Source organism: Eublepharis macularius, chromosome 13 (genome assembly GCF_028583425.1).
Source record: "Eublepharis macularius isolate TG4126 chromosome 13, MPM_Emac_v1.0, whole genome shotgun sequence".
Taxonomy (NCBI): domain Eukaryota; kingdom Metazoa; phylum Chordata; class Lepidosauria; order Squamata; family Eublepharidae; genus Eublepharis; species Eublepharis macularius.
In genome coordinates, this window is record NC_072802.1 from 58,105,331 (window position 1) to 58,176,196 (window position 70,866).

General features: G+C 43.0%; 2 protein-coding genes across 3 annotated transcripts; both read left to right on the top strand.

Annotated features, from left to right (window-relative positions):
• The first annotated feature begins 4,994 nt into the window (after positions 1 to 4,994).
• TOP3B (DNA topoisomerase III beta) lies at positions 4,995 to 32,778 on the top strand. Of its 2 annotated transcripts, none has more exons than XM_054996375.1 (18): positions 4,995 to 5,033; positions 7,958 to 8,090; positions 10,389 to 10,520; positions 12,189 to 12,295; positions 12,754 to 12,828; positions 13,867 to 14,063; positions 15,382 to 15,538; positions 17,265 to 17,378; positions 19,232 to 19,322; positions 20,935 to 21,089; positions 21,820 to 21,925; positions 23,197 to 23,343; positions 24,472 to 24,645; positions 27,174 to 27,302; positions 27,914 to 28,063; positions 29,611 to 29,711; positions 29,864 to 30,065; positions 32,281 to 32,778. In XM_054996375.1, the coding sequence occupies exons 2-18, from the start codon at positions 8,021 to 8,023 to the stop codon at positions 32,760 to 32,762; spliced, it is 2,589 nt and encodes an 862-aa protein (XP_054852350.1). In that variant the 5' UTR covers positions 4,995 to 5,033; positions 7,958 to 8,020; the 3' UTR covers positions 32,763 to 32,778. The 2 variants fall into 2 exon arrangements, with proteins under 2 accessions (XP_054852350.1, XP_054852351.1); XM_054996376.1 differs by lacking the exon at positions 4,995 to 5,033 and adding an exon at positions 5,709 to 5,780.
• A 2,645-nt stretch (positions 32,779 to 35,423) lies between these two features.
• PPM1F (protein phosphatase, Mg2+/Mn2+ dependent 1F) lies at positions 35,424 to 59,340 on the top strand. The gene is made up of 7 exons (XM_054996692.1): positions 35,424 to 35,642; positions 50,509 to 50,639; positions 53,119 to 53,318; positions 53,831 to 54,019; positions 55,691 to 55,834; positions 56,722 to 56,815; positions 57,926 to 59,340. Exons 1-7 carry the CDS (start codon positions 35,467 to 35,469, stop codon positions 58,291 to 58,293), a joined length of 1,302 nt encoding a protein of 433 aa, XP_054852667.1. The 5' UTR covers positions 35,424 to 35,466; the 3' UTR covers positions 58,294 to 59,340.
• The last annotated feature ends 11,526 nt before the right edge of the window (positions 59,341 to 70,866 follow it).

The window sequence follows — 70,866 nt, forward strand, 5'->3', positions numbered from 1 at the left end:
GATGCTGTTATCGCGTGTCTTCTTGCGAGATTTCACGCAAGAGTTCGCTGTTTTCTGGAACAAGGTAAGCTGTGTGGAAACGGCGTTTGTCTTAATTTTTGATGGGCAGGTTTTGCTCAGGGTCTGGTTAGCACATTTGTGGTTGTGAAGCCCACTTTGCTCATGTCAAGTTGATGAAACACAACTCTGTAGGCATTGCTCTTTGCTGTGGGCATGCCAAGCCCCAGACTGTGGTGTGCTGAGCCTTAGAAGCCAGAGATGGCCGCGGCCTTGCTTCTCCAGATCCTGTACCTGGCACAGACTCACAGTGTGCTAATTCCCTGGCCTCCTATTCCATTGCTTTCTGTCTTGTGGACACACAATTGCCAAGGAGACTTTGTTTCCGTGCTCTACCTGACCAAGTCTCTACAGAGGAGCGTGTGCAGAGATATGCTATTCCGTGTGATCCTTCTGGACTACAGATTTCCCCCAACCACTCCCTCACATTAGGCAGGGGAAAAAAAAACCCTCACGCCACCATAAACCAGTTAAGACTCTAAACCAGTCTTAAGGCCAATTTACCTGACCTAATTGGCATGCCGAGAATGTGGGTTTGTGTAGACCTGTGCAAAGCTCGGCATGCGGAACATTCTCTGCATGCCCGTTTGGGAACATAAATGGGCCCTACAGCTGCAATCGCGTGCACTTACTGGGGATTACATCTCCGTGAACCCAGCTGGACTTACTTGTGAGTAAACATGCCTAAGATCAGGCTTTTGGACATTTAGCCAGGATGGCACTGCTTAGCATTCAGCTATGAACCGAATGTTCATGCAGTGCCATTATTTGATTGTGCAAAAGCACCAGATAGACATACAGCTTTCCCCCTCTTGTGTACAGTCTGGGGGATCCCAGATCACGTAGCGTTACTTATTTCTTGTTTACTGTAAAACTGTTAGAACTCCCCTCTCCGTTTCACTAGCTGGTTTCCCATGCAGCTTACAAGCAAATAGTAAAGCACAATAAAAATATAACACAAGTAAAAACAAGTTGAAAACAGGAAAACCAAAACAAGGGCAGTACTAAGGGGAGGGGCCAGAGCTTAGCAGGACAACATCTGCTAGGCAAGCAGAAGGTCCCAGATTTAATCCCTGGCATGTCCACCAGGTAGTAAGTGATGTGAAAGCCCCTAACCTGAGATTCTGGAAACCTGATGCCGATCTGAATAGGCAATACTGGCCTTGATGGACCAATGGTCTGATTCAGTATAAGGCGACTTCGTGTGTTCATGTGAACCAGCACAATAAGCAGCAGCTGGATAAAAATCATTAACCAGCTCTGTGCTACATCCCACATATAAATTTATATGAATATATAAATATGGACTGATAGATGTTTCTTCCAATGGACTATGTTCTGTTGGAAAGGTATGGATGATGTCTGGATATCCTTCCTCGTACCTGTCAATACGTGAAAATGCCAATGAAGAATACCAAGTGAACACAAATCGCTAGGAGGTTTTGTGGGGACAGGAGCTGGACCAAGTGATAGAACAGGACTCAGATGGAAGCACCTTCTTGCAAGAGACTGTTTCGTTCCAATGGAGCAGTTTGTCCCTGTATCCATTGGGTGCATTGCTTGCCTCTACGCAATGAAAATTTCCCCCATGGTACTACGAGGACAGCAAAGAAGGTCTGCAGAGTTGCCCAACTGAGCCATTGACTGTTTGGTGGTGTCACTTAACTGGCCATACCCTCAACAGTTGGACAAAAGGTGAGTGTCCTTGGGTATGAGCTTGATAAACAGGTTGATAACCTAGACTGGGAGGTCTGGTCTAGCAGCTGGCTAATTTGGCTGGATTATCCTTTTCCCAGCTTTGCTATCACATCAGGACACAGTGCTTGCATTGATACTGTCCTTGTAGGAGCCACACTTCCTTATCTGTGTATGCTTTCCATTGCTAGTCACTGTATTGAGGTTGCAGGTAGCTACGTTGGCCTCAACTGTTCTGCGCTCCAGTGAAACTTTTGCTGTTTTGCAGATTTTAATGATGCTTTAGTTTTCATTCCACCATCTTTTCTTGTCAATAGAGTAAACATCTGAAAGGGGCTGTTTGGAAGGATTTGGGATTCATTTCCTCCTTTATTGCATGATAACAGCAGACTGATCCAAATGGAAAATCCTAACAATGCTTAACGTAGCATTATTTCCGCTTGTGGATTCCATGCAGGATCCAAGTAACTGGTTTTATACACTTGAGGTATGGTACTACTGCCCTCTACTGGACTCAAATACAATTGCTTAATTATGACTTTTATTATAATAAGATTTTTCATGGGTTAATCAAAAAGAGTCCAGTAGCACCTTTAAGACTAACCAATTTTATTTTAGCATAAGCTTTCGAGAATCAAGTTCTCTTCGTCAGATGCCTGATACAGAGAACTTGATTCTCGAAAGCTTATGCTAAAATAAAATTGGTTAGTCTTAAAGGTGCTACTGGACTCTTTTTGATTTTGCTACCACAGACTAACACGGCTAACTTCTCTGCATCATGGGTTAATGTGTTGGTGTGCATAAGTAACCCATTTTCAATGAAAGAGGACAAATGTAACCAAGAGAAATCACATTATTTAGAAACATATCATTATAGATTTGAAAGTCACTATTCTACTTTTTAAAAGCCACTTCATTTAAACACTACATATCATCCTGGCTGAAACAGAGACTTCAATTACCTCAGTCACTATATTCTGTAATAACTGTCTAGAACCCACTTTTTGGAAATTTTAACCAGCCGTTCTTAACATGTTTTATCTGACTATAATTTTGTATCAATATCAGGTAATTTTCAGTAAAGCCATTTGAGGGACGATGACCTCCCTCATCATCCAATATATGTAAATGGTAATTCTGTTGATTTACAAAGGGACCCTATTCACCCTTTCTACATCATCTCCTCCCTTTTCCCCTTACACTGAAATTTACACTTGGAAAACTCATAGTGTAATTCACATCAAGCCTTGGTGCCATCCCCCAATCTACCTGCCCCATTAAAATTCCCGAGTACAGTTTTCCATCAGATATCTACCTGACTTAGTGAGCTATGATCCTCAAGATCTCATATTGAAATAAGTGTTGTTAGTTTCTAAGGTGCCACTAGATTTTTGTTTTATTTTGTGACAACAAACAAACATGGCTCTCCTTTTGAAATTAGCGTTTTGTTTTATGAAATCAATAATGAATAGGGTTGCCAGCCCCTGGGCGTTAGAAAGTGGAGACATCGGATGGTGGTGCTGTCATCAGGATGGTATTAGGTCACTTCTGGGGGCAACTATCATGACAACAGTGTTTTAATTTTTATTTTAAAAAATTTTTTCTCTCGCGCTGCCAAGGTAGCAGCAGAAAACAGGACCTGGGGGCAAGCGATCCTCCACTCCCAGCAATATGTTTTATTAGTCAACCAAATTGAAACAAAACATGGCACAAGCTTTTGAGATTGACAGAACTCTTCATCAGGCTGGGATTTAGAAAAATTCAGGAAAATAAAAAGTGGAAAGCAGATTTTTCAGGTCATGATGTTAAAGCCTGATCTTGTATAATTTGTTTTGAAAGTTAGTGCTCCAGCTAGCAGTATTAAGTTCCAAACTCTTCCCTCATATGGAATAACTGAGAGCACCAATGGAGGGCAGAAATGGTTGTGGGAAGGTTCTGGAATCGAGGCACCTTGCAATGGCGAGTGCTACTGTCCCACCCTCTCCCCACAGAATATATCATCACAAAATTGGCAGGGTCCAATAGGACACTGAGTTCAGCTCTCACCACACATTAACATATTAGACACCTGCACATCAAGTCACACAATCTAGACTTAGAATGTGGCAACTTAAGTACAGAGGGTACTGCATGAGTGTTAGCAAAGTTAACATCCACGTTTATTTAAAATATTTGTATGCTGCTCTCTCTGTTGAAAATGCCAAAGGTGATTTTAACAGGTCAGGCAAAGAAGGGAAAATATTCCCAGACTCACACAAGCTGTGATCTGACACAGAAGTTTCATGCTACTGCTTATACAGAAGCACTGCTTATACTGAAGAATAACGTGTGCAGTTCTAGAGGTGTAATCATAGTAAGCTTGCTGCAGCCACAACAGCAGCATCTTGCAACAACTTAAAAGACTTATTGTGGCATACACTTTCACTAGCCAAAATCCACCTCATAAGGCATATGAAGTGTTACCTTCAGTTGGCAGGTAGATATATACACACACATGTGGGTATAAAAACCAGGCTATTAGAAAATTAGGCCCAAAGCATCCTTTACTTATTGGGTAGCCTTTGAGAAAGTTCATTCTCTCACACTCTAACCTACCTCACAAGATTGTTGTAAGGTCTAATTTCCTCTCAAGCAGCATCTCAGTTTATCCCTTAGTCCTGGTGTGTGTGAGAGAAGGAAAGAATCAGGACATACATATTATATGTACGTGTGAAACAAAACTTTTTTTTCCAATGGGAAAGAGCTGGGCTGCCTCTAGGCTCCAGTTTGCAAGCCTTTCTGCCCCAATAAACCAGCCGCATCTTCTGAATATCCTCTGGACGTTTACTGGGAAGTTGCACTGAACTCAATGGATTTTGTAACCACCTGTAAGATTCCAGCCATACACAAAATGCCTGCACACGTTTATTCAGGCTTTATTCACTGGGGCTTGCTCCCAAGGGTTCCACTTTCTGCACGACAAAATAAAAGAACAGGCCTCTTACAGCAGCATTTTAAAAGATACAGTACATCCCACTTCTCCGGAATGGAATGACCGGACACACAGCCAGCCACCGGAATTTGCCTCCTGCACACAGGTGATGGTTATGGAGGGAGGCGCCGTTTCCACGGCAACGAGGCCTACCTGAGGCCCGAGGACCAGCGGATGCAGGAGGAGTCTGCGCATCGCTCTCGGCCTCTTTTCCTAGAGACTAGTGGGAAGAGGAGGCGGCGTCTGTGCCCGAGAATGACCCGGCAGTGGAAGCGGCGGCAATGGCCGCCTCCTGAGGCTGCGGCGCCGGGTGAGTTCGTGGCCTGAGCCGGGAAGCGGGAGCGAGGAAAGGAAGCCTCGGCCTGGCTCGTCACGCGGGGTTAGGCCGCTGTCGCCTTGCCAACCAACCAACCAGCTTCCCCCCCCCCCCCATTATCGGGAGCAAAGGCGGGCCCTGAGCTGGTTTGGGTTGCTGGGGAGGAGAAGCGGGCTCCTTGGGGAAGCGGGGCTCGAACCCTTAGCTCTCTAGGGCCTCGCCCCCGAGACCTCCCCCCTTTTAATTGGGGAAGGCGGGAGCGTAGGGTTGCCAACCTCCTGATAGGTCCAGGAGATCTCCCCCAGCCACAACGGATCTCCCGATGACCGAGATTGGTTCCCCTGCAGGAAATGGCTGCTTTGGAGGGTGGACTCTATAGTGTTATACCCCACGGAGGCCCTTTCCCTCCCCAAACCCTGCCCTCCCCAGGCTCCACATCCAAATCTGCAGGGATTTCCCAACCCAGAGCTGGCAACCCTGAGTTTGGAAATGGGAGATGCTCTCCCCCCATCTCATTTTTTGGGGGAAAAGGGCGTCTTAGAGGTGGAAGTAGGAGGTAAATATAACTTTTTAAAAAGCATTGCAAACTTTGTGTCATTTTTGGAACCAGCCTTTTAAACTTACTGCTATTGTTACTGTGTGTAACTAAATACCGACCTGGCAATTGGAAAAGATTTTTGCTCCTGCCAAGAAAGGTTTATTTCAAGCAACCTGACATTCGACCACCACCCTGTTGCCACAGTAAGTTGCTTGAGGCAGCTTAGGGTATTAATTAAAGCAATTAATTAAAGCTACATATACATTAATAATGTGCTTCTAAGGGGAGTTGCAGCTTTGCTGTGAAAAGGGGGAGGAAGCCTGTTAAAGGGCTAGAGTGGTGCTTTCACCTTTTTGAAGACAGTGCTTACCTCTGCCCCCCCCCCCCCACTGCCTCCATTTTCCACATGAAAACTCTTCACAGTCACCCTACATTTCCTTTTTAAATTGACTCAGAGGAGGTTTTCCTTTGATCTGGTTTAAGCAGGGAAGCTTCATGAGCCTGCCAATCATACTTGGAAGGAAAGAGCATGGTGTCCTGTGGAAGCACCCCAAAACAGTGGGGGTATTGCTGTTGTCCATGCATGAAAAAATCCCTGTGTGGAAGCTGCTGTATGGTGAATGATGGTTCAGTATAGATATTAGTACCAAGATATCTGCTGCTGTTGTCAACTAGAATTGTTAAGGCTTTTGCTTCTCTTCTGGTAAATAACCATAATTGGAAAAGCCTTACCTGCTGCTTAAGATAAAAAAAGGAACCACAGCTGGGGGAAAAAGTAAGTTGGCAGCCATCGATCAATAAAAGTTTTATTATATTAATTTTTAAGCATACATGAAGAGGTCTGGTGGATCAGACTGGTGATTCGTCTAGTGTAGCATCCTATTTCAGATAGTGGAAAACCAGTTGCCCTGGATAGTTGACAGAACGGGGCATACAGCCCAGGTCCTCCACCTAATGTTGCCTCCTAGCACTGGTATTCTGAAGTTTGCTGTCTCTAGATGTGGAGATTTACTTTAGTCACCATGGCTGGTAGCCATTAATAGCCCTATTCTCCATTATTATAATTCCCTATCTTATTGTGGCATCACTAAGTGTGCCAGTAGGAGATTCCACAATTTAATTGCTCCTTGAGTAAAATATATCCTTTTAGCTGTCCTGAAACTATTTTCTGTCAACTTTATTGGATGCCCCAGAATTTTAGTATTATGGGAGCCAGAGAAAAAGTTCTCTCTATCTATTTTCTCCACCCCATTCATAATTTTATAAACCTTTATCATGTTGCTCCTTAGTTGCTTTTAAAACAAAAACCTGAAAAGTCCCAGACTCTTTAGCCATTTCCCATGGGAAAGATGTTGCAATCTCTTCATCATTTTTGTTGCCATCTTCTGCATTGGCTTCAGTATTGTTTTTGAGCTACAGCAGCCACAATTATACACAATAGTCCGAAGGAGGTTGCAGTATAGCTATATAGATGGGAATAGTTGACAGCTTTATTTTCAGTCCTCTTCCTAATAATTCCCAGCATGAAATTTTCCTTCCTGACTTCTGAAGAAGGGAGTGTTGTCTCTCCAAAGCTTACACTCAAAATATCTAAGGTGCCACTGGATTCAAATCCTGCTGTTCTAGTGCAAACCAACAGGGCACTAGGGCACTACATGAAACTTTTCTCACTTCTGTCACACACTGAGTTGACATTTTCATCAAGCTATCCACTCCAACCACAAGATTCCCTCCAGTTAAGACCCATCAGCGTATTATTTTTTCATTAAAATGCTTGTAACCTGCCTTTCCAAGTGACTTCAGTAGCTGTATATTCATAAAATACTACAGCTGGAATTCAGGGGCTCTTTCTGATACTTGGATATTATTTCTGTATCTTTAGTAAGGTACCTATTTTTACCACTGACTGTAATAAAGAGATACATAATGACAACAGCTGAGATGCAACGGTTGCATCCGTATAATGTTCGAAAGGGCAAGAGAAAAAAGGGGGAAAAACCATGCATTTGCAGAAAAAGAATATAGCAGACTTCTTTGGAGTACATACTAACAATGGCAAAATTGGCGTGTTTATTACTTGCTGGTCTTGTGAAACATGTCATGAGCCTGTGAAGTACATTGGAAGGAGAACTCAAGCATGAGGGGAAAGACAACAGAACAACACTTACACCTTTTTTTTTAAACTTGCCAGATTAAATTTGAACAGGAAGACAGACATCTTTTAAAAATCAATGATTTCTAAAGGCTTTGTATATAAAGATGTAACTGCTGCTGGGATATATGATTAATGTTCATGTGATTGTGAAATATAGACATCTAGAAGGAGATACTTAAAGTTATAATGGACTAGAAAATAATAGGATTTTTCTTCTTTTTCTAGGTCGAAACAAGACAGCATTTTTTTAAATAAAGATTTGAAGTGTCTTTTCATTACTCTGCAAAGATGAAGACTGTTCTTATGGTGGCAGAGAAGCCATCTCTGGCTCAGTCTATAGCAAAAATCCTCTCAAGAGGTAAAGATGAAAATTACATTTGTTTTGTTTATTCTTTCACAGCGTTTCTCAATAGTAATGTTTAAATCCGTTAAAGCTTTAGTCTTATTTGCTTTAGAGCAGTGTTTCTCAACCTTTTTTCGACCGTGGCCCCCTTCTGACCTTGTTTCCTTCCTGTGGCCCCCCTGTCCTACCGGTATAAAGGTAGCTATTTTATATGCCAATAAAGGTGGTGTACTTGAAGGTAGCTATTTCAATGTCTTGTTTGTAAATTGCGCTTTTTCTTCCTTATATGGAATACCCCTGCTCTTTAGCTCCCCCTAGTGGACTCAGGGTTACACTTGCATGAAGAAACAGCACCCCACACACTGTCCTTTCTGTTTTCTTTTCTCGATCACTTCTGTTTTCTTCACTTCTCACTTCCCTCTGTGGCCCCCTAGTCTCATGCCGTGGCCCCCCATTTATGTAATTTTTACCTGTGGCCCCCTTGGAATATCCATATGGCCTCAGGTTGAGAACCACTGCTTTAGAGTAAGTCTTGTTGAACTTCCAAGTAAACACACATTAGTTCAGTTGATCAGAGTATTTGGCTTTTATTAATATATTTTATATCCCACCTTTTAGAAAAGCAAGATAATGCTGGTAACCTTGCAGCCTAAAATACAATCATAACTCTCAAACTGCAAAAGAAATAGCAGCATAAAAGCAGTCACAGAAATCCCTCAGTTATGTACCAGTCACTAATCAAGTTAATTCTTCACCAAACATCAAGAGATGGGGTGATTCCGCACACTTTGGATAATGCTCTTCCAATCCTCTTTATAGATCATTTGGAACAGATTTTTTTGTGTGCAGAACAAAAAATCCACCTCAAACGATTGATAAAGTGCATTGAAAGTGCATTATCCAATGTGTGCGGAATCAGCCATAATGTCTGTAGGGAATTCCATAAAAGTAGGGGTATTACAGAAGTGCTTTCCTCCAAGCCCTACATCATCCTTACTACCACCTGTCAAGTTTTTCATGTTGTAATTATTGTATTTCCCCAATAAAGCATACACTCTGTGCAAAGGCATCTCCTGGATTCTCACTTAAGTCCATGTCCAGTAGGAAGACCACAGTAATAAAGATAATACATGTCTTAGTGGGTCCTCTGACTTATGAAGTAAAGCATCGTCCATGTATTTTCCCTGTTACGGAAATTAATTATATATTTTTAAAAACCCTTTAATTCATTGTTTTTGATTAAAAGCCAGGGTGGTGATTTTACAACTAATGTATTTAATGTGTTTTTGTTCAGAATTCTTTTTAAAGAGCTATTTAATCTTGTATGATACTTAATATAATATGAAACTTTAAAAATGATAATAACCTGAGTTATTGCCTGTAATGAGGTATGGCTCTATGTTTTGTACCAGTTGTAGGTTTCAAGTCCTTTTCTGTAGCAGCCCCTTGTGAAGGAATTACAGTAACTTATCCTAACCTAAAAGGCATAAGTGAAAGTTCCAATATACTTATCTTATAGGATGGCCAAAGTCAGCATACCAGAAGTAATTGGGAAAAGGCATGGCCTTGCAACCTGCCTTTCCAGGAATACTCCCTGGCTGTTCTCTGCTCTTTTATTTTATTTAACATCAACAAACATCAATAAATACTCTTAAAAACACATAAAATTATAACAGTTATCACCAATCACAGTAATTCAATGCCAGGTATCATTAAAATACGTAGGCCACTATACAAGTTATAAGCTCAAATTCTACAAATTTTAGTTTCCCCCCCTCCTCCCAAGGATAGACGATCTCTTCTTTACCAGTTCAGGTTATGCAACTGATCCAAGAGAGATGGGGGCTAAATTATTGCAAAAGAGTGCTTCCAATTCTCCATCTCTGTAAATAGCATTACGAGATCGGATGATCTGCTGTATTATAATCCACCGAAAAGTCTAGTAAACCCACAGGATTGCACTGCCCTATCAATTTCCAGGTGTCAGTTGTTCACCAAGGCAATTCCATAACCATGGTTGAAGCTAGACTGCAAAGGGTCAGGGAATTCTGCTTCTTCTAGGAATAGAGGCATTGAATATTCTCCACTGACTCAATTACTATACTAAAAAATGTAACCTAGACACCATGCGGTTATCAGTGCAGTTTGCCAAAGATTATTTTTTCTGGTAAATTGGTTATTTTGCAGCTGGAAGTAAAGTTCTCTAAAATGAAACTCACCTTCTCTCCTGAGATTGATCTCAGTTTCAGAAAACATGTTGTTTGAAAAGAGCAGTTGTGCTGTTGTTGCTATTGGTATGTCTTTTTGTCATAGGAAATATGTCCTCTCGCAAAGGGCTCAATGGGGCTTGCTCAGTGCATGAGTACACGGGATCTTTCATAGGACAAAGTGCCCGCTTCAAGATGACATCAGTGTGTGGTCATGTGATGACGCTGGATTTTATAGGTACAGTATCTACTGTTGGCTGTTGACAATTTTATTTAAAGCAGTTGTGTTACTGCTGTTCCAGGACAAAAGGGAAACAAAACTGCAAAGCTAAGTGGAACTTTGAATAAGCTGAACTCTGTCTGAAATAGGTGACAGACCCGAAACTGGTTGGAATTCTGGATTCATACCTTGATCTAGAGTTCAGCATTTTAAAAGCCTCACACAAATTTTCAAGGTTCTGTGACATCTTAAACTGGAGTCTGGTAATCTTCAGATTTTCTGTACTAGACAAGAATATATTATACATACTTCGGTGTGTTTGAGATTACTCACTTTTTATCCCTGCACAGGCGCACTCGCAGGGATAAAAAGTGAGTGGGAGACAGAAATGCCAGTTTACTTGCATGGGCCCCATTGAAATACATTACAATCTGGGGCCTGACATTCCAGTCAAAGAACGCTTCTGCTACTCCCATGTGCTGTCATTCCACTTTGTGGGCTATTAGTCCAGACCCAGAACACTTTTGCTACTTCCAGGGGCTGTAATTCCATTCAAGGGGCTGTCATTCAAGTCAAAGAATGCTTCTGCTGCTCTCAGGGGCTGTCATTCCACTCTGGGGGCTGTCATTCCAGTCCCAGGACACTTCTGCTACTCCCAGGGGCTGTCATTCCACTTTAGTGGCTGAATTTGAAAAACTCACGAACAGAGATTCGGACAGAGATACAGGATCTAAGACAGAAAAAAAACCACTATCCTATCAAAGACTATGGTATAAAGAATGAGAACTGGACAAAAATAGGGAAAAATCAGAATTTTACATCTAAAATTATTAGCATCAAGATGCAAACTTTTAAAATATATGCTCACTGGTATCTGACACCCATCAAACTCAACCATATTAATCAAGACCTTTCGCCAAAATGTTGGAAGCAGTATGGCGAACTGGGAACTTTTGTTTGTTGTTGGTGGAGTTGGAAACACATTAAATTGTTTTGGGAAAAATAATTTAAAAAATAGAGCTGATAACCAACGATGTGGTACCGAAAACCCTGGAAGTAATTTTATTGAACCACTGGAATGACCCAAGAATTCCAAAAATCAGAAGAAATCTTGTTCTTTCCCTAATAGCTATTGCTAAATCAGTAATAGCTTCCAAATGGTACCAAAAAGGCATTCCTACATTGTCTAATTGGCATGCCCGTCTTTGGGACAACTTCGTAATTGAAAAGATTACTGATCAACTAGCCCAACGTGAAAACCATCAGTACAACTCCCACATATTAGAGCAATGGTTCCCAGTACCCAATTATTTAATAAATAAGGATGTTAAGATAAAAGATAAAGTGAAAAAAGACTTGTATTTCTCACTGGCATATCTGTGACTAATCTATGATTTCCCTCCATGGCAAACTGTTGTTTAATCTAAGAGCCAAACAGTGTATTATCCTTTTATTGTACTTTGAAAGAAGAGATAGGATGTGCACTCAAGTACTAAGTGTTACTTTTTATTTTGTGTTAACTGTTATTGTTGTTTGTTAAAGTTTTAAAAAGTTTGAAAACATAGTAAAATACAATTTTTAAAAAAGTATTTATTGCATAGTGATCAGCAAAAGCAGAAAGCCACAAAGGTCTTTGAAGTCTGCAGTGTTTGTATGAATGTTTCACTTAACAGTTTTCTTTTCCAGGTAAATACAACAACTGGGATAAAGTCGACCCAGCTGAACTTTTTAGCAAAGCTCCGACAGAAAAAAAAGAAGCCAATCCAAAACTGAACATGGTGAAGTTTTTACAGGTAGTTGCTCTGTTGTTTTTTTTAAAGCAATCATTAAACGTTTTAAACAAGCTATTTGTCTATCCTGTTTGTATCCCATCCTATCAAGGATCTTAACAAGGCATGCATGATTTTCTCTTCCCCATTTTTATCAGCACGAAAATACTGTAAGGTAGGTTAGACTGAGATAAATTACTTGTTACCCTCAGAGCTATGTGCCTAAGCAGAGAATGTGTTCTCAGATCTCCCAGCCCCACTATTCCATACTGGCTTCTGTGTAAGCCTCCAGCCAGTGAAAGAGCAGTGATGTGAGACCGCCCTTTGAAAAATGTGCTGATCAACACTTTGAACATCATTTATTCCAAACATATCTTTACGACTCTTTATTCTTTGGCCTGGAACTCCAAACTGTAAAAGATAAAACCCAACTGCAAGAGAAAAGGATGTATAGCTGCCTTTTCATTTTATTTTTATTTTAGGTGGAGGGAAGAGGCTGTGATTACATTGTTCTGTGGCTAGATTGCGACAAGGAAGGTGAAAACATCTGCTTCGAGGTATGATTTCTGTAATGAAATATGAATGTTAATTATATGAAATTATAACATAATTAACAGTAATATTTTATTGATTATTTTATTGGTGGGAAGGCATTGGTGCTATTGTATAATCTCTTTTTCTCAAACATGGGGGGTGGGTAGGAATCACATTTTTATGTATCTAGCTATAGGGACTTCTTACATCAAAACGTAGAGGGAAATATGATAAATTTGAACTTCTTCCTTTCATGAACAATAAATACTTTTGTCAGCATATTTTCAAACTTAGCTCTTCAAACTTGAGAACTAGAAAGTTAACTCTGAACTTACATAGTCTTCCTGCCAAGTCTGTACTTGTATACAACTATGCATTGCAGCTGACTGTACATTGTGGGCTATACATTACCCATCTCTGTATTAAAGATTACACATATCCAGTGGCTATAATCCTATTCACGCTTCCCTGGGAGCCAGCCCTAGAACTCAGTAGGTAAAGTGCATAGAATTGGGCTGCATGTTTCTCTTGCCGCAAATTATGCCTTGTTGAGCTTGCATTGTACTTATATTTATACACTACCTGTTGCTTGAACTAAAGGTAGCTTGGATGGTTAAAAGTTTTTTCTGATCATTGTTAAAAAAATTAAGGTGGTGATTTGAATTTTGTGCCCATAGCAGAGTTGTGCTTTGAACCTGGTATTTCCTGACTTGTGCCTCTGCCTCTTAGCCGCTCTACATCAATTCATGATGGTGATATAAATGAATAAAACAAAATTTGAAACACAAGGGTTTAGCATAGCAAAGACAAGTTGTGAAATTTTTCACAAGAAAAGCAAAGAGTGCATACTTTCTGTATGCAGTCTGTTTACGAACTTCTTGGCGAAGTTCCGTTGAAATGAATGAGAGTTTTGCAAGAGTGCTCTAGAGCATCTCCTGTCCATTTCCCTGGGGCTTGTGCAGGAGATCTTCCTGCAATTCTGTACTTTGTTGTCACATATACTTGACAGGGGCAGGGGTGGTCTGTCTGATTAAAAAACGTATGCTTTGGCTCCCTTTTAGGTTCTGGATGCCGCCGTTCCTGTGATGAACAAGCCTCGTGTCAGTGAAAGGACTGTATATAGAGCTAAGTTTAGCTCCATCACTGACACAGATATTTGCAACGCCATGAACCACTTGGGAGAGCCGAACCACAACGAGGCTCTGTCGGTGGATGCCCGTCAGGAGCTGGATCTGAGAATAGGCTGTGCATTTACAAGGTAATCACATAGCCTTTCTAGGTCATGCTAATGACTTTTCTGCCTTGGTATGCTCTTCCTTGATTTTGGTTGGGAGCTGGTCTGTGTGTTGTACTTGCTGTGGGGAATGGCATCAGACGTGCTATGATCATTGAGTAGAAATCATTATGTGAGCCAGGGCCCTTGCCTTGTGATGCCTGCAAACATTCATTTCTTTTATTTACTTACTTCATTTATACTCTGCCTGTCTCCTCAGTGGGAACCTAAAGCGGCTCACATCGCTCCCCTTGCCTCCATTTTATCCTCACGGCAACCTTGTGAGGTTGGTTAGGCTGAGAGTGTGTGATTGGCCCAAGGTCACTCATAAGCTTTTATGGCAGAGTGGGGATTTGAACCAGGATCTCCCAGATCCTAGTCCAGCACTCTAACCACTGCACCACTCTGGCTCTCCATGTCAGTGGGTAAGGGGGATGTGGCCTGATGACAGCACCTTGCAGGGCGAGGTAGCTTAATGGCAGAGCATGGAGAGTGCCCCAGGTTCAATCCGTGGCATCTCTGCTTGCTAGATCTCAGGTAGCAAGTGTTGGAAATGAAAGACCTTCCTCTTCTGGAGGCTCCGGAGAGCAGCTGCCAGCCTGAATAGACAGTAATGGTCTTCATGGACCAGTGGAATACGCAGTTTTGCATGATGTGTGATTGCAGTATGGAGACTTGTCACAGGAATGCTGATCTCTCTTATGCCATCTTAGATTGGCTCTGAGAGATTCCTAGAAGTTGAAGTGTAGGGAACCATGGAACAATACGGAAACTTTCCATTTATTTATTAAAACCCTTTTATCCCACTTTTCCTCCCTAGATAGTGTGCTCAAGGCAGCTAACAGTAAACAGTAGCGGGCCAGTGTAATGTGAATAAAACCAGAGCTGGCATGCTGAAATAGGAGTGCATTGACTTAGCTTCTGAGGACTAACAAAGAGAAGGCCAACTGAACCTCACGAGGGAGGGAGTTCCAAAGGCTGGGCGCCATGCTTGCATTTGCACTCACCACCATACCCTCAGTGACGATGGGTCGCAGGGCAAAGCGCCTGAGGATCTAAGTAGGTTCCTGTGGGCTGGGGCTGTTTTTGTTCTCTCTGAAATTCTAGTACCCAAGCACGTGCAGTCTCTGGCAGTCTTCTGCTATAACTATTGATAAGACCAATCTCCAGGAAGTGTCCTGGGAAAACTAATTATAAGATTGTAGACAATTTGATTATAGAGAAGAAATTGACCAAAGATCAATGTGTTTAGACAATTTTATTAAAAGCAATCATAGATCATGAGTTTTATTGTTTCTTGTAGGTTTCAGACAAAATACTTCCAAGGGAAATATGGCAACTTGGACAGCTCATTAATATCCTTTGGGCCCTGCCAGACTCCAACACTGGGCTTTTGCGTAGAACGACATGATAAAATTCAGTCATTCAAGTCTGAAACCTACTGGGTATTGCAAGCCAAAGTAAGTTGTTACCCCCCGCTTTCTTGTCCAGCAGGATATCTGATTTGTACAGTAGTTTTACTGATGATAAAGGAATCTTCAATCCAGATTCCAAAAGGTGTCGCAGATTTCTAGCCTCAACAGTGGGTGGAATATGCTTCAGTTTATCTGTCAGCTGCTTGTCCAAAGGGAGTAGTAGGATCATACAGTGCAGCCACTGTGCAACTGAGGACAAGAATATGGAGGGTCAAGAGAGTACAAAATGCTCGCTGCCAGTGCTCTTTAACATGGCCTCTTGATGCTGTCAACTGACTGAAAGGGAGATTAGAATGGGCACAGAGGATAAAATTTTGTGTGCTTGGCATCCCCTCATGACATACTTTACATAAGGAGCATCCTTGTTACTTCCATATGCAGTTTCTGAATATGGCATATTCATCCAGTGCTTCAGGGGCTTCCTGAAGTACCTGACATTGAAGATAATGTTTCCAGTTGGTGGTGTCATTCTGTAGAGTATCCAAACCAGGAGCCTTACCCGGGCAGCCTGGTCTGTGCATATTTCAGAGAGACAAAACAGTTCAGCATACAGATCCTGCCAAAGGTGAAGACCCTGGTCCATCACATTTGGGAAATCTATTTACCCTCTTTTTTTGCCCCAGGCATGTAATCCTCAGAAGGACTGGCATACACTGGACCTTCATAGAGCTTTTAAAACTTGCATAAATAGAACTGCAGCCGTCAGAAGATTAGCCTGCCATCCTATGGTTGAGTCATCAGTAAGCTAAGACTCGTTCATTCGCTTACTCAGCACAAGGTGAACAACTGCCTGTGGACTTCGCAGTGCATCCATTAGAGGAGCAGTTAGTTGCTTCCACAGCCATTGACAATAGGAAGAGACCTGTAAAGCAGTGACATGGATATCATCTTCGACATCCATCCATCAATAAAAAATTTGGATATCCTTGACTCAAATGATGTTTGGCCACAGGTTGCTCCACTAGGTTATTTAATAAATTACTCGGGTGTGTTGAAAATTACAGAGGCTTGCCCAGATGTGTTTCTGCTATTGAACATCCTGTCAGTCATGATAGTGTACTCTGAGAATGTAGCACTGGATCTATTGCAGCGTTCCTTCTGCTCTGAGGCGAGGAAAACATCTTGCCCTGCCAGTTTCAAGGGTAGGGAACTGAGGGCTGTCATATGCACAGTATCTGGTACCTTGTTGGCAACTTACTATTGAGTGTCTTTCTCCTTCAGTCTTTTGTCTTTCATTAGCTGAAATTTTCCATGCAATACTGTGGTGGTATTAACTTAGCTTTTCTTTTAATTTGTGGTTGATTTTTGCTGTAAGAATTATGGAATGTTTTTTTCCCCCTAATCTGTTTATCTCGATTTTGGGAGGAAGGGTGACCACTTCCCATCAAGACAGGAAACTGAAGAAATGCCCCGCCTCCTGATAAGAGGGATCCCCTGGCAATCAGGAAGCTTGCCTTACCTCTGATTAGAAGGAATGCCTATAGTGACCAGTCTTCTGTTCTCCAACAAAATTATCCAACAAAAGTGTCCTTTCAGAAATGTCCTTTAATCTGCTGTCATTCTCTGGTGTTTGGCATGCTAGTGTCATGCCAAATGCAGAATTCCACATTATGCAATCACACTGATTCCATTGGACTTCTTGGCAAATCCGTTATTAGAGAGGAACTGATGATATTTTAACTTCTTCGTATTCTGTCTCCCTCTCTGGCAGGTAAACCATGAAAAAGAAAGTTGCCTAACTCTGGAGTGGGACAGAGTGAGGGTATTTGACAGAGAGATTGCTCAGATGTTCCTGAATATAACAAAGGTAGCAAAGGAGGCCAAGGTAAGGATATAGAATTATTTACAGGGATCGAGTCCTGCCTTTAAAACCCCTGTTGTTTGAATCCATGAGTATGATCTTGAGGGCACACTTCGCCAAAGATAAGTAGGTCCTGGATGTGAGTCCTATTATGTACAGTGCCTTGAGTTCTATAATACTGTAGGCTATAAATATATTAAACCACACTAAATACAATTGTTACTATTTATTGTACTGTTCTTACATGGCACTTTAATCTTTTGAAGGAAAAGTATGCAATAAAAATAGGCTGTATGTCATGAAACAGAATGCAGGTGGCTTTTCCTTCCTCTCTATGTATGTTTGGTTTATTTTGTGGCATTTTTATCTTGTTTTTCAACCAAAAATGGGCTCTCAAAGAGTCTCACCAGAATGCAAAACCTGCACAAATGGCCCCTTAATACAAATATTAAGGAAGGAGATTCTCACCTGAGCTTGATCCAGGAACACTGGAAAAGTACCTGGTTGCTTCTTGAATCCTGAAGTCACATAATACCTTCTTGCCCTGTCAGTCGCAGTTGGAAACCAGAGGGAAAGCTTTCAGCATTCTGTTCCAAGCTGGCAGATAAAGTTTCACCCCAGTGCACATTAAAACCGAAATTCCAGACATTCTTCTCCACAAAGAGCCAGTTGGCTCTCTGCCCAACCACCTCATTCACGGGGCTAGAGATTCCGCTTTCAGTCTCCAGTCTCGCCCTTCTCCTTTTTATTTAGGCAGGCTGCCTGCCTCCGTTATTCCCATTCCAGGTGATGCTGCCGGCGATTAAACAGCCAAGAGTTGACCTGCTGCCTTTTTTTTTTTAGTTAAAAACAGAAGTCAGATTTTAAAAAGATGCAAAACTGCTTGGGGAACAGTGGGAGGGCTGGTGCTGTTCGTGATGTGACCACAGTGCAGGCAGCCGGTGCTGTGCATTTCCTGCTTGTGATGCAAACTAGCAGAACTAATTTCTCTGCTCTCAGCCTCAGAGGGGATTAGTGGTATGTGTGAAAAGAACACGGTGGGTGCATTTTTGGAGCACAGCAGTAATTCTTTCTTTTAAAGATTTATGCTTGTAAACACCATAAAATAAGAATCATAAGCGATTAATGCAAATAGTAATTAGCTGAAATCCATATAGCACATGGAAGTGTGCTGTTTTAAAAGCTAAATAAGTAATAAAAAATCCTGCCGGGTTTACCCTGTCTATTTAAAGTAGGGTTTTGGATTCCATCCAGTTTCCCAAGTATACAGAACTGAATAAATATATAAAAGGGAATTCACATGCTGTATATTTAAGGCAGATCTTTACACCCATCACCAAGCTGTTGATGGCAAAGTACGGGCTTTGGAGAAACTAACATTCCCAACTCCTATCTGCTATCTTTTATTAGTGTGCGTTTTCCTTGCAGCCTCTGACATGCTACTTTCTTCTCTATTAAAGAGAAACATGTAGCAGTTCCTTCCTGCTTCGTTTCCCCCCCCCCACCCCCCACTTTGTGTATGTAAAGTGTCGTCAAGTCACAACCAACTTACGACGACACCTGCTGGGTTTTCAGGCAAGCGACGGACAGAGGTGGTTTGCCATTGCCTGCCTCTGCATAGCGACAATAGACTTCCTTGGTAGTCTCCCATCCAAGTATTAACTAGGGTTGATTCTGCTTAGCAGCCGAGATCTGACAAGATTGGGCTAGCCTAGGCCATCCAGGTCAGGGTCCCTCCACTTTACAGGAATGGAAATGCAAAGCCTTAACTGGACACACTTTAGAGGAGAGAAATTGTAAAAATTCAACCCATTCAGTGGCTATGCTTGTTAGGCATCCGTGCTTAAAAGCTTCATCCCAGCTTACTTGTGTTGTAGGTAGAATCTGTGAATAAAAAGGAGAAGGCTAAGCAAAGGCCTCTGGCTCTAAACACCGTAGAAATGTTAAGAGTTGCCAGCGCGGCTTTGGGTAAGTTTAAACCACAGAAGTGTAACTCTGGCACCTCGTGCATGTTTCTTGCAAGCCTTTTGGAAATGCAAACAAAGGAGGGGTCTACAGAGGCTGCAGTATGATAATACACAGCATATGAGCGAGGCCCCCAGAATATTTGTGCATGGAACCCCTTTTTTTCTTTTCATCTTCAGCACCCTAAACTGATTACATTTTTCACACTGCATCTTTGCATCCTGTCTTCCTTCTTTGCAATACTCCTCTCGCCTTCTGACTGGGATATAAGGGTTCAAAGATCTCCATTCCAGCTTGTATCCAAAGAAGGGAGCTTGACTCTTGAGAGCTTATATTCTGTTAATCTTCTTGGTCTTTAAAGTGCTACTGGAACCAAATCTTGATGTAACACCCTAAGCATTTAAACCCTGTTGACTCTAGTGGAGCTTGGTTCCCTACATTTGTGCTAATTTCTTATTGTACTGTACTAGCTGTTAAACTTAAATTCACACTACCCTGTAAAGTGCCATATACATATACATATACATATATAAATATATATATATTTTTTTTTTCAGGGGGAACGTGGGGGAACGGAGTTCCAGAACCTCTTGAAAATGGTCACATGGCTGGTGGCCCCGTCCCCTGATCTCCAGACAGAGGGGAGTTGAGATTGCCCTCCGCACCGCTCGGTGGTGCGGAGGGCAATCTAAATTCCCCTCTGTCTGGAGATCAGGGGGCGGGGCCACCAGCCATGTGACCATTTTCTCTGAGGGCAACCCACTGAGTTCCACCACCTCTTTTCCCAGAAAAAAAGCCCTGCAACTGGTGAAAATGGCTGTTCTGGATACATTCCCCTCCCCAAATGATTCAGACTTGGCTTAACTGCACAGTGGGGCTGATCTTGCAACCGAAGAACAAAATGCCTTATAGAAAATGACACACACTAGCAAATGATTTGGCTATTTAAACATGTCCCTCTTGCTCCTCTTGGGTTTACAGCCTGATCCCAGGCATGTTTACTTGGAAGGAAGTTTTACTGAGTTCAGTACTCTCACTGGGAAGGAAGAGAAGTAGAAAGAACAAACAACAAGCATCTTCTTTGCAGTTGTGCCTGCAGTGACTGAAAACCGGATTGATTGACTGGCAGAGGGGGAGGGCACAGTAGTGGGTCCCATCCTTTTTGACCAGGCAAAGAGAAAGGGTGCAGGCTTGTGCAGTTGTTGCATAGTGAGCCAAGTTGACTCCGGCTCCTCCTTTCCAGGATGGAACTCAAGCTATCTGTGAGAGGCTCCATCGCCATAAGATCTCGGGAATGATGTGGGATAGAAAGGTTTTAGACAAGTAAGATCAATACCATGTAAGAGGTCTCCTCCACTAGTGTCAGCTTCGCGTCCTGTCTGCTCTTTCTTTCCTCTAGGTTTCTGTGTGAAAAAACACAACAGAAGAAATAAAGGATTTAAGCACTCCTGAGCAGAATCCGGAGGGGGAGGGGGGAAGAGGGCAGGATGGACCAATTGTGGGAAAAATTTAAATGTAAATCTAAAAAAAAAAGAAGTCTCACCACTTTAACCTGTAACAGTTTTGTTGCTATACTGATGATCAACTATCGGTTTCCTTTGAAAATTACTTCTAGGGATGGGGCCGCAGCATGCTATGCAAATAGCTGAACGGCTTTATACCCAAGGTTATATTAGTTACCCTCGGACAGAAACTACCCATTATCCGGAAAACTTTGATTTGAAGGGCTCTTTGCGACAACAGGCTAATAACCCTTACTGGGCAGAAACGGTAAGTGTGAAGTTTTTTACTTTTATATCTATGTATATTCTACCTACTGCAAAAGCAAATGTCAGACAGTCACTGTCTTGAAATGACTCTAATCTTAACAATGGAGAAACACTTGGGGCATGATCCAACTAAGGTACCTTCCACACAGTGACAAGTCCCCTGGGTTTCCTCTTTGCAGCTGCTGGTTTCCATGTGGAAAATTGCCCCATGTTTGCATTACCCCAGAACCCCTAGGGCTCCCTTCCTCACATGCCACTGCAGGTCTTTTTTTTTAAGGTAATTGACAAATCACTATATTATTATAACTCTGGGGGTGGGGCAGAGAAAACAGTGTTGATGTGGACTTGACTGGGAAAGATTCAGGCTTTCCCCTGTCCATAGAGGGCACTCTGGCTTTACTACAGACTTTCCAAAAAAGTCATAGTAGAGCTGATTTTGGAAGGATAACATGAAAGCCAGAAGGTGCAGGGGTGCTCTGTGATGCTATATGGAAGGAGCGGGGGAGGGGGGGACCAAGCTGCTTCCCATTATCATCCAATCCAGGTCGAATACCCAGTTGCAAAGCATGTGGAATTAAGCCCTTCTTCACATTGTTCTCAGTAAGAGAGCTAAGTACATGCTTCTTATCTGTACCACTGGTATGTGTTGAACCCAAACTAGATTGTGCCCATTGAGCTTAATCCTTAGTACACAGCATGTTCAATACTGCTTTTCTTTTGTTTCCCCTTAGGTAAAAGCATTACTGTCGGAAGGTATTAACAGACCAAGGAAAGGCCATGATGCTGGGGACCATCCCCCGATTACTCCAATGAGAGCTGCCTCAGAAACAGAGCTAGGTGTCTGATCACTCTTCATTCTAAACTCCTAAGAACTGGTGGCCAATTTATAGACATCAGAGAGAAAGCTGGACTTACCAGCAAGGTGTATAGGGGAAACTGGGAAACCTTGGCCCATCTGCTAATAAAAACTTGCTGACCTGAATCGTGGAATGATGCAGCCAACCTGCCTTTTACTTTCCCAGCCCAATCCATTTAGTAGCTGCCATTCACATCTCAACTGAGTAGACGCTGCTGTCTCATGTGAAACCAAAGTGTGACAACCTTACAAACTTCATGGATGCAAGCCCTTTCCACTGGAAGGAAGGGTAAAACTTAGGGGGCGGGAAAGACCCACATGAGCAGCCCTGGTCATTTGGTTGTGGTATTCACGTGCATGCTCTGAATTTGCATCCCGTAAGAACCATGAAGCATCAGCACCCATGCAGCTTAGTGAATATATGACGGGGACAATAGTCTTGACCTCAACCACCTGACCAATCATTTTGAACTTGAAGAGCTTCCATTTCATTTGCAAGTCAGGGAGAGTTATATTTTAATCAGCAACTCTGGTGACCAGATAGTCTCTCTCAAAGATATTTTCTGATCTTGAAATCCGTGAATGTGTCTCACTCTAAGAGAGGAACACTGAATTTATTTGGCATGAGAGTTTAGCTGAAGGCCAGGTGGTCCCTTTGTATTCCTTCCTGCCAAAGCTACTACGTTCTTGTGTTGGGGGATAAATTTAAATTGGAGCTTACCAATAACTGAGCATGAGGCTTCCTTCTTGAGATCAGTTCAGCCTTGAGTACAGAGACCATCTGAAGGCCAATCTTGAATTTGCATGCTAGTTATTCATACTTTGGAGCTTTCTGCCTTAGGCAGACTCTGATGGAACAGTGTGTGCTTTGAGGTCTTATCTCAGAATAAGTGGACCCTTCTTAAGGCCAATAGTACTTATTCATACCAACATACACTCTCATGTTACGTGCATGTGCATCTTTTAGTGTTAAGATCAGACTTGTATCTGCAATGAGAAGCTGTAAAAAGCTAAGAGCTCAAGCTGACAACAGCTGTGTGCCCATCTGCTGTAGCAACGGGGAAAGAGCATTAAATTAAACCTATTGTGTTGTGGAAATATAATGGGTATAGAGCCTATATAAGGATTTAAAGATGTATTAATAGAGGAAATAAGTTGTTTTCCTACAGAGTTTTGCCAAACAGGCCCTGTGTTCCTTTTTTCTAAAGCAAAATACAAACTGTGTTATTTGTATATCCTTGTGTATTTCCAGGTGGTGACGGATGGAGATTATACGAATATATTACTAGACATTTCATTGCCACTGTCAGTGCTGACTGTAAATACCTCCAAACGACCATTGCTTTCAGCATTGGTCCTGAACGTTTTACCTGTATAGGAAAGATGGTTATTTCAGCAGGTAAGGAATAAAAAGAATAAAAAAGATTGTGCTTCTTGTGTCTTTTAAATTGAAACAGTTTTTTAATCCTTCTGCATGTTTGCTATTGCTGACTTGGAATGGGGTACAAGAAATGGGCCATTTCCCCCCCTAACCTATGTTACCTCATGTCATGTCTCAACCACTTTCTCTAAGAGACTTGGAATTCAAAAAATAAACAAATAGGGAATCAGGGGGGTTATTATATTCTATTTAATGAACAGGAAAAAAAATGCTGAATTTTGAAGGCACTGGGAAAAATTGCCCAATATGCTAAATCTATTTGGGAGAGGAAGAACATGGACTAGAGAATCACCAAAAGTTCCATGGGAACTGGTCTAGAAGAATTTGGAGAGGCAGTATATTCAGTGGTTAGATTATGATCTGGGAGATCCAGGTTCAAAGCCAAGTAAGCTTGCTGGGTGACTTTGGGCCAACCACATATCCTCAGAGGGATAGAATAGACGAGAGGAGAATGACATAAGTTGCTTTGGATCTCCATTAGGGAAAGTGGACTATAAACGAAATAAATAAATACATCTACAGAAGCCATTCATGCTTTTAAGGAAATTTGCTGGCTGCACTACAAAGAGCAGGAAATACTTTTTTTTATTTTGGGGGGATTTCTCATAATCCAAATGGTAACTCTAGCCATTATAGTGGACTGTTCATAACTGTGCTAAGGAAAAACTGTTAAGCTGTTTTAATGTGACTAGTGTTAGCTCAGGCAACAAGAAAAGAAATTTGTGCATATATCTATATATGCTCAGGAGGAGCCCCGTGGTGCAGAGTGGTAAGCTGCAGTACTGTAGTCCAAGCTTTGCTCATGACCTGAGTTCAATCCTGGTGGAAGCTGGGTTCAGGTAGCTGGCTCAAGGCCTTCCATCCTTCTGAGGTCGGTAAAATGAATACCTAGTTTCCTGGGGGTAAAGTGTAGATGACTCGGGAAGGCAATGGCAAACCAGCCCGTAATGTGATGTCTCCCCATGGGTCAGTAATGACTTGATGCTTGCATAGGGGACTACCTTTACCTTTTTTTACCTATACATGCACATCCATTATGAAGAATTTTTTCTAATTGTTGTTGTTGTTGTTTTAAACTGACTTCAGGTTTCACAGAGATCATGCCCTGGCAGAGCATTCCACCAGAAGAAAGTCTTCCCAGCTGTGAGAGGGGAGATGCTTTCTCCATCAATGAAGTAAAGTTGTTGGAAAAACAAACCAATCCTCCCGATTATCTGACCGAAGCAGAGCTGATCACTCTGATGGAAAAACACGGCATTGGTAGGAGCCCTCCTCCCCTCTAGCATGTTTTATGTTTAATTCTCCAATTGGAGAAAGAGAATCACTTTCACCTAATAATGATCTTCTGATTTTTCTTCAAATACTATCAAAATGCTCATCAGGATGGATGGGGCTGTGGGAGGGGAGGAGACCTGCTGAAGTGTTAACGGAGACCAGGCCACCCAGTGTCATGAACAGTGAGCCCTCTCTCTCTCCCTCTCCCTCTCACTCTCTCTCGCTCTCCCCCCCCCCTCACACACACACACAAATTGTTCCCTTTCATTTATATGTGAAAACGTAAAAGGGTGTACGTGGGTATGTTAAGAGGTGGAGTAAGGGGTTTAATATACTCTCTGCCTCTGTTTCGTAGAGGACTAGACTAGCCCCCCTTGTCTGCTATGTTGTAGAGACATCAGCCCATTTACTTTGTTCCATAAAACTTAATGAGAATCACTGAAAATCCAGCTTCGCTATAGAATGGGGTATTGTTCAAGAAATAGAAGGCAGATCTAGTCACATAGTTCTTTGGATCCTGACTAAAAGTCACTGGCACATTCAGGAGAATCTGTGTGTGTGTGTGTGTGTGTGTTTCTATTCTTAAATAGACAGATAAGAGTGTCTGCCTCCGCTGTAGGCTGTCTAGTTTCATTTTTTGCACAGGTGGCCGGCCTTCTGCACTGAAGAAGGGAGGCCGATGGGTATAGCTCAAGATATGAGCTGGCCTTATCACCTGCCTGCCCATCCTGTGCTGCTGCCTGATTCCTACCTAGAGACAAACCGCATCCAAGGCACATGTGGCCTGGATGTACACTGCAGCATGCACTAGAGTGGCACTGTCTTAGGGTCAAACTACATTTTATGATTTCTAATGTGGGAATGGGGGGAGCTCCTTCTCTCCCTTCGCTGCAGTCATTGTCCAAAGTATGCTCCCAATTCTAACCAAGGGGAGTTTTTTACAAACATCTTAAAGCAACTGGAACATTTCTGGGATGGGAGGTTTCCTCCCAGGATGGAGACTTCAATTGTGCCTTATCTTGGGGGGTGGGGGGTGGAAATCTAGATTGATCTACTTGAACACATTTACTCACAAAATGTTAGAACTGAGAGAAATGTGTGTGTGTGGGGGGGGGCACTCTGGAGAGAGGGTTTTTTTCTCATGTACGCCATGCATATTCACGTATCGACTTGCTACTCTCTTCTCGGCATCTTCACACCCAGACTTCAGTGAAACTTCCATTGTGAATTTTATTTGGGTCATACAATCTATCTGGTCAGAGGTCAGAAGCCAAGTAGGGTTGGTACTTGGATGGGAGGACCACCAAGGAAGACCAGGGTTGCTATGCAGAGGAAGGCAGTAGTAAACTACCTCTTGCCTTGAAAACTCCATGAGTTGGCACTTCAAGGAATCACCATGAGTCAGCTGTGACTCGGTGGCACGCTTTACCTTTATAATGCATGGGTGCACTGTATCTTTGGTGCTGGAGAGTCAGACCACAAAGATCCCAACTGGAGGTGAAATCGTCTTTTCCAAGAACAGTCTATAGCAGAACATAGGGAAAGGGGGGAAAAGACACATCAGATACCAACAAGGCATTGCTCTGTTTAAATCAGGTGTTCTGTGAAGTAGGCCCTAAAGCCTGTAGGCTGTTTACTAGACAACTCTTCCACAAATTGAACCTGAGACCCTAGGCCCCGTCAGAGGACGAGACAATCAACCTCTTACTAAACCTAAGTGTATCTCAAAATCATTGCAAACATATCACAAATCACTATATACCTTCAGGCCATGGTGGTAGAGAGTCCCCTCAACTCATAGTTGACTTATGGCGACCCCTGGTGGAGTTTTCAAGGCATGAGTCTAACAGAGTAGGTTTGCCATTGCCTGCCTCTGCAACCCCAGTCTTCATTGGAGGTCTCCCATCCAATTACTAACCAAAGCCAGCCCTGTTTGGCTTCTGAGATCTGACAAGATCAGGCTCACCTGGGCTATCTGGGTCAGGGCCCTTCAAACTATATAAGTAATGAAATTGAGAAACTCCCGCAGAGCCAAAATATTAATATCTAAAGAGCATAGAGATCTGCTAGACCAAAAAAATTACAGAAAATGAAGTTGCAGTGACAAAAGGACAAAGCCTCCTGCAGTGATGACCTCCCAGCAGAGGTCTATAAGCAATTAAGAAGTGCAATACCAACCTCTTCAGCACCATCCTGCAGCAGGGCAGAATCCCAAAGGCTTAGCAGAAGGCACAGATTTTGTTAATCCCCAAACTGGGCAGAGATCCCACAATATGTTTGTGATGTCATCCCTGTTTCCCTGCAAACATATTTACATCTCTATTGGCTGGGAGGATAAATTATTTTATTGCCAAATACATTAATTCAGGCCCATCAGGCTTTATCCTATCAACTCAGTGCTCGCGTGTATGGAATCCGATATACCTACGTTGCCAGTTAGGCACTTAGTGAGGGATTGAGATAATCGGTCATATGGGTGGGGAGTTATAAAACAATACTTTTGTATGTATTAGGAACGGATGCCAGTATCCCTGTTCATATCAACAACATCTGCCAGCGCAACTATGTCACTGTGGAAAGTGGCCGCAGACTGAAGCCTACAAACCTGGGCATCGTTCTGGTCCACGGATACTACAAAATAGGTCAGTCGGTGTCTTTTTTTCCCTATGCAATTATTGAAAAATTCTGTAGATCCTGGCTCCCATTGGAATAATGGTCTTGTGGCATGACCCCCAACACAGTGCCTGTGGGCACCATGGCGCCTGCCAGTAGGTTCCGTGGTGGCAGTTTGCTGGCAAAGAGCCTGTCCTGGATTTCTTTCATTGGAGCAGGAGAACCTGAAAATAACAGGCTTCATAGCAGGAGGATGCTTGACTTGTAGCCTTCCAACTTTTTTTTATTGGTCCCAGTACTCTGTGGCAGCCACTTTCTGATTGGCTCCAGCTCTCCATGGTAGCCATTTCATGGTGACGCCCATTCCCTGTTCTCAGAATTCTCAAAGTGCCCACGTGTTCTACAAGATTGTCTAGTGGAAGGGGGAAAATAGTAAAAATAGGGTTAAAAAATGCAGTCTGCTGACCTCTCCTGGACAACAGTCACTGAAATTAACATGAACTATATAAGAGGACCGATGTGCTCTTGCACAAAGCTGTTTCATTACAGTGGGACTTGGGCCATGGTGCACATTGCCCACTATATTTACATCTGCTTATACTTGTTATTACCTCTGTCTCCCTCTGGGTTTTTCTCCTAGATGCGGAGCTGGTGCTTCCCACAATCCGCAGTGCAGTGGAGAAGCAGCTTAATCTGATTGCTCTGGGTAAAGCAAATTACCACCAGGTCCTGGAGCATACCCTGGATATCTTCAAAAGGAAGTTTCACTACTTTGTTGATTCAATTGCTGGTAAAGATTTCCTTATACTTGACTATCTCTAGCCATGGGTATAATGCTGAAGACAGATAAAACACTTTGATTGTTTTTCATGGGAATGCAGCAGAAGTAGGAAGTTCTAGCTTAGTCATCCTAAACCTCAAATACTGTCATTTTTATTTTTATTTTATTTTTTTATTTTGCTTTTAATCAGAAGCACAGGACCAAATTTCTTGGGGCTTCTCTTGGAACTGTCTTAGATTCCTCTTAACAAACAACTCAAAGGTTGGTTGTTGTGGGTTTTCCGGGCTGTATTGCCATGGTCTTGGCATTGTAGTTCCTGACGTTTCGCCAGCAGCTGTGGCTGGCATCTTCAGAGGTGTAGCACCTCTTTTGGTGCTTTTGGTACACCTCTTGGTCTTTTGGTGCTACACCTCTGAAGATGCCAGCCACAGCTGCTGGCGAAACGTCAGGAACTACAATGCCAAGACCACGGCAATACAGCCCGGAAAACCCACAACAACCATCGTTCTCCGGCCGTGAAAGCCTTCGACAACTCAAAGGTTGATGAAGGAGAATAAATACAAAGAAAAAGAAAACACACTTGTTTTTATCATTTTAAGAGAACATAGTTTGGGGAGGGTACGCTCATGGTTTTTTAAGGTTTGGGGTAAAGTATTGCCTATCTTTGGTAGAGCAGTTGGAAGATCAGCAGTACAGATTTTTTTGCTCTTTATTGTAGTGTTGCTGCTTATGATAGCAAAGTTTTATTTAGGCAGAATCGTGTTTTGCTTATATAAGATGTAGCTGTGGCTCAGTGGAAGAGCTTTGCATGCAGAAGGTCTCAGGTTCAATCCCCAGCATCTCCAGTTGAGAGGTAGGTGATGTGAAGGAACTTCACCTGAGACCTGGTAGAGCTACTGCCGGCCAGACTACACAATATTGGCCTTGATAAACCAATGGTATGGCTTAGTATAAGGCAGCTTCATGTGTACATGTAATATTTAACGTCACAGCTGACTGCTGTAGTGTTGGGAGAGGTTGCTGGAAAGAAAATGAACACTTATGAATAGGACATACTTCAAGTGGTCAAAGTGTAAGAACGGTATGCTTGGCGCCCTGCTTCCTTTTCCTTCCCCACAATGTTCTCCTCTGCCAAGACTTCTAGTTCCTGACACAAATGACTGCTTCCCCCTCCCTCCCCCAGTTTCACAAATAGAATACACTTGAAGTATGATCACCTTTGATCATACTTATGATCACCTTTCTAGCCTCACTTGGAGGTAGACTTTGTTGGCAACAATGGTACTTCTAAATAAAATGAACTTAGGCTTGAGTACTTATAAGCTTGGCTTGCATTTTAGATACAACATTCTAAAATGCACAACTCAAAAATTTTGATTGGAAAAATGTTGAAGAATCCCCAAGCAACTTTGCTCCTGAGGACTATCCGTACTACAGAAGAAGAGGGTTTTTTTTTAGCATTTCACAAGATCAGTGTCTTGTTTCCTGTGGCTGTAAGCAAGGAAGGTAATGGTGGTGTTGGCGTGTAATTGTCCTGTGACCTTATTTTTTGGCAGGTATGGATGAATTGATGGAAGTGTCTTTTTCGCCACTCGCTGCTACAGGCAAACCCCTCTCCCGCTGTGGAAAGTGTCATCGTTTTATGAAGTACATCCAGGTAAAGAGAACCTGGATTTAACGCAGTGCAAAGGAACAGATTTATAGCTAAGTGTCTAATAAAACCGTTGTGCAAAGAGCAGAGCCATGCAGGAGCCTCCTTTTGCTGGCCGGAGATGTCTTTTGTGACCGTGTCTTCTGCGTTCCTTGCAGGCCAAGCCAAGCCGCCTGCACTGTTCTCACTGTGATGAGACGTACAGCCTTCCCCAGAATGGCACTATCAAACTCTACAAAGAGTTGCGATGCCCCCTGGATGACTTTGAACTGGTGCTGTGGTCCTCCGGATCTAGAGGGAAGAGTTACCCACTGTGTCCGTACTGTTACAACCACCCCCCTTTCAGGGACATGAAAAAAGGTTTGTCTCTTTACAATGTTGGGTCTTTTTGTGACACTTTTTAATCATCTCAGTTCTTCAGGAGGAAGACTTTCTGCGGTTGTCTGTCTTGCAGCTCTGGAGAAACATATTCAGAAATGCTAATTCTGAGTGTAAGGATCACTTTTGATAGTTTAGCAGGGCATCCACAATCTTATCTTCAACCCCCGAAACTTATAAGGCAGGTGCAGTGCTGCAGTTACCAGTCAGCCTTGACCTGACAGGCCAGCTGCACCCTTTGCATACACAGCAGAGCCGAAGCTGACCGAAGACAGGGAGGGGATAAGGAAGGAAAAGAGACTCCCCTCTAAATACAAATAGTATGCTCTGTTCCTTTCTCTGTCATAGTCACTGCAGCACAAAGGAGAAGGACACAGGAGTTCTCTTCCTCCGCTGCTCTCTGGAGTATTAGCCCTATAGACCATCCCTTGACTCACTTTTCAGTAGCAGCTGAGAGGAAAAAAGAAGACCACCCTATAGGCAAAGGACACTGCTGCCTCTCGGGCTCAAGAGTAAAGGAACTCAAATCCCTCACCGTGTTTATGTGATTCAGTGGTGTTCCTGTGTTCCCTTTTTCCTGTTTTTTTATAATTGTCTTGGGGGGCGGGGTGACTTACAGGCCTTTTGGGCAGGGGCTACCCCTGTGATAGGTAGGGCAGCTACTTGTGCTCCACCCACCTGGTAGAGCCCCAAACTGCCTTTGCCTTTATATAACATGGATAGGAACCAGCTCTTCCATGCCAGTGGAGTGAGTCTCTGGCTCCCTGCAACAGAAGGGGTTTTGGCTCAGAGGAATGTGCCTGCAATGCATTCCTGTCATATTAGAAGTATTTCTGCTTGTGTTTACTTGCAAGTCAGACACAGGCACGTTGAGCACATAGATTTCTGACTGCCATAAGTAAACAGATGTGGAGCAGCTTCTGACAGTATGATTTTACATGTTTGAGCTAATGTTTTAGGAGTGCTCCTGTGAGTGAAAGCTGTTGGAATTTTGACATTGGTCAATGAAAGCTTGTTTGGACCCAGGTATTCATAAAACTTGATCTGTCTTCTGGACAGAAGGGGTCACTTTTGTTCTGTTCTTTCCCAGCAGGAGGAGCCTGAAACCAGCTGGGGCCTGTCTCATAGACAAGGCTTATAGGAAAGTGTATGGCCACAAGTGTACTAGGAGCCACAGAATATACTCTCTAGTTCAAAATCTGATAGCTACTATAACGTCCTCTGAACCCCAACTTTCACTGCTAGAAAGGTCATGTTTCAGTCTTCATCATGTTAGAGAAAAACCTCCTGAGCAGCTTTGAACATATTTAGGAACAGATTGAGAGGGTTTCTTAATTACATCTTATACTGCTTCATCTGTGGGGTGAAATTTCCTCAGTTAGCACAGATCTCGGTTTTTTCCTCCGTAGCGTCTAATGTATCTGCTCTTTTGTGCCTAGCTGCCAAATACCCATATCTCAATCCTTTATCTGTACTGTGTTTTCAACTCTGGCAAGACCTCTTGTGAAACATTTAAATTTACCAAAAGAAATTCAAATACTGCAACCAAAATAAATACTTAAATTATTTGTATACCTCATGTAGGGAATTTGGAATCTTGGGTTGCAGAAATTGTCAGTGTATTTGCATGTATACAGATGCAAACTCTAGATCGATCACATTTTAATCCCTCCCTCCAAGGAGTTCAGCACATGGTTCTTCCCTCCTTCGTTTTATCCTCCCAATAATCCCATATGATTGGTTAGGCTGAGAGTGAGTGGCCCAAGGTCACTCAGTGAGCTTCATGGCTGTGGCTTAAACGTAGGAAGCCCTGATCCTAATCTGATATTCCCCAGACTTACAGTGAAATCCTAAACAGAGTTACACCAGTCTAAGACCATTGAAATTAATGGACTTAGGTTGGAGTAACCATGATTTCACTGTGAATCTAACACACCCCGGAGTCATAGAGCTCACGTTTTGCATGCAGAAAGTCCCAGGAACGATCTCTGGCATCTCTAGTAGTGGGTATTGAGAGGGATTTCTCTGCCTTAGACCCTAGAAAAGCTACTGAGAGTCGAGAGTAGGGTGTGATGACCTAATAGCCAATGGTCTGAATCTGTTGAAGGCAGCTTCAGTTGCTGTTCTTTTTCCAGTACAGAAGGGGCTCTGGCCACCAGGTTTCCTGATAGTCTAGCTTGTTTTGTTTTTTCTTCAGGAATGGGGTGTAACGAATGCACCCACCCAACATGCCAGCACTCGTTGAACATGCTTGGAATTGGACAGTGTGTGGAATGTGAGAATGGGGTCCTGGTGCTCGACCCGACCTCTGGGCCCAAGTGGAAGATGGCCTGCAACAAATGCAATGTGATTGTACACTTCTTTGAAAATGCCCACAAAGTACGAGTGTCGGCAGAGACCTGCGAGTCGTGTGATGCTGCCCTGGTAGATGTGGATTTTAACAAAGCCAAGTCTCCCCTCCCTGGGAATGAGACACAGCATTCCGGGTGCGTATTCTGTGACCCCGTCTTCCAAGACCTGGTCGAACTGAAGCATGCAGCAATGAAACATCCTATGCACCGTGGAGGACAGGGGAAAAGGCAAGGCCGTGGAAGAGGAAAAGGCAGGAGGCCCGGAGGAAGGCCAAACCCAAAGAGGCCAAAAGACAAAATGGCCGCCCTTGCTGCTTATTTTGTGTAACAGTATCTATTAAACAATAAAACTTCATACAAAATTTTTGTTTCCTATTATATTAATACCACAAGCGTTTAGGGAAGATTTGTGGAGCAATAGAGGTTTTTGTCAATTTCAGCAGACACTCCAAAAATGCTTTCAAAGACGCAAATGTGCAGGCTAGCGATGATGTGGGGAAAGGAGAGCAGGAGGCACGGTAACAAAACATGCCTGACACAAGTGCTGGAGTTAAAGGAGGCCACAACTTTATTGATTTTACAGCTCACGGAGCATTGGCACTACATGGGGCATGGATCCCAGCATCAGCTGTCCTGCCTGACAGCTGATGACCCCCATGCCCCCTCCGACTCTTGCAGATGGGGGAACAATAGGATGACAGTTAGGAGACCACATGGGCAGCTGCCACTTTGTGAATCCCCTGCCTCTGGGAGTTAGATGGAGCCAACAGCCTCCAAGCTGGGCATGCCAAACCTCATTCTCCAAATCCTTTAACAGGATTCCATAATAAGGAAACCGAGAGCCAAGGCCGTTTTCCCCAGAACGGATTCATGCTCCATGCCCAAATGCTCCACAAAAGTTGTGCTGAGGAGAAAACTTGCATGACAACCCCACATGCCTCCATGACAAACTGTGATGAGCCCCACCTAGAGCTAAAGGGAGGGCAGGATGGGAAGCCAGTGCTGAGTGGAATGCCGAACGGTGCCACGCATACGCAATGGTGTGGTAGAGGCTCCTGTTAGCCACTTTTTGGAGGTGGGCCACTCATAAGGACTTTAAATATACGGTCCTATATATCTCCAAGTTAAAATCATCGGAGGCCGCTCCTATTGATATACATAGGAAGGAAACCTTTTGGATACATAGATTATGCACACTAGTTCCAACAGGACTCAATATCAGTAATGACTTCTCATGTTACCTGTAATGAAAGGTGGGGCCAGCCTCCCTTAAGGCTCCCTACCGAACCCTGTCTCCCAGGTCCAAAAGGATCTCCCCACCCCTGACTGCCCCAGCCAGCCAGCCCTGATTGGCTAGCCAGCAGGTCGAACTGCAGCCGCGTGGGCTTCCCATCAATGGATGCCAAGAGCCCTGCAGCCAAAGGAACATGGCGGCTGCCATGTCTCTTCCCCCCCACACACACACTTCCCCCCGCTGCCTGCAACCGGCTCACTCGGGTAAATCTGGGTGCTGGTGTTTACTGTAGCATGAGGTTTTCATGCATCTACTGAAATCCTTCATGTACCTAACAAGATGGGTTCTAACCCGTTAAAGCTTCTACCCCCATAAATGAGATAATTATGCTGTCCAAAAGGCTCTGACACATGGGAAAGGATCTTTTGTAGCAAAAACAAGCAGAAGTCTTGTGGCAACAGGATTTTTTATTGTTCTAGCATAAGCTTCCCATGGGTTAGATTCACCCCGCTGGCTGTAATCTGCAAAAACTTTTAATGGATTTAAACCATAAAACAAATATATAGGGAAGGATTATTCTGACCAACAGGAAAAGGTTTCCAGACAAAATTACACAATCTTGTGGCACCTTAAAGGCTAGCAAAAATTTATTACAGCATATGTTTTCACTCACTTCTTCAAACCCTCTCTAAATGTCTGGAAATTACCTGATTCACAGTGAAATGCTATGCTGGGTTACTCAACTCTAAGACCATTGATTTCAATTGAGTTAGACTGCAGTAACACTATAGAGCAGGGGTCCCCAACCTTTTTGAGCTTTTGGGCACCTTTGGAATTCTGACACATGGTGGGCACCACCAAACGTCTGCTATAGGGAGTGGAGCGGGCCACAAAATGCTCACACACACACACACACCCCCCACAGAAATCGCCACACACACAGAGGAAGCCCAAGTGCTGGGGAGAAGGGGGTAGTTTAAAAAATACATTCAGAAAGAGGAAATGAGGGAGAATAAAACCAACACTAGGGTAGGTAGCTTCTGCTGAAACAATGTTATTTTAATCAGATCTCCAGAGGCCAATCTAAAAACTCTTGGTGGGTACCAAGAAGTGTTGATGAGTACTGTGGCACTCATGTGCACCATGTTGGAGATGTAGGGTTGCCAGCCTTCAGGTGGTGGCTGGAGATGTGGAATTAAAACTAATCTCCAGGAGAAAAAGGCCACTTTGGAGGGTGGACGCTATGACATTGTATACTGTGGTACCTCCCCAAACCCTGCCCTCTCCACCTACCGCCTCCCCCAAATCTCCAGGAATTTCCCAGCCTGGAGCTGGCAACCTTTTACCACTGCTACAGACAAGAGGATTGGACCCTGAGAGGCTTGGTTCTGCTTAGGGAGAAAGGTTGAAAATCTCTAGAAAGCTCGGCCAACCACCATCCTAACTTGCCTCATAGCCTAGCTGTTTGTGAGGGGGGGAAGTGTGTGTGAAACAAGGCGGGCTATAAATGACACAAATAATAAAATAAACGTGTTATAAAGGCATATAGATACACATGTATATGTATGAAAGTTTTTCTCCCTGTGTGTGTTTTGTTCCCTTCTCCCGCCATCTCAATCCCTTCAGGGCTGAGGTGACTCCCGCGCTTGCGGTCGTCCGCCTTCCCCGCCCCGCCGGGCACCGTTTCTAGGCGGGGCAGCTTCCCTTCGGGGCGGGCGGAACGGGGGAGGCGGCCCGGCCCCGACAGCCCTCGCCTGCCTCTCTGGCCAGCCCTAAGGCCACACGAGCGGCGGCGGCCATGGCTTGCACGGAGGCGGCCCGGGCTTTCCTGGGCTCCCTCCTGCGGGATTTCCCGAGGCCGCTGGGTCCGGAGGACGCCTTGCCTTGGAGTCCTCCGGGCCGGGGTGGCGCCCTCAGCCAGGCCGAGGCTCCTGCGGAGATGGCGGAGTTGGCCCGCGGCTTCCTGGACAGCAGGTAGGGCAGGAGGAGCGAGCGATTCTCGTCGGGGGCGATCCTGTGCCTCGGAAGTCCGGCCCCGTGTTAGCGGGGCTTACTCCCAGGCGAAGGTGGCAACTCCCCGGGAGGGGATGTAGGACTTGGATCAGGATGTGCCCCAGGCGGAGGGGGAAAGGGGAGAAAATACCAGACGAACTGGGGGAGAGGGGGCAGTGCTGTGTCCTGCAAAATGAGAAAGGCCGTTTTTGGCGCACGTGGGAATGGAGTTTGGGGTCATCCATGCACGGCCTGGCATGCAGCGTTGCCAGCCTCCAGGTGGTGGTCCCTCCAGGCCTTCGAGATCACTCCCCCTGGTTAAAACGGCTTTATGGCATTATACCCCCTCCTCCGATCCTGCTCCACCCCCAGAATCTCCAGGAATTTCCCACCCGGGAGCTGACAACCGCGGGAGCACTGCTGTGCCATTTCTAGGGTCTAGTTCCTTTAGCATTCGTGCGCGTGTGGGATGCATGACGAAGTGCACGTGGATTTGGAAATAAAACACAAATTAGTTGTGTGTGGAGTAAGGAGTATTGGCGGGTTGTTTCTTCCTGGCTACTTTCAGTGTTGGTTTTTAGTAAGCAAGGATGCAGCAGGGAGTACAGAATGATTAGTGCAGTGTGGTTGTGGATTAACGGGGCATGAGTCCTTTGGTACGCATGTGCAATTAGTGTATGTGGCCAAAAAGTGTGGGGACACTGCATGAATACATACTTGGCAGCCTTCTACTATGTTAGACCTTGGTCAAGATTCAGGTGGGTAGCCGTGTTGGTTTGTAGTAGAAAAGCAAGATTTGGGGCCAGGTAGAACCTTAAGATAACTACATTTCCAGGGTATGCGCTTTCAGGAGTCAACACTCCATCAGAATCTTAAGAAAGACCTCTGCGTATCACCTATGACTCGAGCCTTTTAAGCAGTATAATGATTGAACTGATACTTTCTCTGTACAAAGATGCTTTACTGAGCCATAGCTTCACCCTCAGTTAGGGTTACCAGCTCCAGGTTAGGATGTTCCTGGAGGTTTGAGGGGGTGTAGCCTGGAGAGGGCAGGGTTGGGGAGGGGAAGGACCTCAGCAGGGCATAATGCCGTACAATCCACCTTCCAAAGCAGCTATTTTTTCTAAGGGAACTGATCTCCGTGACCTGAAGAATAGTAATTCTGAGAGATCTCCAGCCATCACCTGTAGGTTGGCAAGCTTATGCACAGTGCATATGTCCATAGATTAAGAGGGGTGGTGGTTTTACCGGGTGAATGGATAGCATAAGAAGTGCTATTGTTTTCTGATATGGGTGTTGATTTTTTAAAAACCTGCTCTCTGTTTAATTGGATTTCCCCAAATATGGTTTGTATTTCTCTGATTATATTCTGTGGCTTGCTAACTTGGGTGCATTTTAATGTGAAATGCTGGGATATAAATATTGTAAATAAATATAGGACTCGTATATTGGTGTGTAGTGTGTGTAGTCTGGTTAAGTGCTGTTAAAGTTATAGGCAGCAAGAAGGAAAATTCCTGGCCCACTCTTCAGTACTCCTTGAGATGTGTGAGTTTGGGTGTTAGCTCAAGACGAGTGAAGATCAGGCAAATGCAGAATTCACCGAGACAGAGATCCGGAAGAGGGGGTGGGAAGCACCTGTTTGGACAAAACTATGTAGATATGATGATCATGAAGTGCACATTTTTTATTGTTCCAAAGGCCTTTGGTTGGGCCTGCAAAGCTAGCTTCAGGCGGTCTGTGGTTTTAGATGCATATGGAAGAAATAAAGCCGTGCAAGGGCTTTCCGAACAGAGCTGCTGCACTAGGCTGGACAAAGCAGTATCCCTATAAAGGGGAAAGAGGTTAGAGAGTTCTTGACTGTGAACATCCAGATTGGATTATAAGCACCCAGCAAATGGATCAAATCTTATGACCAGATTTTCCAGCCGTCAGGCTCTTAATGCATCCCTGGCCAATTGCACAAATAGTCTCCGGAGTCAGGTCTGTGTTGTGTTGCTTTTTTGAATTGAATTTTGTATGTGTGAGCGTGCCAGCAGTTACCTCATTAAAGGAATTGATATGAACCAGAATCTCTCACTGTCCTTTCTTGGCTGCTTTCCTTAACTCTCTTCCTTCACCTTCAGAGTTTTTGTCTCTTTTGTTAAATCAAATGTGTTGCAGTTGTTGTACCTGGGCTTCCCTTTACGTAGTCACCTTATTCATTTTGGCTGCCAGCAAAAGTGTAAAATACTGACTTCTTAGAAACTATTTGTTTCTTAAGCCCCCAGTCTCCTTTTTTGTTCTTTTAATTCATTCCATTATTTAAAATGTGTCAAAAGGTATATGAGTGCAGTTGCGTAAAATCTTCATTCGTTAATCACATCAAACCCATGCATGAAATGCTGGGAAGCAGAAGCCTTTGTTGTGAGAAATCTGTGAAAACTATTCTCCTGCTAGCAAGGAATGACAGCGCCAAGAGTATACATGACAAAGTGTGAGGGATAATGGGCTCTTCCACTTTTCCCATGCTCTTGCCCAGTGTATCTTAAGCTATCACATTCAGTCCTGCACATAGTACAGATTCCAGTATAAATACGGTTAGATTTGGGTGTTGATGATCTTGGTACTCTTTTTTAAACCATGAAGTGATTGAGATAATCATAACGTGCTCTTGGCCAGCCAGTTTCTCAGCTGTAAAATAGAATTAATAGAGCTCTCCATGGTATTGAGAGAACAGGCAAGAGAAAGATGGTGTAGAACTTTGCATCTTTGTTATCACTCCTGAGCGAAGAAGAGCCTATATGTAAGGCATCAATCTAGGGCCAGCCACACTGTCTCAGCTAGTTAAAAAAAAGTAGTCTCATCCTTGTCATTCGGTGAGATTAGTGAAAGTCATTCTTGGCCACCACCACAATATGAGTTTGCGTTGAAACGTCTCTAAGCTATGACTCCTTGAGTGAGCAAGAGAAACTGAATACCTCTTCTTACATCTATATTATGTTTAATCAGTCAGATAAATCAATAAAATATTTTGACTGACTAAAAAGGTATTCTTGATTAATGAAACAACACATTGGAGATGTTACACATGGTAGGTGCCATCTTGGCTTTGCACAGGAGGGAATGCCTATACTGAGATGGTTCATGCTATGACGCATACTTCCTGTGTTGTAAGATGATGCATGGGTGCTATTTTCTTTAAAATAATAGTTTTGTTCATATGCAAACAATTCAGAGGGAAATGTTATGTCCCTTTAATAGAGGCTTAATGTGTAGAAATGGGCAGCTGATGCGTTTCGACATGAAGGTAAATAACATCCTATAAAGTGTCTGTTAACGGACTAGATATTTTTTTTTCCAGGCAGTTGGCAGCTATAGCTAATGTTTGTAGGGCATCTGTTGCAGCCTCTGCCATCTATTGCCTAAACTGAATTTAGAATTTGCCTTGAAAACATTCATCAGATCCAAAGGTTCCACCTTTAACAATTTTTGTTTCCTCTTCCATCAAGACATACAGAGGATAATAGCTTGCATCCTGGTCCTAAATATGTTTTTCCTTAAGTAAATTTAATCAGTTCAGCGGAACCTAATTTCCAAATAAGCGTAATTATGATTATAATTTAACATGCCATTTCTTCAGCATGATTTCTGTGGAGTACAAAATAGCTAATATAATAAGTTGGTGTAATCAGACTTTTTGTGTATGTTGATTGCCCCTGGCTGACCTTTTTTTATTAATGAAATTGTTTATGATGGATGTTACTACCTTGCTGGATTTTTGTATTTTTATAATTATATTTTATTTTGGTATAGATTATTTTAATGGTCCTCATATATTTTCATGTTATTATAAAGCACTTCAGGCATATTTTATGGAGAAGCATCAAATAAGATAAACGAATAAGCTAAATAAATAAAATATGCAAAATCAATGAAAGTGAGCGTTCTTTCATCCTTCACACATACTTATAAAAACCCTACAAATGCTGTTAAAAAACCTGAAAATATCTTCCTTTGTTTTCCTGACAATCCTTTGATTTTATTTTAAGAGGTGCAAACTTACAATTTTATCATTTCATTTTCTCAAACTAGCAGTTTTAGTAAATTTTGCAGATTTAGTTGGAGTATTTCTGTAAATATTATTCAAATCTTAGTTTTTGTTCCGATGCAGTAATTTGGGTCTGGGTATTAATGCCTTTCCAATCTAATTCTTTCAGAAAGTGGCATGTATAGGCAGAGCTTGAGCCAGTCAAAGTAACTGTGTTGCATGCATCTTAGAATGTAATCAACCATGTTTCACATGCTGCTTAAAAATAATGCTTATTCAGGATTTAATGCAGACCATCAGAACTCTTCTAAGTGAAAGACTAGCTTTGTGCTGTCTGGGCAGCCTGAGATCAATGAAGTGAAGAGAGGGGAGGAAATTAAGTGTGCGTCTGCTGAAGAAGGCATGCGCTCCCTTCATCGGCAGCATGCTATTTCATTTCTGTGGGGAATAGAAGAGGTAGCAAATTCTGCATTCAGATTTCTTTGTGAGGCGGTGTAGAAGAGGGACACAAGGTCGATGCTTTCATTTCCATTTCCAAGAGAATTTGATATGCTAGGGGCCCTCTGTTCTTGCATCTATGCAATGATTCCCCCCCCACTTAATTTCAGAAGTGTAGATGCATTGGGTAAATCTTGCAAAGGCGCAATTATACTTATGACAGAGGCTAGAAAAATCCCAGGCACCCAAAATTTGTATATAGTATATGACTTTTTTTATTACTTTGCAACACAGAACCTTCTGCAGGTGCCACCCAGCATATGGGTAAAATCAACAGCTGCCCATCCACGTGCATTCTCTGTGGTAGCCCCTACCTTATGGAATAGCCTACCTGAAGAGATCAGGAAAGCTCCCACTCTCCTGGCTTTCTGCAAAACTGAATTATTCAAGAGGATTTTTTTACTCAGACAGGAGGGCTTTACTTTAAGGAAATGGTCTCAAAGAGATGCGTCAGTAAAGGGATAAGGATTATAGACTTTACTGCTATGTACTGTCTGTTACTGTAAGTATGATCATGTGTTGTATAATATGTTAATCTTAGGATTGTTTATACTCTGTTTCAGTATTTCTTCAACCTTGTATTGGATTTCTGATGGCGTAAATCTTTGCCAACATGCGTCCCTGTACCCTATGAAGTCGCTTATTGAAATGTCTTTGAAATTGACTGTACTGACTCACTGTCCATAATCCGCCTTGAGTCTCAGGGAGAAAGGCAGACAATAAATAAATATAGAATATGAGATTTCTGTTTTCTTTTGGCTATTAATTACTTTAATCCAAGCCTTCCGTTACACTTGTCAGGTCTAAATAGCTTTTGAAAAGTCTGAAAAGAATACATCTTTATATGAGTGTATGTCTGTTGCCATTCGCTTGTAAAGTAAATAACATGCAGTAAATAAACCAGTCCCCAGACTGTTGTGTCTGACATGGGGAGGAAAAATGGACTTGAAATGCAGTTCAGCAAAGTTTCTGTGGTTGGGTCCTTCTGCATGGTGAGTGGGGCGTTTCCCTCTACTCTTTGGGGCCTTGTTTGGAATGAGGGCAGACTTCTCCTGTGGTCCACATTCAACATGTAGTGGTCCCCTCTAATGATTTTAGTCCTATCTTCCAGTCCCAGACTGAAGATATGGTGGAAAAAAATCTATGGAAAAATCAGACCAATAATAAAGTTGAGCCAATACTGCATTTCATAGGAATCAATCCTTGCTCACCTGAAGATTGGACATAGAGCTCAAATTTATCACTGTCTGCTTAATGTCCGTTCCTTTCAACGGCTGCCTGCCTTCCTACATATGTAATTATATGATACAGTCCACTCAGGCCTGTCTTTACAGCAGAGAATGCTGAACTGCATTTGTGTGCTTTCTCCTACATAGAAAGAACTTTTGAAGACTAAAAACATTTTAAGGGACATTGAAGTGATAGCATCCTAGTAGTCTAGTTTTTAAGTGGAAGAATAAAATGTGCCTAATTTCAGTATATAGGGGTGTTGTTTGTTCTTGTTACTGCTTTATAGTCTGCCTCTGCATCTAGTCTGCCGTTCTCACTGAGACTGAAGGCAGATTAGATGGTTTAGATTAAGATTCCCCAACATGGCGCCTGTGGGTACCATTGGCACTCACCAGTATTTCCTTGGAACTGAGTAAGCTTCTCAGAAAGAGGGTGGGATCATTGTAAGGCAGGTCTTGTTATTAACTGCTGTCATTCAAATGAAAGGGTTTTCTACTGGAGGATCAGTAGGCCTGCTAAGCACCTGGGCTTTCCTTAGCCAGCGTGTTGTTCCACTTCCCCTTCAGGTTTTCCTTATTCCGAGGAGGAATGAGAAGGGTACTCTGACATCACCTCATGCAGAAGCCATTTTGGGTTTGGCTCCACCTCGTGGCAGCCATTTTGGAATGGCACCACCACATCAAAGTTCCAAAGGTGGCTGCAGGCTCAAAAAGGCTGGGATCCCTGGCCTAGATGTGTTGTGTTGGAAAACTGCTATAGCTATCTACCCACTCTTCCCAGTGGATACATATGGGCCTATCCAGCAAATATTATGGCTATTTTTAACCCATGGCAGCTCTCTTTCTCTTTTTCTCCTTTGCCACTCCTGTGCCCCCATTGTAAGCACAATAATCAAGTTATTTCTGGGCTTGAGAATAAAATGTATAACAAAATGCAGTGTTAGAATCCAGTGTTTGCCTCTCATGTGAAATGGTGAAGAATGTGGCTTAAATGTGTTCCCAGAGCTGTGACTGAATGGTCTTGGGCCAAAATATTATTTTATGTGAACAGTGTTTAATTTAAAATGAAAGCTGACCTATTATTTTGGTGCTTGGTTTGTGGAGGAAATGTCACTTTTTAAAATGAAGACAATTTACCATAGCTAATCCCTTCTTAACACAGGGGTGATTTGGATTTGAAACCTCTTTGCCTAATCAAAATTGGTTATCCAATTAATAGTTCTTTTAGCTAAATTAAATTTGAAATCAGTGTTGTCTTTGTATGCTGAAGAATGCTTCCTCTTTTACCTTTATTCTGAAATAAGAGTGTTCATGAGATTGGCAGTGTTGAATTGTCAATCCGTGCTTAAAATACACCCTCTGACCAGGCATTAATCAAGCTAATTGGTGGACATGTGGCTTTTTTTGAATGCCTCCATTATTATTAACGCCTAATTTAATGAATATCTGCCACCATCCTAAATGGGCATAATTTCACTGGAACACCAGAAGTGTATTTTGCCACAGCTGTGTCAGGATGTACGTGTGACGTCTGAAAAAATAACAGTACAGTGGTTCTGCATTTAGATATTTAAAACTCTGCACTGTTTCCTCTCAGTTTGAAGCAGCTTAAAAGACACTATATTTCTTAAAAGCACCATAACAAAATTTCCACCACATAAAGCAAAACTTCCAGTTGCCCCATATATGTCCTAACAAGTATTTTTATGGTCACAGTGTCTGATGTGTAACTTCAGCAAACTCTTGGGTAATAAGCAAGGAATCTCTGGATGGTGCTTGTGAAAATGCTTTTAGGTGGGTAGCCATGTTGGTCTGCAGTAGAACAGCAGGATTTGAGTCTAGTGGCACCTTAGAGACCAACAAGATTTTCAGGCTGTCAACTTTCAAGAGTCAGAGGTGTCTGAAAAAGGGAGCTCTGACTCTCAAAAGCTTGCACTCTTGTTGGTCTCTAAGTTGCCAAAGGACTTGTAAAAATTGGTTTAGGGGAGGTATAGTGGACATTCTCACTCTGAGGGGGAGGGCATCTTATGGCTGATTCCCACTGTCCAGTCAGGACGGAGGCAGGTCAACTCAAACTTCTTATCTCCAGCAGTGGGTTCACCCAGATCCTCAGTTTGTCTCCCGCCTAAGATAGAGGCATGGGTCCCAAAGGAGCTCTGCTAGATAGCCTACATTTTTTCTTCTAAATACCTTTTAAATTCATTCTCCTAACTTCAGTGAAGCACATGCCACCTCCAATTGGTTTCCTCTTCTCTTTGGAAGACAGAGACTTTAATCCAGAGAACCGGGTTTGATTCCCCACTCCTCCCCTTGAAGTCAGCTGGGTGACCTTGGATCAGTCACAGCTCTCAGCCCCACCCGCCTCACAGGGTGATTGTTGTGAGGATAATAACAACATACTTTGTAAACCGCTCTGAGTGGCATTAAGTTGTCCTGAAGGGCGTTATATAAATCGAATGTTGTTGTTGTTGTTATTCTTATTATTACTAATCCTCAAACCGAGAAACAAATATCAACCTCCACCCCCAAAGAGGATGTGAGAGCTGCATGAAGGCCTGGGTGGGAACACAAGTCAGGATGACACATCACCAAATGCAGAGGCTGCTGGTTGCCCAGATAATGATGGGAGGAGAGAAGCTTTGGTGGGAAATGGCCCCACAAGGAAGGAGAGTCCAGTGGCAGTTGATCGACAATGGTGGCCACCATAGCTTGGATCCATCCCCCCACCCAAACTTCCACAGGATTTCTTGTGCTGCCAGACAAGCTATGAAGGCAAAGTTCACCTTCAGGGCTTCATGGTGACGTCATGTATCACATTGGTTCCTTGGGCAAGGTTCTATGTGAGAGCGACAGTGGTTTCTTCTTTCCTTTCGGCTTGAGATCAAGGGAAAGGTCGCCTGCAGATTTTTCCTACTAGAATCTTAAAAGAACAGCCTGAATTGGTGAACAGAGTACTACAATCTTCCCACAGGCAAAGAGTGGATACAAAATTGGATATGGGTCACTACAGATTCCATTTTTCCTGGCTGGGGGGTAATGTGTCTGTATCACAGTGTCCAGGGGGTTTGAAACAACAAGATCCACCTCAAAGGCATCAACCTGCTAGAGAGCCAAGCAATCGGGTTAGCCTCCTTACACTTTTGAGGAAGTGCAAGGAAGCAGCCCTGATTCTATCATGGGCAGAAAGAAATTTGTTGTCTTTGTCAGTGGAACACATTCAACATATGGGAATTTTGGTGAGCAGGCAAGAGAACACAAGAAGTGGGCCCTCAACCAGAGAATCTTCCAACTGATCACAGCCAGGTTCAGGCAGCCCCTCAGGTTCCACATTTGCGTGTCATTATAAAATGGACTCCCTTGCCTTAGCCGATGCAGCTTTTGGCTGTCAGGTGCTGCAACAAGTGGAGAACTCAAAGCTACCTTATTCTGAATCAGACTCTTGCTACATCAAGGTCGGTATTTTCTACTCAGACTGGCAGTGGCTCTCCAGGGTTTCAAGCAAGGTCTTTTACATCACCTACTACCTGATCTTTTGAACTGTAGATGCCAGGTACTAAACCTGGAATCTTCTGCATGCCAAGGAGATGCTCTGTCACTGAGCCACACCCTACATGGGAGCTGTTTTTGTGAATCCTTTGATAAAGTGCTCTTCTTTTTAGAGTGAGAAAGGAACATTGGACTTACCACGAAGATTCGTTCTACTCTTTGGATGGGAGGGTATCTTACCTTACTTCTTATGGGGGGAGATTATAGTATGGCTGGACCTTTTTGCTTTTTCTATAGTCTTCCTGGTTAATTGAATCTATGTTGTTTTTTCATGTTTAGTCTTGTTATTTGACTGCTAGTCTGCTATGCAGCTTGTTTATTCAGTTTAGTTATGGTTTTGAGAGCTCCCGTACTGAAGATCTGAGTGAACTCATTGCTGAAGGCAGGAAGTTTGAGTTGACCTGTGCCTTGACAGCTTGGTGGAAATCACCCCTGATAAGATGGCTCCCATCCACTGAGCAGAGGGAACCTTCACAATAAGTTGAGTGTTCTTTGTGATGACACAACTATTTTCTCTCTCACCCAAGTATAGTCTATATAGTAATCACATTTATGCAGCTTTGGAAGTTTTGATCTAGCTTATGACTGTTCCTGTTCATGCAGGGAGGAGACCACTGTGGCAGTAACTGAATTTTTTGCTTACCTGCCCTGAAACTAGTGCTGGTTAGAGAGATTGTGTGCCTCTCATACATTCCTTCTCTCCTACCTTTCTGCAAGCAATGCAAAACCAAATTATTCAAAAAGGCTTTTTACTCGGATAGGAGGGCTGTTTTGTAGGGAGGGCGTCTCAGATGCTTCGCTAATAAGTTAGGGACCATAGACTTCAACACTATGTCGCCTTACTTACTACTCATTTACTTTAAATATGTGCTTCTATGTACTACCTGTTGTCTAATGTCAGTCCTAGAGTTGCTTATGCTCTATTACAGCATTTCTTCAACTCTGTATTGGATTCTTCCTAACGCTTTGTCTTTGTAAATTTGTATTTATTTACCCTATGGCATTGCTTATGAAAATGTTCTTGAAATTGATTGTATTAATCTTACACTGTGTAATCTGCCTTGAGTCTCAGTGAATGAGGTGGACTATAAATGACATAAATAAAATAAAATTCCAAAAGCCCTCAAGCCTCTTCTTGTTTAATCTTTTCTTTAGAGCTGTAAGAAAACTCAAGGAAGTAGTGAGAAATGTAACAGCATCTTGATTATGCATTTAGAAAATTTCTTTGCCACCTCTCCAGAGAACTGGTCCATGCAGCTTACAAAATGAACGATAATGAAAATGCAATACAACAAAAGTTAACTATTAAAAACAGCATAAAACTTTGAGCAGCTTAATGAAAGTCTCAAACATTTTTCAAGCTAAAATGCAGACTATAAAAATGTTAGAAGATCACCCCCTTAATTAAAAGCTGGTACCTAAAAGAGATTAGGGTGGGTGCCAAGCAGGCTTCAAGGGGAAGGGGCATCTAGTAACTCCTGGGACATCGAGACCTTATGTGTGCATTGTATTCACTTATTTAGTACACTTTTATCTTACAACAACCTGGTGAGGTAGGATAGCCTGAGAGGGACCAGTCCGTGGTCACCCTCTGAGCGTCCTGACATACTGGGGATTTCAACCTAGGGTCCCCCAGATACTAGTCAGACACTCTAACCACTACATTGCATTTGCAAGCCAAAAACATTCTTTACAGGTTATGCCTTTGCGCTCTAGAAAGTGTAATGGTGTGATAGACCAGATTTGTGTTGACATGCTACCAGTAGACCTAAACTGAACATTTGTTAGATTTAAAAATGTTTATGAACTCCAGTTCCCCAATATGTGGTCTCAAAGAGGTCTACAAGCCATGCTGCAGAACATACATGAAAAACAATTAAAAACATAAAAACTATACTTCATCACACTAAAATGCAACGGCAAATCACAGTGATAAGATCTACAAAAAGGCCTTTTCTAGAAGATTCCATAAAGCAGACGCATCTACCAAAAGGGGATGCGCAAGTGACATTTTGGTGTGGAATTCCAGCCAAAAGATCCATCTGTATCTTTCCTTCCATGAAGTAACACATTCTTATATTTCCCTGGCAAGTAAGTAGCTCATGAGCATGTCCAGTACTTTATTTACTTTATAAAGTAAGAATACCAGGCTTTCCTAAAATCCCTACATACTAAGATGTTCGCTACAAACCCCAGTGTACAAGTCTTAGGTGCAAGAACCATTGATTTCAGAGTGAGGTTTACTTCTGAGTAAACATACAGATTATGCTGCTAATAGATGCTTGTAGGCTGGCTATGGTTTCTCGATGGTGGGAGTGACAGATGTTACGTATGCTAATAAGCGCTTTGTTCTTGGGCCAACACAGATGTTAGTACAATAGTCGTAATTAATAGATAGATACAGAAGAGACTAAATTCTGTGACTTATGAATTCCTGTTCAGATTCTGAATCTCTCTCTTTTCTTTTTCTGACTGGAAAAATAATCTACCTTTTGTAAGCATAGCTAGAGAGGTATATTTCTCTGGTGGAGAGCAATCTGTAAGGTAGATTCTATCATTATTTCATTGTCAGCAAATACATTCTGCAAGCATAGGCAGAAGCTTCCCCGTTCCATTCTCAAACTAGATTGAGGACCAAATTGTATGTTACTTTAGAAGTCTCCCAACATGTATTTAAACCCAAAAAGCAGCTGGGACTGATATCTGTAGCACAGGGCAAGGGGGGCTAACCCCTCCCATGCACACACCATTTTCCTATCAAAATATCCCTAGTTTGACATTAGCACTGATAGGGAAAGAAGACAGGCTCACTGTCTTTGCCTGTCTTTTTTCCTTACCAAAGCTAATTGCAGGCTTGATGCTTGTTTCTTTTGGGAAAGAAGTGTGGAGAAGGAAAGAGTTAAACCTCCCTTTTCCCCATACTGTAGACCAAATCAGAATGAGGACCTTTTAGGGTCAAAAACATTCATTCATCCATCTTCAACTTGGCTCCGAGTGTGTGAACTCAGAATTCCTGTAGTCCAACATCTTTTCTCCATGCTGGAGTGCTTGCTGATATTTTGAAGCAACAACATATCTCTGTCATTTCATTGCTCACCCTGCCCTTTTATGTAGTTCCTTAAACTCCCCTTTCCAGTGAACCCAAATGTGTCTGTTCCCCCTTCAGTAAGACTATAACCAGGGCTTTTTTTCAGCAGGAACGCAGTGGAATAGAGTTCCGGCACCTCTTAAAAACGGTCACATGGCCGGTGGCCCTGCCCCCTGATCTCCAGACAGAGGGGAGTTTAGATCGCCCTCTGCTGCTGGAGCAGTGCGGAGGGCAATCTGAACTCCCCTCTGTCTGGAAATTAGGAGGCGGGGCCACTGGCCATGTGACCATTTTTGCCGAGGGCAATTTAAGCTTTAAAAAACTCGCCCCTTGTTCCAGCTGACCCAAAGTGACGTCATTGTGCTGTCTTGAGTTCCACCACCTCTTTTCCCAGAAAAAAAGCCCTGACTATAACCATCCATAATTGACAGAATATCATGTTTCTTCGGCTGGATCGTAGCTACTACAAATGCTCTATTAAGAATATAGTTTAGCTTTTTTTAAAAAATCATCTGGAAAGGCTTAGGGATTTTGTTTGTTCATGTTGTTTCCGCTTAGCTTTTCCTACAAGGAAGCCAAGCATTACTCATACAAGAGATGCTGATTGTGTGCTGAAGGAAATTCTGGGAGGAATAAGGATGCTGTGTTGCCCTCACAGTTCCGATGCAGAATTGCTTTTGGTAAGAATGACAGGAAATTCTTAACTTTAGCTAAAAACTGGGAATGACCTTTCAGTCAGTAGTTTCAGATGGGTAGCCGTGTTGGTCTGTAGTAGAAGAGCAAGAGTTGGGACCAGTGGCACCCTAAAGACCAGCTAGATTTCCAGAGTCTGAGGTTTCAAGTGTCAGAGCTCCTTTCATCAGATAGGAGGGAGGGACTGTAAAAATTGGCTAGGGTGTGTGTGAACCTTAAAATAAAATAAACTGTATTGTTGGACTCTCCATCCCTCTTGGCATACCTGTACCATGCTGCCATTTCCCTCTCGGTTTTGCAAGAGCTTTCCCACCCTTATCAATCTCATTGAAGAGCACTTAATAAGCTATCCAGGAATCCCAGAATTCCCTACAGCACAGCTTTAAAACCACAGATAACAGATCATGATAGATCTTTATGGACTGGATGGTAGTAAAGGCATCTACAAGTCCAAGCTGTGGCTGCACCCACACTTGCAATCCACTTGGATGCATTATTCCAACGTCTGAAAAAACAGATAATGCAAGTTCTCTAACTTGGGTTCGAGTCCGACACAGTAGAACTCTGTTGTCTGGATTCTTGAAAAAGTGTCAGATTGGCACTGCGTTCAGGGGCTTGGTTCACTATTGGCTTGTGTATACAAATACTGATAAAACGCAGCGTAGCTCCTGGTTGAATACTGTCTGCAGTTTCAATGAAGTTATATTTCAGGGACTGGAATTACTTAGCATTCCAGCTGTGTTAAATTGCTGACCACAGCTTAGATAAATTTCATTAGATACGGTGTTCAGTAATGACAAAATGTTGTTAGTACGGAGCTGATGGTTGAGTATATGTCAAACACAACTAGGTTGTAATGTTGGGATTGAGCAGTGCCAGCTTTTAACTGTGCCTTAAACTGCTTACTTTACAAGGTTATAGTGAAAACCTGTTTAACGTTTCCTGATGACAGGCAGATGGCATTGAATTTTGTTGAGAAGTCACTATGGCCAGCTTTGTCAGCTTGGGAAGGTGGGGGGTGCCTGTTTAGATACAGGGGCTGTCTCTTGCCAAGAATTCTTAGTATAATTCTTTATATATACACACATGCACCTAGCACCTTGCCTGGGTGGTATATGAACTTTTTATGGTTTTTCTCACCTGGCCGACAGATGCCTGTTCCCAGCTGAAGCTCTTGCCCTTTCTCTTTTTAACTGCATCAGGCACAATAGTTTTCTTGACGAAGCTTGGGAACTTTTGTCTTTAAAAGCGAAAAGGAAACGTGATTATGGACAAAATTAGAGCACATAAGGAGTGGGGGGGCAGCATATGCTTGTGTTTATTCAAAGATGAAAGGAGGCCTTTAATTACTGGAATAAGCAGAAACTAAAGTAAGATGGGAAAGTGGAGATGCTGTTATGTAGATTTCAGCCTTCTCTGTTTAATATATTTGATATGTTAAAATTTAGGAGATATGAAGGTTGACAGTCATTATATTAAGATTTAAGGGTCACCATTGGTTTGATCATGGTCAGGTGGTGTATTCTTGTGTACAAACTTGGTGTTATGCTACTATTTAGTATATTTGTTTTGCTTTGTAATAAAAGTAATAATTTTTTTTAAAGCTCAGGTGTTTTCCTATGACACTGCAGGAAAAACAGTCATTCCATAGAAAGTTCTTATACTTGAAATGTTTTTTCTGCATCGGAAGCCAGCTTTAACCCTGTGATTGTCTTGGCTTCTCTTCCACAAGCAGCCCCTTTTAGCATCTTTTCCTTTTCTTCTCAGGAATGCGCCACCTCTCCTTGCAACATCTTTGATTCATGCAGCAATTAGTGATCTGCTGCAGACGAATCTTAGTGATTTTAAAAAGCAGCATGGGGAAGGGGAGGAAGCTGGAGATCATGGGACCGCTCTCTGTGAGTATATTTGCCTTCCACCGGAAAACCTACAATATATGAATCCTGAGCCTGAACTTATATTACTGTTCCATAACTATTCAGCCCTCTTATATTGCTTACTGTTTTGATGTAAGATGCAGATTTAGAAATACTGCTTTCGTGCTTCACAATTACATGGCAGTTCCTTTGAACAAGCTCCACTCCAGGAGCAGAACAAAAATGAGCCTTGATAAGAACTGACAAATGGTTGCAACAGTCCCACAGGAAGCAGCGAGGCAGTGCTGGCCAGTACGATCAGCATTATTAGTCTCTCCACACCAGGAAGTTGTTTGCTGCCTAAGAAACAGCAGGCATCCTGCTAAAACAATATGGACAACTCAGTTTCTGATGAGTCAGTGAAGCTGCCACAAGGTGACAGTTAGGGGAAATCATTTGCCCCTCTTGTTATTTAGGCCGTGCAATTTCCCCTCCTCAAATCACTATGCTGGCTTTCCATATCTTTTTTGCATCCTGCACAAATTTCCTTTTCCTACCCTTTCTGTCTGTATTTCCGTTATATATATGTGTGTGTGTGTGCGCGCGCGCGCGTGCACCTGTGAATTTCACTCCCCCAACTCTAATATCTTTCATTACCAACAAGTCTTCTCTTCTAAACAGATTTGCTCATTTTCCATTGGTGCCCCTTATGCCCAAGACTCTCTCACAGAACATCTGAGAGGTCACCCATCTCTCCCCCTCAAATCCCACCTCTTGGTTGAAGAGCTCTGATTATAGGGAACCGCAAGGGAGGGAATGGGGGACGGCAGATGTAATTTTGGAGTTTAGCCAGCATAAAGGTAACAGGAAGAATGAAGAGGGTGAGAAAAAGAAGATGAAGCGAAAGACTTTAGACCATTTGAAGGCCAGCGGAAGGCATTTAAAGAGAACATGAGAAGCAAGATCAAAAAGAGTCCAGTCGCACCTTTAAGACTAACCAATTTTATTATAGCATAAGCTTTCGAGAATCAAGTTCTCTTCATCAGATGCCTGATCAAGAGAGAGCTAATATAAGGATGGAGGGAAGCAACTCTATCAGAAAGGTATGAGTAAGCTTGAAGAACTCCAGAAAGTAATCCCAGTTTGGAAAAGAAAATATTCCTTAGCTATCAGAAGTTTAGGAAACATGGATCTAGTTGAACAGCAAGTGAGAGACAAGAATGCTTGTGAGGGCTGGGGAGAGTTTTAGCAGAGGTGAGCTTTAAAGAAGTTAGAAGCCATGCAGGAATAAATAGAATGAAAAGAGGAGAGTATGGCTCAGAAAGAGGGGAAATTTGTTGTAGTGAGTGCAGATGAAGGGGAGGGGGGCAAGAGCGAGCAGAAGGGGGGAAATTAAGCACAAGAAAGGTTGCCAGTAAGGAGCTGGGAAATGGCCAGAATGGGATGAGGGAGAAGGGAAGAGGACTGATTGCAGAAGATAACCTGATCATAAGGGATTTTGGAGCCATTGCATAAGTCTGGATTAGAGCACTCTTTGTCATAAGGGAGAAAATACGTATGACTGTATTTGCTCTCATTCATCCTTTGTTGCCGTTTCCGTTCCTCCTTCCCTCCCTTCCTTCCTGTCCCTCTCTTGTCTAGTTTGTTGTTGACATTTCATGCCTTGTTTTGCTTGTGTACAAGCTCCACTTACGTAAGTGATAATGAAATAAATAACAACCAACAGTGGTTTTAACAAATGAGAGAAATGGCTTATCCTTGTGCTCCAGTATTCTTTTTGGCTACTTTTCCCTCTGAATCAAAGAGAAGTAACGTGGCTCCATCTGCTGGGCAGCTGAAAACTGTCATTTAACAGCATTAAGAATGACCATCTAGCCGAATATACTGCGGTTCTCCATGACTCTTCAAGGTTAATATGCAGTTGGGAAATGCAGCTGTCCCTAAAAAATGCTGATCTCTTTTATTATCCAAGGCTTCTTGTTGACATGGACCAGAGATAGATCACTCCAAACAATCAGCATTCTTAGAATCAGTCCAGGCTCCAACATACGACTGGGCTGAATAGATGTACTCTAGGCTTAAGTCAAGAAGCAACCACCATCCTATCTTGTCCTTCATGTTTAGACAGGAAGTGAAAGCAAGAGAGATTCAGAGGTGGTTTGCCAGTGGCTTCCTCTATGTTGCTATCCTGGACTTCTTTTGTGGCCCATCCAAGTGCTAACCAGAGCTGACCCTGCTTAGCTTCCAAGATCAGAAGAGATTGGGCTAGCCTGGGCCATTCACATCCTTGTTGTAGATGAGCCATATTTACCTTCTGAATAAGTCTAGCATTGAAGGCTGAAATCTGCTTTGACCTGAAACAACGATTGTTGGTGCCTTGATGCAAAGTTTATTCAGAATAAAATCTTAGGTAAATAAGCTAGTGAAGAAGGCTTCGAGCAGCGTGAAGAGGGGCAGGGAATGAGGGAGGGAGCAAGCAGCCCAAACCTTTCTTCACATTATCCCTGTTTTTTTGTGCTAGTGCTTGATGGAAGCCCTTTGCAGCGCTGTTTCTTTAACAAGCTCTGGGATGTTTGTTGCAAATGGCAGAAGCAGCTACCACCACTGAGGCCTCTTGAACGCTACCTCCAGGTCTCCATCCATGCAACACGCAATTCCCGCCGGAAGATGGAGGACAGACACGTTTCCCTTCCGGAATTTAATCAACTTTTTGGCATGACGGTAAGGGTTTTGTTCGTCTGTAGAGCTGCACTAGATACTCCTTCCAAAAAACTCTTGCTGCTAACCAGTAAATCAGCAGGCAGCAACTGTGGTGCATTCCCCCTTCTGTTGGTCATGTTGCAGATTCAGATTGGCTTATTTGATATAGGCTGCTTTCACACATGTTGGATAATGCACTTTAGTGATCATTTGCAAGCAGATGTTCCTAAAGGGCATTGAAAATGCATTCCTCAACAAGTGCAAAAGCAGCCAGAGTCCCATCTTCTTTAAGTAGCAATCTCTGTCCCTGTTGTTCATTGCATTGATGCCGTAGGACGGGAGTACAGAAGGGTGGAGCTTCTAAATGAGTTCAGTCTCTGACATCTCTGGTTAAAAGTATCTTAGGTAGAGAACTAGGGAAGACTTCTCTCTGCCAGAGTTCCTGGATAGCCAGTGCTAGTCAAAATAGCTCCATGCCATTTCATATGTTCAAGGAGTCTCTCTCTTCCTCTCTCGACATGACCTACTGAAAGGACGGTGTGGAGAGAGCATACTTTGCCGTGTTTGATGGTCATGGTGGCGTCGATGCCGCTAACTATGCAGCAACTCATTTGCATTTCAACATCGCACATCACAAGGAGATTTTGAAAAACCCAGCAGAGGCCTTGAAAGACTCTTTCCAGAAAACAGATGAAATGTTCCTTTCTAAAGCCAGACGAGAGGTGAGTGGATAGACACAAACTCAGTTGCTTTAGACTGTTGTTGGCATACTGGGGGCAGTTGAGACAGGAAGCAGTAAGTCCATCCCCAGACAATAAATCTTTTGTAACCTCTTAGGCTCTATTAGTTTGCAGAATGTCTCATATAAATATTTTATTGGTTCACTTAATACATGTTATCCTATGAATCACTGTCCACAAATCTGAGGAAATGAGCATTTTAATTCAGGTCAGCATAGATCAGTAACTGATCTTTCCCGAAGAGTAGCCATGTCTCCCTACCTAGACTGATAAAATGTTTTTTTTTCTCTTCACTTAAATTCAGACGGGGGGAGTGTTGACAAGATCTAGCATGCCAGATGTGCACACATTTTCCTTAGCAGTATTCTAGAATCGCTCTCCAATCATTTTTTAAAGTACTTCCACGCCACCAGTAAAACTTTATTCCTTACTGCTACTGTGTTTGTAACCATGAAATTTAATATGAAGGGAGGGTTTTTTTACAGCCAGCAAAATTATGCTCTACATGATGTAAAAATAAGCCAAGATCTTTAACACCTTCTTTACAATGCAGTGGCTTTTGGACATAGAAAATGATTTTTTTAAAAAACCTAAATTTTATTTATAAAATGCTTTTCTGTGCAGAACATATAAAGCACTTGTAATAAAATCAAACTGAAAAAATAAAACCAACAAGCTAAATCAAAGAGGCTAGTGCTTCCGTGCCAAAAAGTAGGTGACCTCAAGTCTGGGGGTCATAGAAAATGACTATCCGGTGGATAGAGAGCTGTATCTGCTGGCCTCATTGCAGGATCTGACCCACACCAGCAGCAGAACCGTAAGAGGACTGAGATTTCTGACAACTTTCTCTCCCCACCCACCCGCACCCCCCTCCTTTGACAGCACTGTTGAAATATCTTGGGGTTCATCAGAACCCTAGTTTTTAATTCTGTTACTTTAAAGTTTTAGTTTATTTTTGTTTTAAAAGATTCTTACGTTATAAATGTAGCATGCTATAAATATAGCTGGAACATGCTATAAATATAAGCTTCAGGACGCCATGGAAGTTGTCAGCTATGTCTGCTTTGCTTCATGCCCGTGTTCTGAGAACCATGACTTCCTAGCGCATGTAGACACAGAAGAAAGGGAATGCAATCACCACGCTTGTCCTGTGTAGCCCAGACTAAGCCAAGCTTGTCAGATCTTGGAAGGTGCACGGGGTTGGCCATGGTTAGTTGAGAGACCATCAAGGAAGAAAGCAACGGCAAGCTATCTCTGCTCGGCTCATATTGCCTTGAAAACTCCAGGAAGGGTCGCCAGAAGTCTGTTGCAACTTCATGGCCCTTCATCACCACCCTTTATAGTCACTGATCTAGCTTAGACTGGCATACATGGAAGTACAATTAGAATTAACAATTAGAAGTGACCCATAGTAGTAAAACTGGAGGAGGAGGAGGAGAATATTTAACAAATATTTTCAATGACCAGATACAGCTAATCACTCCAAAAAGAAGGTTGTGTAAATTTGCCCTAATTTTTTCTGCATCCTTAACAGAATGTCTCAGGCATCTGATTGCTGAATGGCTCGATAATGAGCACCACTTAACTCTCTGCAGTTTCATTTAGCACATTTGGGCACTCTTTGAGACACATTCTTCCCTTCCTCCTCCACAGAAGCTGCGCAGTGGGAGCACAGGTGTGTCTGCCTTGATTGTCGGGAACAAGCTACACGTTGCTTGGCTGGGAGACTCCCAAGTAATGCTGGTGCGACAGGGGAAAGCTGTAACCCTGATGGAGCCCCATAAGCCAGAGAGAGAGGTAACTGTTGTCCCTTTGCCTGTCTACTACAACTCTTTGGAATGGATTTTGATGCTTAAAATTGTTTTGAAAAATTTGTATCCTGGCTTTCCTTCATATATGTAGAAATAACACAATTTATTTGTGCGTGTGTGAGTACGTGCATTTTTAAGGTGGTGGTGTTTAAGAACAAAATGGTGGAAATATGAGATGCAATTCATTACATACAAAAATGTACACGTTAAATATGCAATAGAGATAGATGCATTCAAACAATTGCTAATGGGACATCATTGCTGGGTGATCTTGGGCCAATCACATGCCTCTCAACCTAACCTACCTCACAGGGTGGTTGTGAAGATAAAATGGAGGAGAAGAGAACCATGTGTGCTGCCCTGAACTCTTTGGAAAAGAAGACAGGATAAAAATGTAATGAACAAGAAGAACCCTTGCATGTTCCTTCCCTCTACAATCAGAACATACAGTGTCAACTCCATGAAATTTTTTCTTTGCTTTACCTTAAACAGAACCATGTACATTGGCAGTGCAACATGAATAGTAAATAATACTAAAATACGCCTGGAGTAGCCGTCTCATAGCTGATTCAGCGCATGTCGTTCCCATGGCAGTCCAAGAAAGTGAAGAACTACTAATGAGATTAGTTGTTGATCTCGCCCATCTTCCAGAAGAATTCAGAACAGCCTGTAGAACTGTTCTATCCTCAGAATAGCCTTATGGGATAAGGTGAAGAAAAATCACATCCCCTGGGAATAGAGTCCCATTGAGTAGACTGATTAGGATTCTGAATAGATCTGCTTAGTTCTTTCAGGCTTAGGCACTTTAGCCCCTCCTCACTTTTCCCACTCTCTACAGCAGTGGCATGATGGGATTTTGTTGACTGATTTTAGGATGAGAGACAACGGATTGAGGCCTTAGGGGGCTGCGTAACCTATATGGACTGCTGGCGTGTCAATGGGACCTTGGCTGTTTCCAGAGCGATTGGTAAGCAAGATGCTTGAAGCTGCTCAGCCTGTAATAGAATGATTCTTTACCTCTGATGAAATATTGCTAGCATGTCCCGTACAATTCAGAGGGGTGTGTTATGTGTAGGGTTTTTTCCACCACCCCACAGTTTGCAACTTAGTGTTTCATAGCAAATAAGAAATTGTTTCAATGCACTCTCTCAACTCTAGACAATTCAGTATTAAAAAGTAGAATCCTATGCAGAGATAACTTAAGTTGAAGCCCACTGATTTCAGAAGACTCGGACTGGAGTATCCGTAGGATTGCGTTGCAAACAACTTCCAAATTGAGGAAAACAGTTATTTGACATCAGCTAGCTGCTGTGGAAATCTGAAATGAACAGGACAAAGCATGCATGCTTCTCCCAGATTTTCACAAAGCCATTTATTTTTTCTTATTAACAGAGATGGCAGCATGTGCTAACCTTGGACTCTGATGCTGCCATTATTGCTCCTACATTAATAATTGCTCTGCACAGCACATTGCCATAGTAACATACACCTGACAGCACAAGTTGAAGAAGAGAGCTTTTTTGGTTCCTTCCCTGAAGCATCTAATAATATAGTTGTGCATCCTTGAATGGCCCAGGTGTACCTGAAATCAGTGCTGTTGGCTACTGTTCGGTTGCATGTTGGAATATTTAAATAAATCCATGGAGAAATGTGGAAGGACTGACTTGGGTAGAACATCTAAGGGGGATGATGAGAGACATTAAAAGAGTGGATTTTGCGCACAGCCTCCTAAGTTGCCAACCCTGTTTGAACAAAATTCAAGTGAAGATACAGGTGCTTTTTTTGAGCTAAAATTTTGAGGAATTTAAGGGGAAGCCTTTAAAAGTTTTTTTAAATTAAAATATTTCTAGACCACTTTTCAGTGAGACTTTTCTGGTGGCTTTTTGTGTGTCCTCCTAACACCCTTCATGTCGAATCTGTAGCCCAAATTTGCTTTCTGCCTCCAATGGAATTATGAGCGATTTTTGTCCTAGCACTTCATCGTCAATAAAGGAACAGCTTGAGAAGCAATGGGGGTGGTCAGAAAGCTGTAGCACATGCGAATGTTGACATGTTTTCTCCCGCTTCTGTCTCTTAGGTGACTTATTCCAGAAGCCTTATATCTCTGGCTGTGCAGATGGTGCGTCATTTGAGTTGACTGGGGCTGAAGATTATGTGCTTCTGGCCTGTGATGGATTCTTCGACGCTATTAGACCCTTTGAGGTGGTGGACCTTGTTCTGGAGCACTTAACCCAAAGCCAAGGTGATGGTCTCAAGGCGGCCGAGAGGCTGGTGGCCGCAGCGAAAGAGAGCGGCTCCAGTGACAACATCACAGTCCTGGTGGTGTTTTTAAGAGAGCCCAAGCACGTCTTGGCTGACTGCCTCCGCGACCCCAAAAGCTGCTCTGCTGATGATTGCACAGCCGACTCACCCTTTAGCTTTTTGAGCTCGGAAATGACAGGCTAGAGAAGACCACCAAGTACACTCAAAGCGCAACTTCCAAATGCATGCAAGTAAAAACAGGCTCCTTACCGCCCGTGACAAAGACTATTGAGCGGCGGACAAAATAGCTCAGCTCAAGCGTCCAAATTTTTACACTCTAGCTGGACAACTTGCGCCTGGGTTGTGTGGCTTCAGTGTGGATAGGGGTTTGCCTGACTGTTCCTCTGTACCACTTTTCCTGTCTCCCCTATCCCCGTAGGAAGCTAACATATCACGGAAAAGGATTCCAGTCTAGCCTTTTCCTTGATGAGCTACTTTTCTCGGTATAGGGAAATTTTTGTATGGTGGAGCCCTCAACCTTGTGAGGTTTCCTCTTATACTCTGAAGTGGTATAGTCCAGACACTGGGAACTAGTCCTCAAGAAAGTCTTAAGAGGTTGGCAGTTTGTGCTTTAACTGGTCATAGCCCAGAGCCCGGCTCCAATGTCTTAGGAGGTGGTGAAGAGTGTATAAGCTACAGATGAATACTTGGGATTCTCTGGGATCATTTGGAATAGCACTTAAAGAGGGTTGCATTCAGATACTTAGTTATTATGGCTGTGAATAAGCTACTATTGCCACTGCCAAAGACTCACTAAGTCCTGTGTACATATTCAGTGTTAAACAGTGTTTGCGATTGGGGTCTTATGCTCTGGTCTATAGTATAAGAGCCAGAACTCCACTCCCCTTGCTTCATTGCATACCAAAGAAAGTGAATATTTTGTTTGTGAGGCACAAAGGAAAAGAAAGAAATTTAAATGAAAAATGTCCACAACCAATAATCCACTGAAACCCAAACCAACAGCATGGGAAACTCCTGCATGGACATGCCAACACTAGCTCCAGAATGGCAGCGAAAATGTAGAGGGCTGCAGCTAATTCACCAAATGAAATTCCTGCACAAATCTCATTCATTCGTTCCCTTGAGTTTGCAGAGTAACAACGGTCCCTGCTTTTCAGAGTTTTACAGTGAAATCCTAAGCAGAGTTACTCCAGTCCAAGCCCATTGGGATTTCACTGTTAGTTAGATGGAGGGATGGAAACGTTTGTTCCTGTGATCTCATAGTGAACTATGTATAAAATTAAGTACTTTGTTATTTTTATAACGTTTTCTATGGTTGCAAGTGCAACATTTTATGGTTGGAAACTTTTTTTTAAAACATTGTATTTTGCAGAAAGCTTCATTTAAATCATGACTTAGATGTACATAGAGGTTATTTTTCTTGGTTTTGCTTTTTTTGGTTTGTTTTAAACAGGCCGTTCTCAAGTGCCATATGCCGTTCTGACAAGGATGGGAAAGGGCTGCTTTTTTCTGTGATATTGTGTGAAGCATGTGTTAGTGTTTTGTTCATTTAGGCACTTAAGGTGTTCCTACTCTGAAGTATGCAGAAATTTGGTATGGTTCCAGAACATTTCCATTCTCAATCTTTCTAAAAAGACATGACGTATGCAACTTTTCCAAGTATATTTTGATCAGCTCCGCCTTCAGCTGAGTGCTACTTCCAGTTTCAGATGCTAAACCTGCACGAGCTGGTGGCAGACCCACTTGTTTTAACCCAGGCCTCACCTCTTATTTTCATGCATACCTTTTGAGCTTAAAATTGAACCCCTGCCCTCTGCTTTCTACAAGGTAAGGACAGTCAGGTTTAAACTAGTGGGTTTTCTGCCATCCCATATTGAACAGGATTCAGTGTACTATATAGTATTAATTCTGGTTTCATCTGCCAACATGGAAAACCACTTGGCAGGTGGTAGACCTTTAAGGTCATGGTTGATTCTGGCTTGTTCTGCTGTGTGGTGCCTCTTGAATAGAAACATACATTCTGTTTTTTGACTCACTGTCTTGAAAGCAGATGAAGGGGCAAAACATCATAGGCAGAAACCTCTCCTTCCAAGTGAGAAGTGTTCATTGTACTTGGGAAGTAGCCAGCGAATAGAGGATTAGCAACTCTGAAAATGTGCCAATTTATTATAGAACTGGCAAGTCAGAAGTGGCTGGCTAAAAGGAGGACAAATGAACTTGCGCTGTTCAAGAGATCTCATTAGCAGGGCCTCTTGGGTGTTGTCTCAAGACCTCTTCATAGATGAGGTGGTGATGGTGAGTAATTTGCATCTGAGGAAATTTGGAAAACATTCTAGCCTAATTAGTATCTAAACTGGGAGGCAAGAGTATCAATAGTTGACCCGTGTTTTAGGAGACTCGCAGTTCCTTCAGTAACATTTGAAGCTGTTACAACCCTGCTTAAATGTTCCTTTTTCCTGTTACCAATGCTTTACCCTGATTAAGCAAAACTTAATGTTTGCTAGAATATTGAAGTTAGCTACTACGTGGAGTTCAGCACCATTTGAAAACCCTAGGTCTGTTCTAACTCTTTATCAAGACAGTGTCTTAGCTTGCAGTCTCCCTCGTGGTGATAACTTGAGGTGTGGCTTCCGTGAAAAATCTCTGTGGAGAATGCCTCATGGGTTTCTTCCCTTCCAGATGGGCAGATGTATGGCCCGTGGAACTACAGAATGCTTATTCAGAAAACAGTTCTCTTCCTAAATCCAGTCAAAGCATTGGGAAGAAATCTTCATGTTTCTTCTGATTAGGCCACCTTTTGAAGCTGTGGTTGTAAAAGCATGAAGAAGATATCTTCATATTCTGTTGTAGCATTTATTTCATTTTAAGAGGAAATGGGGGGGGGCGGGGTGACAGTCTGGTGTAGTGTCACTAGCATCATTTTAATTGATAGTTGTGGATAACTGTTATTAAGATCTGTTCATTTTTAAGAAAGAGTTTGGTAGAACTGTGTCAAAAATGGCATTCCCTGAAATGATGTTAGGTGGGTAGCCGTGTTGGTCTCCAGTAGAATTGCAGAATTTCTGTGGCATCCTAAAGACCAACAAGATTTTCAGAGTGTAAGCTTTCGAGAGTTGAGCTCTGTCTGAAGAAGGGAGCTCTGACTCTTGAAAGCTTACACTCTTTTCGTTTCATCCAGCCTGCCTATGAAATTGTCCACTTCTGAAAAGAACTGGCTAAATTTCAGACTAAATTTAGTCAGGCTAAAATTGAGACTAAGTTTACAATTTCCCCTGCTTTCCTCCTCCCTGCTGCAAGAACTCCCTTGTGTCATTACCTTGGGTCCCCTGCAGGGCTTTTTTTTCTGGGAAAAGAGGTGGTGGAACTCAGTGGAGGAACTCAGGACCACACAATGATGTCACTTTGGGTCAGCTGGAACAAGGGGGGGAGTTTTTTAAAGTTTAAATTAAATGGTCACATGGCCGGTGGCCCTGCCCCCTGATCTCCAGACAGAGGGGAGTTTAGATTGCCCTCCGCACCGCTCCAGTGGCATGGAGGGCGATCTAAACTCCCCTCTGTCTGGAGATCAGGGGGCGGGGCCACCGGCCATGTGACCATTTTCAAGAGGTGCCGGAACTCTGTTCCGTTGCCTTCCAGCTGAAAAAAAAACCCCTGGTCCCCTGACTGTTCCACAGCAGCAGCATTTTTGGGGCCATCTGTGGGCTGCAATGAGAGGGGGGGGTCAGGAAAGTTCCAGCCTGCTGATAGAAAATTTAGTCTGGATCCGATTCACCATCTTCATCATTTTGCTGTGACATACTGAAAAAAAATCAGGAGGCAGTCTGCATTTCAGTTGAATTGGAGTGGCAAGACTCTTATGTATGTGCCTGGCTCCTACCCTAACCCCTTAAATTTTTCCCCACTTATTGCTGTGAAGAAAGTATTAACCAGCTAAATATCTGAGACCTGTCCCCACCGGATCGTGAGCGAAAAATGGATCGCAGACTGTTGTAAACAAGGAGAGCTCTTTGAGGGGGAAAGGGTTCCTGTCACCGCCTGTTAATCTGTTTGACGTGCAGTGTTCTGCAGAGCCTTTTGGAGAGGGAGAGAAATGTGCAGAACAATTTTTAGAACCGAGGGGGAGGGGAAATTAAGCAAATCCACCCTCTTAATGGTGGTTATGGGAGGGTAGGATGGGAAAGCATTTAAGAATTAATAGGCGCTCTTTTTTTTTTTTTTTTTTGCAAAAGAGGTAGGCTAGGAAATTGAGCCGCAAATGTCAGTTTCTTACAGATGTGAAATGCTGGAAGAATTGAGAAACCTCTTTTGGAAAGGGAATCCAGTAAAGACATTTAATGAATGTATGTGAACATAATGACAAACCTTATGCCCTGTCAGATCATTGGTCCGTATTTAACCCATTGTTGCCCAGTAGGAGCAGCTCTCCAGTGCCTCAGGCAGATAAATGTGTTTCTCAACACTGCCAACGGAGACAGGGACTGGAGCCTTTGTGTGCCAAGTATGTGCCCTACCACTGAGCCACAGCCCCTTCCAAAGTACAAGGTTGCTGGTGGAGCATGAAAGCAAAAAGCATCATAACGTGGGGTTCTCCAAGCTCTCGGCTGCCCTAGATTGAGTGTGCATATCCTGGAATATGTAATCAAATGGCAGGGGAAGGGGGGGGAGGTTACCACTTGCATACATGCAAATACTGTTGTACACCTGAAGCCTTTTAAGTCAGTGTCCTGGGCTGCTGTTGGATGCAGGTTAATTCTGATAAGATCAACATCTGCATATTTGGCAGCTTGAGCAGCACTAATCACTGCAATGACTTTAATAGGCGACAGACACTTAGTGACACTCAAGAGTGGGAAGATACATTGCTATTATTTCCCCTCCCTGCTTTTTAAGTGCTTTGAAAGCTATTAGCATATTTGTGGTAAAAGCCCTAAAACTTGCAAAGGAAAGTTCTCCCTACTTGAAATGGCCTTGACGGTTGTGCTCTGGCAGCAGCTGCTTTGACTCCATTAGAACCCATTAGTTTGCTCAGACGCTCAAGCAAAGAATGAAATCATCGGCGAATGTTAGCCCAAAGGGGCCGTGTTTATGGTATTCTGAAAACTCTTACTTGTTAGACATTGGAAATGAATGGCAGGTGGATATGACCATTCTGAGTCATGGCTCATTCTTTTGAAACAAGGAATGCAGATTATTGTTTGGAGATAGTAATGCATTGGGTGCCCTGATCTGGATAGCCCAGGCAAGCCCAATCTTATCAGATCTCGGAAGCTAAGCAGAGTCAGCCTTGGTTAATAATTGGACGGGAGACCTACAACAAAGACCAGGCAGGAAATGGCAGACCACCTCTGTTAGTCTCTTGCCACGAAAACCCCAGCAGGGGTCGCCATAAGTCAGCTATGACTTGATGGCACTCTTCACCACCCAAACATTGGGTGGGCCCAGGTCTCTGTATTATTACTTATATTTTAATACAATCGAAAGCATTGTCCTTACTTAGCTGCTAACCCACAAGGCTTTGAAAGAATCTGGGATGTTTCCATTAGAGCAATTTATGTGTGTATGACAGAAGATTAAGAACATAAGAAGAGCCAGGCTGTATCAGACTGATGCCCCATAAATCTAGCATCCTGTCTCTCACAGCGGTCAACCAGTTACTCTCGAGGGCCAGCAACAGAAAATGAAGACTGAGGCTTGCCACTGGTATCCAGAGGTTTAATGCTTCTGAATGTGGAGGTTCCCTTTAGTCACCACGGCTAGTAGCCACTGATGGAGCTATCCTCTATAGGTCTGACTAATCCCCTTTTAAAGGCATCTATGCCTGTAGTCATCACCACATCCTTTGGCACCAAATTCCTCATTTTAATCATTCTTGTAAAGAAGTATTTCCTTCAGTCCATCCTGAATCCTCCTGCCCACCGACTTCCTTGAGTGGCCCGAATTTTGGCATTTGGGGAGAGGGAGGAAAAGGTCTCTGCATAATTTTATAAACCTCTGATCATGCCCATAGATCCAGAGGAGTTAGCGGTGTTAGTCTGTAGTAGCAAAATAAAAAAGAGTCCAGTAGCACCTTTAAGACTAACCAATTTTATTGTAGCCTAAGCTTTCGAGAATCACGTTCTCTTCGTCAGGTGCTACTGGACTCTTTTTTATTCTGATCATGTCCTCTCTTAATTGCCTCTTCAAACTGAAGAGTCCTAAACTTTTCAGCCTTTTCTCATAGGGAAGGTGCTCAAAATGGGCTGCCTCCTGTTCACTGCGGTACTTGTCCTCTTCGATGCTATGCTAACAAGATAGATTTCTCCTTGTGCCAGCAGATTCCATTGAGGCACTCGCCCTTTTTGCAAAATAAGCGATTGACGAATCATTGCTTAGTGTTAAAAAAAAAGTAAGTGGAGGGGGGTATAGCTTGGCATAGCAGCTGATTTGCAGGCAGAAGCTCCCAGTTTCCACATCTGGCATCTGCAGGCAAATGATCCCGAGCAGCAGGTTAGGAAACTCACTTCTCTGCGTGAGATCCTGGAGAACTCTTGGTTTTGTTTGTATCCATGGATCCTCCCCCATGCCATTCGGTGGTGTTCAGACCTTAGTAACACACGTGTGCGTGCATGCACACATTCATGTGTATGTCAATTCAAATACCTTTAATGGCATACAGATGTGTACGTGTATAATGGGTTGCGGTCTGCCAAGCATCTTAGAAAAGAACTTTTGTGTGTGAATATAGGCCAACCTCTTCAGTGTGGCTGCATTGTTTGATCATCAGTATTTGCATTATAAAATAGTAAAGAGTCCAGTAGCACCTTTAAGACTAACCAACTTTATTGTAGCATAAAGCTGCATCTGATGAAGAGAGATGTGGCTCTTGAAAGCTTATGCTACGGCCAGTTTGGTGTAGTGGTTAAGAGCGCGGGACTCTAATCTGGAGAGCCGGGTTGGATTCCCCACTCCTCCACTTGAAGCCAGCTGGGTGACCGTGGGCTAGTCACAGTTCTCTGGAGCTCTCTCAGCCCCACCCACCTCACAGGGTGTTTTGTTGTGGGGATAATAGTAACGTGCTTTGTAAACCGCTCTGAGTGGGCATTACGTCGTCCTGAAGGGCGGTATATAAATCGAATGTTGTTGTTATTACAATAAAGTTGGTTAGTCTTAAAGGTGCTATTTGGACTCTTCACTATTTTGCGACTACAGCCCAACATGGTTAACTCCTCTGGATCTATGCATTATGAAAATCATTATCTAGTTCTTTTTCAGAAACCTCTTTTGGAAATGCAGTCATATTACATGATCTGACATTTGGGAATTTGCAATTGCCCCGGTGTGGCATCTGCCAGATAGGGAAGGCTTTGGTAGCACCTTCCTGAACAGTTTTCAAGAGCCGACTCATCTTTGCAGACATTACAGGGACATCCTGCTTCTAGGCTGGGGCTAGTTGGGCCTGTTGAGTTCTTCCTGGCTTTCTACTTCTATGAGATTAAAAGGAAACTCTAGTGAATAAAGGAGATTTGTTCTGGGAGGGTCCATAGTTCTGTGGGCAGCAACACGGTTTGCATGCGCACGCATTCAGTTCTTGGCACCTACATCTGAAGGCAATCTCATGCAATCCCAAGCGGAGCCAGCACCTTTCTATACCTATTGACTTCAGCGGGCAAAGAAGGGTGTGACTATGGTTAGGATTGCAATGCTAAGGCGGTAGCTGCCAAGAGAGCTGCTCCTGTGACCGGTTCCAGTTCTAAAATATGAGGGGAAAGACACAAGACAGTGTTCCCTTCTGGGTCATACCACAGGTCAATCCTGGCCAATTTTCTCCAGGCCAGTTTGGCCAGGGATTCTGGAAGTTTTTTGCCATCTTCTGGGCATGGAGCAGGGGGTCACTGGGGGTGTGGGGTGGGAGTAGTTGTGAATTTCCTTCGTTGTGCAAGGGGTTGGACTAGATGACCATGGAGGTCCCTTCCAACTCTATGATTCTATGATCCTCTTTCTGGCTTTGACCGTTCAGATGCATCTAAAAATCTTACAGGCAGGATATGAACAGGGCTGTTTTGCATGCTTTGAAGCAGGAGCTGCAGGGGCAGAATTAATGCTCTGTTCCCAGAACAACAGTTTGAATTAAAAGACAAACAAAATATATATACACACGCGCACACACACAGTTTAGCTATCACTTGATAGACATGGAAATTAGTTGCTTATGTTTCTTTCAGTATTGAATATCTTTGGCTAAATGTGTAGCTTTCTTGATAATCAGGACTATTTATTGCAGTCGTTTGATCTATATATGTTAAAGGTGCGTAAAACATCAATTTAACTACTGGAAGTTATGCTTGAGGGGAATGTACCGGCTTGCAGCAATTCAGCTTCTGTTGTGTGGCTGTCACCCTTCAGTCAACAAGTCATGCATTAAGGCATTCCCTTCTATTTCTTTCTCCTCCTTGCCTTAATTTTCCAGTGTCCCCAAGCAACCTCTGAGTAGCCATCAGTCAGATGGGAATGCCGTCCGGGGCGGGGGGGTGGGGGAGGATAGCAGTAGCCCTTTCGAATTTTTAGCCAGGATTTAGAGTCCACAACCTGCTGGTTCTACTGGAAGATAGTAGAATTCAGTAAAATCCATAAACAGGGGCCAAGCATGGATAAGGAGGATAGGTGCAGTTTATTGAGGTGAGCTCAGTTAGGATTGCCAACTTCATCTTGGGAGGATTTGGGGAGTTGCCTGGGGAGAACAAAATTTGGGGAGGCAAGGAAGCTCAGTCAAGATGTGATGTCTTTCTAGGACTTCTGTTTTTCCTAGACCGTGGTAGACCATAGAGTCCACCCTCTGAAGCTGCCATTTTCTGATCTGATCTCTGTCGGCTGCGGATCACTTGTAATTCGGGAAGAATTCCAGGTTTTGGTAGCCCTCTGGCCAAGCCCAGACTGTAAGCCTATGGTTGGGCCTATCCTGATAAAACTACATTGAACTACTCAGCCCCCAATGCAGTCTTTCTCATGTGTGTGGCCTGTATCTCATGTATGTGGCCTGTAGAAGAGTGGGCATGTAGTGCTTAGCCACATAGATTGCCCAGTTGGATCTCCAGGCATGAAGGATGGTCTGCTGGAAAATTTTAGTGGGGGGATGCTACATGGAAGAAAAGTACCTTCCATAAACCAAGCTCCCTGCATTAGTAGGCTTGGTACAGGCCTGTTAGATGATAGACTGCCAAAAGAAGGCTGACATCACTGACTGGGCAAATAGATGCTTTTAAAACTTTCATGCTGTTAATTCTGCCATATCCTGCAAAGTCTTACCTATGGACAAGCCTCCTGGTAACCAGCACTTACTTTTCTATGCTGTAAACCTCCCAATTCTACAACTCGGGCCAAATTATGTCCCTATGGATTCTTTAAATTGCAATATACAGGTCAATAAGGTGGAGAAAAAATTGTGCAGAACACAAAAGCAACATACCCTAGCTCTTCCAACTTCTAACTGTTGGTCCCTCTGTCATGTGCTTCACCATGCATCTTCAGTATTGACCTTTTCAACAGTGAGGACTAGAAACTTTTTTAAAAAACTACTGAAAACAGATTCTCAGGAAGCCCATTCTGCATGTGGATGGCATACAACGGATAGTCAATCAACCACTTGTGTACTTCAGCCAACCTGGAGACAATCAAATAGCTATGATTAATAATGTAACAGGCTTTCCATCAAATAATTTCTCTGGCATTTGGCATCTTATATAACTACAGAAGGACAAACAGCAAGCCACGATGTTCTACTTCTGTAACCATGTTTATTGATTAAAAAGTTGTCAGTATTAATGACTGAGAGTACTGAATTGTTGCTTTCTCTTGGCAATATTTTCTCCTTATATCCTGTTTCCTAATGAACCTGGAATGGAACCGCAGAAGCAATTATGTTTAAAATTAAGGAAACTGTTGTGTGTTAAGTTTTTTAAATGTAATCCTATTTATTTGGAAAGAGCCTGCCACATATAAGACTGAAACAAGGTGGGCTTTTATAAGCTGTAGTCCTAGTCATTAATCAGTATTTTTTCCAGTGTAAGATGTGTGCATGAACTGTAACCTTCCTGGTCATTCATAATATGCTAATATAGATTGTATCTTCTTTATTTACGTGGATCTTTCTAACGGTGCTTGTGAACATTCTGCAATCTTTTTTTTAATTGCATGAACTGTTCTTTTCTATATACACATATCTTCTGTATTCCCAGAGTGCCTCTTACCTGTTTGCATATTGTGGGGAACGAGGCGGGAGGGCGGGGTGCCTTCTGGCTCTAGTCTGTGATGTTTTGAAGTATTAATAAAGGACTTGAAGATTGCATTTTCAGTAGTCTGTGTACCTTTTATAGATGGCTAGAATGCAAAGACTAATTTTAAAAGCAATGCCTGCAGCTCCCTAAACCATCAGTGCCCGGTGCTTGCATGCTCTTGGCTTTTTCTTGTAGATGTCGCTTCGGAAGCCATTGATGGCAGGGCATTCCTCTTTGCCAAACTGTCAAAGCACTTTAAAAAAAGAGAGTGGGGAGAAGTATTGTGCTGTTATCTTGCTCACAGCTGGATCCCTATCTACTAAATTGCAGCTACTTGAGTTTTCCAGCTGCTGCGATAAGAATAGTTTTTCTGGGGAAAACAGAAAGGAAACCGAAGTCACTGCTCACCAGTCTGCTAGAAAAAACGCACGTGTGTTCCAGAGACGTCTCCCTTAAAAGGAGGCATAATCACCATGTTTAGCATCTATATCACACTTTGGAGTATTCAAAGAGCTTTATGCATCTCACCTTGCAATCCTTATATAGCAGCCTTGCCGGCCTTGCCCTGCTAGGCTCCTGCTATGCTGGCTTGTGGCTGCGCAGACGTGCTTGTAATGTTAATGGCTGGTATGAGATTCAAACTAGAGACTGAATTTGTAGCCATTACTCACATGGCATGATATTTTGTAGAGCATCATCCTAAAGAAGCTAGATGCCGTGCAGAAATTCTAAGAGAAAAACAAGCTCTGCCCACAAACTTACTGTGTTGTGTGGCATTTTGTTCAGCGGACTTACGGATGCAATTTCAACTGCCGCTCTGCCATATGGGGCTATCTGACATCACACGATTTCCTGTTAGCTTACCAAGGTGGGATGCAACAAAATCCTCCAAACTTTTAAGAGCCCAGGGGTCTCTGTCCCATAAAAGGTAATCTGTGATACCCAGTTTATGGTTGAGGTACACTTCTAATAGGGAAGCCTTTATCATGCAGATACACTTTAGGGGCCCAGCCATTAGAAGCTACTAGCAGCTGGAAATCAGGGGTGAGGGTGAAGGACTGAAATCAAGGATGTCATCATCTATACCAGCTTCTCAGAATTCTGCCAGGTCCCAACAGATGCTGCAGTACTTAGTGAAGTAAAGAACAAAAGAACAACAACAAAGAATCTGTGAATCTCAGCATCTGGCTTTAATTAAAAATGGTGATAGAATTCTGTGTCTCTTTGGGAGCCAATCTGGCTGAAAAGGGAATGGGGGGATAAACACAGCAAATAAATAGTACGTCCAAGCCTCAGAGCTAGTACTAGAAATTAGTTCTTACCCAGCATCCTGGGAATTAAGGACCCTCATAAACATCCTTAGCTTTACATCTGTGGGGAAAGAGAGAGAGAGGTAATAGTATAGCGGTAATAGTGGAGGTCGCTTCGATCAGCTAATAAGCAGTTGCTGATGGCCCCTGGCCCCAGGGAGGTCCATCTGGCCTCTACCAGAGCCGGGGCCTTTTCGGTTCTGGCTCCGACCTGGTGGAACTCTCTGTCTGAGGAAACTAGGGCCCAGCGGGATTTGTTATCTTTCCGCCGAGCCTGCAAGAGGGAGATGTTCCGCCAGGCATTTGGTGGGGGCTAGGCTGTCCTCTTGCTGGCCATACCACTGAAGACCACCCGCCACGCATGCAGGAGCTCATAAGTGTGACACAAGGTATGATGCAAAAGCCAAGCCCTGCGTCTAAAATGCTGTATTTTAATATATCCGCCAATTGAGAATTTTTTATTGTATATGGAATCGTGTTTTAATGTTTATGTTTTTATTGTTTTAAACTGTATGTTATTAATTGTATGTTGTCACACCGCCCTGAGCCTGTCTGACGGGGAGGGCGGTCTAGAAATGCAATAAATAAATAAGTAGTACTGGACAAGGAACCACTTTAAACTACATCAGTAACTTATGAAGCTACCTTATACGGAGTCAGACCTTGGTCCTATCACCAACTGCACAATCCTCTTAACAGGAGATGCTGGGTTTGAACCTGGGACTTTCTGCACGCCAAGCAGATGCTCCAGCTCTGAGCTACAGCTCCGCCCTTTGTATGCTTTGCTCTTTGTAATGCTTTGCTCTTTGTAATGCTCTTTGTAATCCTGACGTTAACTTCTTTGCCTATGTAAAAGCCTGGTTTAATTTTAAACATGATGCCGGGGAGGCAGAGAGGTTCCCGGTTTGGCTTTACAGAGGTTCATTGCCTTGTCTAACTGAGGCTGCCGTCTCTGCTAAGCACTCGTAGCTACTTTGTTAGCACGCCGGCAGAATATCTGCGAGGGCTACAGGCATCTGACGCAGATGCTGAACTCACATTGCTGTTTAAACGGGATGCTAAGCTCATGTGATGCTACAAAGGGAAACTTGCTTTGCCTGCAACACATTACAATCAGATCTGGGCTCGGCTTGGTCAGCATCTGAGCGAGAAGGATATAGATCATTGAGGAGGGACTGGGACACTTCAGTCTATTG

Bases quoted from the DNA above. Each gene is read 5' to 3' on its own strand.
- TOP3B (XM_054996375.1), top strand. From the start codon at position 8,021: ATGAAGACTGTTCTTATGGTGGCAGAGAAGCCATCTCTGGCTCAGTCT. The intron at 29,712-29,863 runs GTAAAGAGAACC...CGTTCCTTGCAG, and splicing joins GTTTTATGAAGTACATCCAG to GCCAAGCCAAGCCGCCTGCA. The intron at 30,066-32,280 runs GTTTGTCTCTTT...TTTTTTCTTCAG, and splicing joins TTTCAGGGACATGAAAAAAG to GAATGGGGTGTAACGAATGC.
- PPM1F (XM_054996692.1), top strand. From the start codon at position 35,467: ATGGCTTGCACGGAGGCGGCCCGGGCTTTCCTGGGCTCCCTCCTGCGG. The intron at 35,643-50,508 runs GTAGGGCAGGAG...TTTTCTTCTCAG, and splicing joins CGCGGCTTCCTGGACAGCAG to GAATGCGCCACCTCTCCTTG. The intron at 50,640-53,118 runs GTGAGTATATTT...TTTTTGTGCTAG, and splicing joins AGATCATGGGACCGCTCTCT to TGCTTGATGGAAGCCCTTTG.